Source organism: Dioscorea cayenensis, chromosome 9, assembly GCF_009730915.1.
Source record: "Dioscorea cayenensis subsp. rotundata cultivar TDr96_F1 chromosome 9, TDr96_F1_v2_PseudoChromosome.rev07_lg8_w22 25.fasta, whole genome shotgun sequence".
Lineage (NCBI taxonomy): Eukaryota > Viridiplantae > Streptophyta > Magnoliopsida > Dioscoreales > Dioscoreaceae > Dioscorea > Dioscorea cayenensis.
In genome coordinates this window covers 24,475,600-24,547,688 of record NC_052479.1, presented here as the reverse complement: position 1 = coordinate 24,547,688, position 72,089 = coordinate 24,475,600, and the positions used below count along the sequence as shown (strand labels likewise).

The following is a 72,089-nucleotide window of genomic DNA, read 5'->3' as shown; positions in this document are numbered from 1 at the left end:
TAGGAAGTACACATCAATACCAGACTGAAAATAGATAATCCGCATGTTTAACCTTGTTCAGGGCATACTCCATTTAAGTTGGTACACTAACCTCCAAATCTTTAACTTGTTCAGGACGTACTCCATTAAATTTGAGCCTCCATGTGACAAGTCTTTCCTTATCTTCCTGTTTGCAAAGCAACAACAATATTAGGCATCAGAAATACCATATTATATATAATATGCAAAGGAAAAGCCTTGCATGAGAAACTACTTTGTTGGAACCCTTGACGTTAAATAAAGCCTGCAACTGCACAGACAAATCTTGAAAAGAAAAAAACAGAGTTGGATTTCGAAAGCTCTAACCGGCACACCTGTCTGTGAAAAAGGCTTGATAATAAGCATTCCATATCAAATGGATAAGTGAAAGAATGAAAAAAAACAAGTAGACCAAAGATAGAGCCTTATTTCCATGCTTAGCTCCTATGCCACAATTTAACCCCGGTTTTCCAATCTTTGAGCTTGATTTAGATGCTAGACTAGATGATGCATATAAACAGTGTCTATATACATATAGCACATAAACAGTGTCTATATACATATAGCAAATATATAGTGCAAGCATGCAGTTAATAAGCATATGCATCTTATTGTACCATGCACCAGACCATAAGATCCATTCAAGTACAAGGTCCAATGCTGGCCCACGTATCTCTCTCTGACTCTTACTTTCCTGAATGAGCAAAAAAAAAGAATGATAAATGGCAGATCTACCATTGGCAGCTGATACAGATAATGCATAAGGAGATTTAACAAACTTGTAACACATATAGCATCTGGGCTGCAGACCCTCAAGATTTCTCCAATAAAAGCTTCAGCAGCCTTGTGAACTTCTGCTGATTTATCCTAGACAAGAAGAAAATGAAAAGTGATTACACTTAAATGTTTATTATTCAGACAGAAACTCACCAACATATAAACAAATTAAGAAATTAGTGTGAGAGCATAAGCCATAGGCTTTAATAGGTCTATAGCATCAGGCAAATCATTGATCTTTGAAAGATGCTTAGATAACCAATCAAATAGATCTTTACAACCCTCTGCCCCAATCTTAGGCTCAGCTAAAGCAACTGTGACGTATGAAACCTGTACACCAACAAAAAAAAGCCACAAATTACCACAAGAACTGACAGTAAAAAACTAAGAGCATTCATTCAAAGTTACACATGGGCATTCTGTTGTGTACTTCTCAGATAAACAAGTACCATTTTATCAAGTTGAACAGCAGCAATCCAGGAATCTAAAGTATTCAAAGTGCACTCTCTCCTGTTCTTCTTGTTCTCACCAAGGCATTTTAATACGTCTAACAGGATTTTCTATATTACACATAGCAACAGCAGTTGTTTAATCAAATCTGAGTTTGATCCTGGCTCAGAAGGAATGCTAGCTATATATATGCTTAGCACATGAGATCCAAATGGTTTACAAGAGCAAAAAAACCTAATTGTATTGTCAAGTAGAATAACCTTGCTCGCCTTCTCAACAGGAGAGCCCATCGTAGACACAATACCACCAATAGTGGCCCGAGGTTGCCATTGCTAAATTTTTATTGCTGTCACATAGACACCCTCTCAAGGCAACAAATAATTCACCTTGTAAGTTAGAACAGAAAAAAGGAAACAAGAGTTATTCCAGTTTTATAGCCCAATTTAAAAACTAGCCAAGTAAAAAGTACCTATCTTAGCTACCTACCTGTGCCTGAAGGTTGGATGCCCTTGTGAGCTTCTTCTAGGATTTTATTAACCATATCGATGGACTCCAATCGTAATTGCATTGTATGAAAAGCAGTATATGCATATGATATGATCTATAAATCTCAAACTTGTAAACTAGAACAAGAGGCACAATGAACAAGATAGATTATCTTCGGCAATTATACCTTCTAGTCATGTCTTCCCAGATTTTTTAGCATATTAGGTGTGATCTTTGCACTAATATCTTCCCAATGCAGACCGTCAGCTCCACCAGCACCTATTGAGGATGCTGAATCTGAAGCTATTAAAGTTTTCTTTGGAGCTACAGAAGCACCCTATCCAAAAATAAATAAATAAATAATAAGTTCAATCAATTTAAGGCCTCCCAAGATCTGCTTAAATACTAAATTACATACCTAGAATGGGTTCTTTTCATATTCTGCATCAAGTGCACTAAGAAGTGCAGGCTTTAACATCAGTAAGGAAACCTTTGATATCTGCAAAATTATCAAGTTAAATAATTTAAGAAAAAAAAAAGCAGCTGTAGCATGACTCTATTACGGAGGAAAATCACCTGGACCAACAAATTTATGTAACACTCCGATAAGCTTAATAGTTGAGTTTCTAGTGGCAGCAACAGTAGATTGTAAACAAATATCTTTACAGAAATCAATTAAGCCCTGTGAAAAATTTGGCTCTTATTTTAAACGAACCAAGAATCTTAAAATGTGACAAACACAACAGACAAGCACATAATTAAAAAGAAAACTAGAGGCACCTACAACTTTAAGTGGGAAACACCAAAATCTTCAACTACAGAGACCATCCATAGAATACTTTGGGATTCTTGTGTCCTTTCATTATTTGGTAGAACTATAATTTGAAACTTGAAAGGATAATCAATCAGTATCATTAATATTTACACTCAAAACAGGTTAGAAGACAAAAAAAAAAAATCCAATCAGAGCCATAAAATATTGCTGACTCCTGTGAGGTTGCATGATCTATTTGACAAACAAGAGTCAAATACTAGGTTAATTTGATCATATTCCAGATAAGCAATCTGCATCCTTCATCACTCAGATTGAGTGCTATATTAATTTCTAAAGTGACCAGATTTCCTGCTTTATTATTCAAAATAAAAAAAGGAAGAATTTAGGGTTACAAATACAAATTAAGACCCTGGAAATTACTCCTCAACAACAGATTTTACAGCAATATAAGGAACAGTAGTCAATAACAAAATGGTTATGAATAAATTATATTCCACTCACCCTATAAAAGATAAAACCAGGGCCAACTGCCTCAGAGAATGCAGCAAGGCACTTCATTGCATGGGCATGTGTTTTAATATCAGCCACCCTCTCACTGATGCCTGCAGAAAAGAAGAATGCCCTACTAGGGTATTAACACAAGCACAAGTTCAACTCTATGACTGACAACCAGTCAACTTTAAGTCGAAATAAAATTGAACCCATGTAGCATTAGCTTTATGAAAATAATGCAATTTGCACAGATAATATTGCAAGGCGCAAATATTCATTTAAAAAAAAAAGTAACTCAGTAAATTTATCTTCAAATATAATAAGACATGCAAAGTAAAAAAATAAACTAAATGCCAAAGAATCAGGCTAATTATTGTTTTAGGGACATCATGAACACCTATCACAATAGAACATTGCATAGCACACACCTTGAAGACAAAGCACAATACATCATTTTGTAAATCGTTTCACCGTTGAGGCTATATATGTGACAACCTCACTGTTGCTGGACCTGCATCAGTAGGAGTGGTGGATTAAGAGGGCAAGCAAACTTATTACCTAAACAACACACAAAAAGTGCAAAGGCCCAAAAATAAAAAATAAATGAAATAGCAATGTTAATCCCCTCTGCGGAAAAAGAGTTTTTATTCTCTAGATAAGCTAACAATGAGGTATTCGTTTCTTCTAAAGAACAAGGCAAGAGAATAATTAATCCTTGTTCTCTTCCTATCCGATCAGAATAAGAAACCTTATCATTAACCCTTGTAAATTGTTAGTTTATTGCCCCTTGCCCCCAAAAAAGGAGATGGAAATGCAAACTACTTATGCTTTTCCACTAATCCAATCACCATCAGTCTCTCTAATTCCTTTAGTTTTGATCCCTACAAACATGTAACAAACATGTCCCCCGGTATACAATTGAATGATTCCACTACCTGGACATTCTTCTCACCCCATCTAGGAAGAGCGCAAAACAAGCGAACCACAGTCTCAGCAGATTGATCAAGGTCGCCAAGGTTTTCGACTTCCTGATTAAGTGATCCCATCACTGCCAAAAAGGAAATCATGCATAAAATATACGCAAAACAAATAAAACAAAAAAAGGTTACCAAAGAAAAGCAAAGTGATGCATGAAGAAAAATTTAAGGATCAATCAATAATTAAAGGTAGAATTGCAACAATATATGCATGTATGTGTAATAGAAATAGAAAAGTTAACAGGACATACCAGTTCAATATAAACACATTCAGTTCACACTTAAAAACTGCTGGTTAATTATCACAAGTTGTGCAACTTCTGTGAGAAATTTTACTCACTAAAAAAACATCAAAGCTAATCGTCATAATATTATCACTGAAATTAGGATATCTCATGCCACATTTAGATTTAAACCAATAAAGATATGGCCAGATCTTCATCTAGAAATAGCATAAAATCATTGAATATCTTCACATCCTTTCGACTCCAATCTACAATTTTTCTCAGAAATTATAATTTTCTTGTTTAAGCCCAATGCTATTTAATTGTTGGCATTAGAGGCAATAAATGAGTTCTAATGTACAACCATTTTATTTAAAAATAAAAGGGATTAATTTCAAGACAAATTAAAAAGTTCTCATAAGAACTTTTTACTATCTGCATGAGCAGAATTAAGTGAGACAAAAGAGAAAAAAGTAAAATGACAGATCGAAATTCCCAAAGAGATCAGGACTACAGTAAAGATGCAGGAAAAAATGGTAATAAAGGATTTTACAGAAACTTCAAGGCGCTCTTTCCAAATGCTGCTTTTCAACTGTGCAATTGTATCACCTGATATAATAGAACCTAATTTCCCTTCAATTTCTTCCAAACTCATCTCAACCGGCTGTGCAATCAAGGGAAATGGAAATGCCATCATCTAAATTAGTGTGCCACCCAAATGCATGAAATAGAGAATCTCCAAGCACACATGACTTAGATTTCAACCTCTTGCTACTATTCAATAGTAGCTTGCTAATTTTGTATTTTTCTAATCAAAATATAATCTATATGGACAATAATGAATGAAATTTGAAGTCTAGTAAAGTATTACCTCCACATCTTCACTCTCAACAGAGACTGATGTCTTCAGTTGCCCAGAACCTTCAGCTTTCTTTACAGCACTCGGTTTGGCAAAGCCATGTTTTTAGCAGTTGGCTGATACAAAGTCAACAACTACTTGAATCCGTAAGACGCTATTATGTAAGAAGATGCACATGATCAAATGAGTTTTCCACTATGACTTGTAGCAGCCTGAACAGGCTTTTCTTCCCACTAAGCATACTGGCTGCAGATCTTCGAATAAAGGCACCGTCAGCAACCTTCAAAAGGATAGATTACTTTTAGAAAGGTGAAAAAAATTAAAAGAAATTATTTTTGATTTTATGAAAGAAAAATTTAACTAAAAAGTATCACATATTAAGAACTAAAAAATCATACGCCCTTGTCATATCATCATGCCATGTAAATAATAAAAAAAAAATCAACTTCAATAAGGGCCATTGTTGCAATTAATATGACTAAAAAATTCAAAAATTAAATTACCTTGTAAAGAAATAAGACATCGCATAAAAAAAATGATCACCAATAAAACATAAAAAATTCAACATTGAGACTGCCCAGGCAAAGACTCTTGCCGTGAGGCATGGATTTGATAGTTCGGTAGACTTCTCCTTAAGAGATAGGTCTAATAAGATTCTCTCTATCCATATCATTAAAAACAGGCAAATCATCTAGTAAAGCACGAAAAGAAATCAAGATTTTGACAGGAAAAAGAGGACAAGAGATTTTTATAAAAATCAAGAAACCAATTTTCAATATCATTTTGATCAGAAAAGATGTTACCTGAAGTGTCCTGAATGTATTGATAGATTTAAATCAAAGAGAGTATGTCATATGAGGTAAGGAATTCACTAGCTTTTTTCACTTCAAAATCAGTGCATACCAATAATTTTCCAGAACCTTTCAACTCAAAAGGACAAGTTAACCACCCATTACAGCACACCTAATACCCACGTTCTTAAGTTAAACAAACTAACTTTTAACCGACTTCAAATTAAAACAATACACCAATAATATAACTTAATTACATTAGCGCCTTTATATAAACACACACACACTTGAGCTCATTTCATCCACATCATTGCTATTAGACTGCACTTGATTCACTTCCACTTCAAGTCTCCATGAATCTCACTCTGTTTCCCTGGCGAACTTTGAAAACTAAAAACAAGTAAAATATTTAACTGTCAATATTTAACAAATGTGCCTAAATATCATCAAACACCTGGAAGCACAATAGTCAATTAAAATATTCAGAGTTTAAATAAGTCTATAAAATAAATAAGGTAGATATAAGATGCCAAACAGGACATGAAAAGAGAATTTTCCAAATATCAGGCAATGAATTCTAAAGAGAATCCACTATCAAGATCGAGTGACAACCTTGATGAATTCTCATTAAATCTTACTTACACACCAGACTCTCAATGATTTGTAATATCACACTGAAGAAGAAAAACAGAGAGATGTAATTCACATTGAAAACCACACCTTACTTCATTCATTCATTACTCAGTCATTAAAACAAACACATAACAGACTAAAGTGAAGCAACGATCATACTGTGTGATAATTGTTCAGCAATTTTTATTGTCAAAAACCTCATTCATCATAGTCACACTAAACACATTGACATCCGCTACCACTTTATACGAGACTTGATGAAGGATGGAGCAATTGAAGTAGCTTACTGCATCAATGATGTGCAGCTAGCTGATATTTTCACCAAAGCTTTACCTAGATCCAAATTTGAGTTCTTTCGAGAAGGACTAGGAGTTAAGAAATTCTTTGATCAAAGGGAGTATGTTGGAGATTAAAGGTGATCAGAGTATCTACATTGCAGGTAACAATAAGGATGTTAATGATACAGTTGTGCATTGGAACCAAGACCTGCTGAATCGTTTTGTATTTGTTTCCAGTTACTTATTTGGATGCTTAAAGTTGTTGTTACTGTATTAGAACCTGTTTACTTGTGTTTAGCATGTTTGCTAGTATGATTCCAGACAAGTGTGTCTATTATGTGTTTGTTTAAATGACTGAGTAATGAATAAATGAAGTAAGATGTGGTTTTTAGTGTGAATTACATCTCTCTGTTCTTCTTCTTCAGTGTGATATTACATTTCATTGAGAGTCTAGTGTGTAAGTAAGATTCAGTGAGAATTTATCAAGGTTATCACTCGATCCTGGTTCTCTTTAGAATGCATTGCCTAATATTTGGAAAATGCTCTTTCCATGTCCTGTTTGGCATCTTATATCTACCTTATTTATTTTGTAGACTTATTTAAAACTCTGAATATTTTAATTGACTATTGTGCTTCCTGGTGTTTGATGTTATTTAGCCACATTTGTTAAATATTGACAGTTAAATATTTTCCTTGTTTTCAGTTTTCACCCAATTCTCTTTAAAATTCATTACCTGGTATTTGGAAAATGCTCTTTCAATGTCCTGTTTGGCATCTTATATCTACCTTATTTATTTTGTAGACTTATTTAAAACTATGAATATTTTAATTGGCTATTGTGCTTCCTGGTGTTTGATGATATTTAGGCACATTTGTTAGATATGGACAATTAAATATTTTACTTGTTTCAGTTTTCAAAGTTCGCCAGGGAAATAGAGTGAGATCCATGAAGACTAAAAGTGGAAGTGAATCAAGTGCAGTCTAATAGCAATGATTTGGATGAAATGAGCTCAAGTGTGTGTGTGTGTGTGTTTAAATAAAGGCTCTAATGTAATTAAGTTATATTATTGGTGTATTGTTTTAATTTGAAGTCGGTTAAAAGTTAGTTTGTTTAACTTAAGAACGTGGGTATTAGGTGTGCTGTAATTGGTGGTTAACTTGTCCTTTTGAGTTGAAAGGTTCTGGAAAATTATTAGTATGCACTGATTTTGAAGTGATAAAAAGCTAGTGAATTCCTTAACTCATATGCTCAATGTCAAATACAAGTGTGCCAAGTGAAGATCCTTCTCCATTAGCAAGATGAGTTGAGTTAAAAATGGTGGTGAACAGCCTCTGCCGATCAAAGAACTGAAGATTGAAAAGAAAAGAAATGATAAAGCAACCAGTTTCAATAAAGGTGTAACTCCAACTGTCCAATAACAGAGTGGACTGAAGAGTAACTACACAACCAAATAAAGGTGTAACTCCAACTGTCCAATAACAGAGTGGACTGAAGAGTAACTACACAACCAAACAAAGATCAAACTTTTATTCATAAATTAAAATTTGCTAACCAAGTTTGTCGACAAACAATATTCCTTAACAGTTTGATATACTAGTCTAGCATGGTACGAATCATGATTAGCATTGCTTTACATCTAACTTTCAAAATAGGTTTTCAAGCCAGACTATTTTGATGTAAAGATTGAATCACTATCAAAACATGTCAACCTACTCCACACAGAGCTGAGCAAAAACAATACTGATCAGATAACTCATGTCCTGAAATTTCAGTAAATTGTAAAAGAAAATCAATGCTGGCCCATTCACCAATCTGCTACTTACTATCAATAAAAATCAGTAATTGGACATGTAATTGACTTCATTAACTGTGCGAAAGATCTTTCGTGAGGCATACATTTGGTGGTATTGGCTTTTGCATTGTGTTTTGATAACCCTGCGAGGGTGGAATGATAACCTGACGAACTGATAAATTAACAATGACCTGTAATAACTATATTTTAAAGCTCACATTATCAGTATCAAAACATCACAACACACTAAACTGATAAATTAACTCACTAGTTCAAAAAGAGCATCAAGAAAAAAAAACCATGATGTAAATGTTTGACACTAGTTTGGAAATTAGGGTTCAAACTTCAAAGAAGAATGAAAGCGATACCAACAAACTCCATTCATACAAATAAACAAACAACAACATCGATAAATCAAACATTCACACGACCTAAGAATCGGCATTTAAACCCAATAGACCATTAATGAGCATACCAATTCAAGAATGGACCCAATCTGAAGATCATTTATTAACTATAGAGTCTGTATAGCAAAAAAAAGTATTCTTTCAATGTTGGGACAGAATGGAAAGGTTTATAGTTGATAGAGTCATAGACCATTAATCAGCATACTAATTCAAGAATGGAACTAACCTAAAGATCATTGATTAAGTACAGAGTCTATATAGCAGAAAAAGCATTCTTTCAACACTGGAACAAAATGGAAAAGTTGATACTTGATTCACTACAATAATCTGCAGATCATAGATTCACTAGAGTCTATGTGGCAAGAAAATATGTCAAAAAAAAAAAACACTCTTTCAACAACGGGACAAAATGTCGAGGTCTTAAGAAAATCAATATGAGATCATGAGCTTTGGATTCGGAGCTTGAAATACCTGATCTCCAGTGAGCAAAGCCCAAGCGTGGCTACAAGAAGGGATCACAGGCACCCTCTTGACATCCTCATACCTTCTCGGGCGTTAGGCTACTGAGCATTGAGTACGTCGCCACAGGCACAGATATTCCCACCGAGTACCTACAACCCATGAAGATCAGCAGGGTGACAGCATTCCCTTAATTAAACAAAAGGAAAAAAACACAAAGAGGGCATTCTCGTACTCTAGAGAATCGGAGAAGGACCATTTGGAGTGGAGCGGGAGCCAGAGCCCGTAGAATTCGATCTCGCCGTGCTGTTCCACCGTGACCATGAGACAGAGCCACACCAGCGATGACGCCAAGCACGTCACCCTCACCACAAACCCCGTCATTTCCCGTTTCTGCGAATTCATCATCGGAGAACGATACCCCGGCATTAGTGACCCGCCCATCATGACGGTGTCTGCTTGCTTCGTCTCCACTCATCTGGATGTCCTTCTCCTTCTCCTGTGGCGGAGAAGGAGAGATGGTCGTCGTAACTGGAGAAGGTGAAGACGGCGGAGGCCTGAGCGGGCAGCGATGTGGGGGCGGTTGTCGAGGGTGGAGAGGATGCGGACGGTGGCGGAGCGGCGCATGAGCTGACGAAGTGGGGCGATGTGGAGGATAGCTTTTTTTTTGTTTTTTTAGGGAACTTCTTAGTTGAGAAGCTGATAATATTAAGGGGTCGTTTGGTTAGTGATAATGACATATTACCACGTAATGAGATTACCATGGTAATATCAGTGGGAATGTTATATGGTTGGGAATATTGTGGTAATTTAATATAACCATGTTTGGTTGGGAACTCTTATTACCGAGAATAGTTCATTACCGTGTTTGGTTGTCATGGTAATCAATTTGTTAAAATATAAAAACGTAATAAAATTAACGATGGTAATCCAAGATAGACACCAAATTTGGTGGTAATAGGAGTACTATTTTCTTGATAATATTTATAAGTTGGTAATGTGATATTACCATCCACATTACCACCGGTGCAATGCCAAATGTGGTAATATTTTTCAGATTTCCACGTAACACGTGGTAATCTTTTTGCATTACCGCGAACCAAACGGCCCCTAAAAAGGAAAAGGCAGAGCCAAAACACCCACAACTGACCAACAAGAACACTGAAGGAGAAGGAGATTAAAATACAAATCCTACCTTTTTAAACGATCTCATAATCCAAAAGGGTAATTCCCAGCCATCAAGGAAAATATTAAGATGATGATAGTTAAAACCAATAGAAGCTAGATTAACTGGAGGAAGCATCCATGCAGATGGAATGGTGTGAATCTTTAGGCAATCGAACATGTCCAGCAAGAATTTAACATTGGAGATTTGAGGACGACACCGCCAGAAGACAGGCTGATCCGGATTCAGAATAGTTTTACTGAGATCAAAATGGTCACTGAAAATGTGTTTGATGTGAGTATAAAAATCCAAAGAGATCTGCAGGGCGACTTTGAGAGCAAAAAGGACATCAGAGGAATTGACAAGTTGTGACTGGGAAATACACCCTGCGAAAGAGATCACGTAATTAGAACTAGATAATAAAAAGCCAATGGATCTTACTTGAGTGGAATCATTGACAAAGGCATGAGTGAAGAGGAAATGTTCATCTGAGCTGGTGAAGTTGTCGATGAGGAGATTCTTCCCAAAAGGAACAGAGGAACAACATTCAAAATCATGAACATGAGCAATGTCCTTGTGAATGACAATAGAATGATTTGGGCTGTGATTCTTAAAAATAATGTTACACTGAGAAACCAAAATGAACCAGGCTCCTGCAGCGATGGTAGCCAGTATGTTGAGAAAAGCTGCAATCAGTTAACCATAAACCAAAAGAGAACTCCTCTGGAAATGAGATACATTGGTTATCCAAGGTGTTAATCAAGGCCCAAACATGCAGAGCATGCGGGCAATGATAAAATAAATGATCAATAGTTTCGCGATGGAGATTGCAGAAAACACAAGGATTATCAGGACCGATACTCATACTAAACAAAAGTGCATTAGTGGGAAGCTGGCCTTTGAAGCACATCCAAATAAAATTTTTCGGCCTATGAGCGATAGGAATATGCCAAATAAGTTGCCAACCAGTCTAATCATCAGAAAATGAACTAAGACGATTAAGGTGGTGGTAGACAGTCGTGGCGATTTTAGAGAAATTAGATTTAGGATCCCAAACCCAGTGAGAGTTAGAAATAAAATCAATTTTAGGAAAACTAGGCATAGGATCCTCAGAAATATTACCAAATAGAGCGTTCAGAGAAAGAACATCCCAATGATCATTCAAAATAAGATTGGATAAGAAGATATGCTCGAAATCCATATCCATATTGATGAACGTAGGCTTGAGAGCAACTGGGATATTGAAGATCCATGGATCCCAAAAGAAAGAGCTTTGAAAGGGGTTGACGGTATTAATTTTGCAGTGTTGTTTAATAAAATTAGCAGATTTGCAAAGACCTCTAAAAAAACATGAGCATTTGGGAGGGATAGGTTGATGCCAAAGATTCAATCTGTCATATTTATAATTGATAATGTCCACCCAAAAAGCCAAATCATTATTCAGGTATTGAAAAATAATCTTAGACATGAGCGAGTGCTTAGTAATTGAGATGTTTTTGATACCTAAGCCCCCCTCAGACTTACCTTCGGTAATTGTTTTCCAATTCACATAATGGATGCCCTTTCCATTGTTGTTCTTGTACCAAAAGAACTTTCTAACGATTTTAGAGATATCAATGAGGATGGAAGAAGGGACATGATATACAGATATGGTATAGACAGGAACAGAAAGGAGAACAGAATTGATCAGTACACCTATAGTAGCTGGAGACAAGTGAAAATTAGACCATCTAATAGAAGTATGCCTGATCTTGTTTACCATGGGAAGAAAGGTTTGGACTGCTAATCGCTTAGGAGAAATAAGGGTCCCTAAATAAGGAAAGGGGAAAGTGGCCTGACTAAGGTTTAAAAGACAGCAAATTCTCTTAGAAATATGGGGATTGAGCCAAGTGGGAAAATAAACCTTAGATTTAAGAAGGCTGGGACACTAACCGGTAAGCTTAGAATAGACAGAAAGGCAGTATCGAACATTGCGAGCAACCGGACGAGAAGCTTGAGAGATAAGAATTAAATCATTAGCAAACATGAGATGATTGAAATTGTTATGGAGGTTAGGGTTGAAACCAGGAATCAGATTGTTACGGAGATAAAAATTAAGCAAAGTAGTAAGTACTTGAGAGACCAGGATAAAAAGATAAGAAGAAATTGGGTCACCCTGCCGAACACCACGAGAAGAAGAAAACTAGGGGGAAGGTTTACCATTGATAATCAAAGCGAAAGAAGTAGAGTGAAGACAAGCTGAAATCCATGAAATCCAAATTGAGGGAAAATTCATTTTAGACAGAACAACAAGAATTGCACTCCAGTTTAATGTATCGTAAGCTTTTATGATATCGAGTTTAATAATCATCCTAGGGGGGATATGGGTATCGTTCTCAATAGAGTGGGTAACCTCCTGAACCGCGATGATGTTATCAAACGGGCTACAATTAGGCACAAAGCCATCTTGCTCTTTACCAATAAGTGAAGGAATGACTCTCTTAAGACGATTATCCAACAATTTAGAGATAATCTTAAAACACACGTTACACAGAGAAATGGGTTGATAAGTGCTTGAGTAGACATATTTTTATATATGTTTTACATGCATCGAGAATCATTTTTACCATGGTTTATGTCTCATATTGTGTATTTGGTGTTCTTTTATGCATATAGGTTGTGAATGCCTTGAAGAGTAAAAAGGAAGCAAAGATAGGCTATAAAGACACAATGTTGGGAGTTATTGTTCAATTCAAGCACTAAGACATGAGAGGAGTTCATAAACGTGGAGATGTGTGCCAACTTCCAAGACGATTCAAGTCAATTCACTAGTTGGAATGGCACAAAGGCAGCCACATCTTCATGTTCCTTCTCTTTGTGAAGATTGCAAGACCTCTCAAAGATACGTCGATGAAGAAATGTTTTATAGCCTACCACATAGACGTGTGCCCGGACATGTGGCCTCAAGAGAAGAGTGTTTGGACCGCGTTTTGTGAAAAGTACTGTAGTAAAGTAATGTAGCAAAATCACTGTGGCAAAGCACGTGTGGAAATTCCTGCAGCCCACGAGGGCGCATGGAAAATCCACATGGGCGTGTGGGGGCACGTGATAGACGCGGTCTAAGGCCTATAAATAGCCATTTTGCCATATTCTTTCTCATCTTTTGTGCAGCTCTTGAGGGATGAGACGGCTAGGGTTTGGATAGGAGGTCTTTGCGGCTTTGGAGGCACTTCGTCACCAACTTTGATCGATTACTCCTCTGTCATAGCATCAAGGAAGCCACTGGTGAACCTAGCTTCGGAGTGGGTCCTTCAAGACGTCGAAGCTCTCCATCAAGGCCATCAGTTCATATATAAGGGGGTTTATTTCTATGGTTTTAATGTACTTTCATTCATTGATGGTGTGTTTTGTATGTTGCTCCATGGAGAGCTAAAACCCTAGAGGGTATTTGGGCTTGTGAACCCTAGGATTCTTATTTTTTGTGGATTTTTTTAGTGTTTCTATTTAATCCGAGTTTGATTAAGTTTTAATCTTGATTGTCTAATGCTTGTTTACCTTATTGATCTTTTGGTTATTTGGTTTGCATGATTTGTTACCTTGGTGAGAGAGAGGTCTCCATTAGGGTTAGAATCTCAAGATTGAAGAGGGTTGAGAGGGTGAGTCATGAGATAGTGAGCATCCCCTTTCCCCTCCGATTGGTGTATTTTATCTCCGTTCGCTAAGCTCTATGCAACCATATTTGGTGTGAGGCGTGAGATTGAGAGATTTCTCCGCCGGGACCTTATAGGGGGTTAGGATCCTTCGCCGGGAATTAGGGTTGGATAAATCTTTAGGAATCGGATACACCTCTTGGAATCCATAGAATGCTTTGCGGTCATATGTGGTGTGAGGTGTTGAGATTCAGCGATTTCTCCACCTGGTCCTCGTAGAGGACTAGTATCAGTGATCTGGAGGCAGGATCCGATTATTTTTTTGATTTCCACGACTTAACTTACTCATCATAGAAACATTTTGCTTATCTGGTACCTAATACCTAAATCCTAGGGGGAGCATTGCCCGAATACCCCACTTTTACTAATTGAGATCTCCATCCTTTTCACCCTTGCATATTCGTCTCTGGTATTCATTTCTTCACACATTAGATCACCACACCTTTCCATTTATCATTAGGATTGAAAGCAGAGAAGAAGTTAGTACTAGTATCCTTGTTCTCTGTGGATTCGACTACCCGATTCATCGGGTATTATATTACTTCGACACCCGTGCACTTGCGGTTCACACGCATATTTGGACGCGTGTCATGGGTCTAAAGTCCGACACACATTTGGGATTATCCTTTTTAGGAATGAAAGTAATAAAGGTTTTACCCTAGGAAGCAGGCATAGAAGAGTTATGAAAGAAAAATTGGATAGCCTTAAACAAACGATCATCGATAACAGGCCAAAAATTCTGATAAAATTCAACATTAAATCAATCAGGGCTAGGAGACTTACCTGGAGGAAGGTCTAGAAGTGTTGCATAGACCTCATCTATGGTAACATCATGGGTAAGAATAGAATGGTCATTATCAGAAAGCCTGGGAAGATCGTGGGGCAACTCGACGACGATGTTTCTATCAGTCTCAACAGGATCTTTCCAAAGATTTTTGTAGAAGCGCAAGAATGCATTGTCGATGGCCACCGGATCACTAAAAACACCTCCATTGAGATCTTCGATTTGAGAAATGAAATTAGAAAAAGAACGAGAGTGAGCAATGGAGTGAAAAAACTTAGAATTACGGTCACCATCATGAATCCAGCAAAAATGAGAATGTTGTGCCCAGTTGATGGAGTTCTGACGCTGCAAGGCAGTGAGCTTAGCATAGAGCTCCATCAGGGTGCGATGGGAAGCAGGGTCAGAATCAGAAGCCTCTAAAGCAGAAATCTCAGATTTAGTAGAAGCAATATAATAATCTAAATCGGTAAGCCCAATACGACTGCAAGCTAAAAGATTTGAGCGAGACCGAGAGAGAAGATGACTAAACGCATGCATGGGGTTGCCATGAGTTAAAAAATTCCAAGCCTTGTGCACAGCATCATGGCACCCCTAAAAATCCAACCAAAGATTTTCAAATCTAAAAACTTTGTTTTTACGGGAATGAAGAAAACTAACTGTGAGGAAAAGAGGAGTGTGATCAGAAAAAGAATGGGGAAGATGCTTGAGAGTATAGGACTTAAAAGAATTAGTCCATTCCAAATTTACCAGGTACTGATCAAGTCTGACCCAACGACGAGCTGGGCCAAACTGATTATTACACCAGGTAAAGAAAGGACCAGAGAATTTTAAGTCCAGGAGATTATTTTTATTGACAAAATCGAGAAAGAAGAAAGTTTTACGACTGTAATACGAAAAGGAACCACCCTTGATCTCCGACTTGAAGACAATGGAATTGAAATCTCCTAGGAGGAGCCAGGGGGTTCCAAGAGGGGCAATTTTAGACAGCTCTTCCCAAAGAAAACACTGGGTCTGAAACCGAGAAGAATTATAAATAGCCAAAACGATAAAACTCTTATTGCTAAAAGAAGTAATGACAATGTGAACAGCTCGGCGAGAAAATGTGAGAGGAGTGACTTTACCAATACTAGAATACCAAAGGGCAATAATACCACCTAAGAAACCATTGGCTAAAATGGCCACCCATTCCCAATGATTGAAATGATCAACACGACCGGAGTCGGCGCGAGTTTCCATAAGGCAAACAAGGATTGGCTTAAGAGTTCTAATGAGTCTGAAAACTCGGTAAGAAGTATCCCTTCCGGAGATACCACTGCAGTTCCAACAAATTATTTTAGCATGATTTATAAGATAAAGTAGGAGGATGAAATAAACAGAAACTAATACTTCCATAAAGAAAAGCCAAGAGAGGAGGAGGGGATCAAGGATGAGTTCCGCTAGATTCAACCATGCCCTATTTCGGCGAAACTCCAGATCTGTAAGAGCCTTTTCTAACAAGAGCATCTCTCCTGATTTCCTCCTGATACTAAACGAGTGTCATGGAGTCATCAGGTTCTTCCACCTCATCCGGCATCTCTTCATCATCTTCGTCTTAAAACTCATCTTCGTTTTCACTGTCTTCCTCCATGGTTCCCTCCTCCAAAGTAGAAGAGACCCTCTCCACAAGAGAAGAACGGGTAAGATCCACAGAGGGGTGAGGAACAGAGCCAATAGGGATAGAAGAACGAAGGATGAGTGGAGGGGACTTAGATCCAGGAGGAAAAGAAGAGTGTTCAGAGTTACGAGGGGCGTTAAAGGAATGACAATGAGAGAAGGAGTTGATTGGTGGGGTTTCTTGGGAACAGTGGGGGTTATTAGAGTGATTGACAGGCTCTGACCGGGGGTTTCTCGAACGGTCAGAGAGGGGCGTGGGGGGCTACAGGAGGAATGATGGGACTATAAGAGATATTACCAATAAAGGAGGGGTCGATCTCGATGCTTGATTCAACGGTGGGATTTGGAAGAGACAGGTTAGAAGGCGAAGAAATCGAAGGGTCGGGTCTAGGGGAAGAGTGAGTGAAATAGGGAATCGAAGAGCGGCCCCTTCCAAAGTTACTTTTTCCTCCTCAAACAGAGTGGGAAGCGGCACCTCGGGACTCAGGAGCCCTCACGTCTCTAGTGGCTGCGGATCCCGATGTCACGTGAGTAGCACGCGAGCCACCGCCGCGACCACGGTTTCCACCACGCTGGCGAGAGACAATGAGCCAAGGTCCGAAGTCCATCTCCGGCTCAGATGAATCAGGGTTTGAAGGAGATTTAGAGTTCTGTATACCCGAAGAGGGATCCGAGATATCTATATGCTGATCGACACAAACTGGATCTATGGCAGAACCCTCTTCTGGCGCTCGGTTAATGTGAGCGGGCAAAGGAGCTCCCCCGGTTCAAGGATGTGTAGAGCTAGAATATGCATTTCTAACATATCCAATTAAACCACAATTATAACAAAAGGTAGGGAGTCGTTCGTACATTACAACCACAATGACACGATGGTAATCGTCGCCAATCCAAAACCCACGATAGAGAGGCTTAGATAGGTCGATCTCAATGCAAACACGAGCATATTTGGACCTCGCCAAAGTAGAAGTGAATTCATCCACTTTGATAAGCCTTCCAAAATTATTCGTAATGGTTTCCAAAGTTTCACCCTCCTAGCACTCAACTGGTAAATTATGGAATTGGACCCAGATCACAGCAGAGTTTAACTTCACAAAGCTAGGCTCGAAGAAGGGCTTCCAGGGCGATTGTTACAAAATAATCCCATTAACAAACCAAGGACCTTCAAGCGAGGAGACACTGCATGGCTTTTTAAGTGGAACATTGAATCAGCAAGAATCCATTCGGAACGTCCGAAATGAAGGTTTCTCCGAATTCAGACCACTTAGTTAAGAGTAAGGATTTAACTTTCTCAAAAGGAGGGGATTTACTAAAGAACTTCCCATACAGCGCAAACTGAAATTTCATGCGACCACGATTGATGGAATCCTCGTCTAAGTAAACAAAACTAGTCATAGACTCTTTTAGCTTATTCAGAAGAAGGGTATTGTGCAGAGGGGAGTTAATAATGGTAAGGGAGAGGGAAGAGGTAATTTGAGACCAAGACTTCCGTGGAGGAGTGGGAGGAGGTATTGATTGACCCCCACTTGCCATGGCAAGGAGGGGAGAGGGCAACGAAGGAGAGAATAAAGAAGCTCAGAGGAGAATGAAGCTCAGAGGAGAACGAAGCTCCGTCAAAGAGGAGAACAAAGCTCCAACTACTTCTTTGATATCTTTGGAGGATAGCTTTGAGATTAGGGTTTCATTGGTGTCGGTGAAGCTGGGGAATTTGATGAAGATGGACGTTTTGGTTGTGCATCACGAGGATCTCACTTGCTTTTGATTGAAGTGGTGGACATTTACATTATGTAAGGGTATATATATATGGGATTTTTTTTTAATATTATAATTTTTTATTTAATTATGAAAATAGGTAAGTTTAAAAAAAGAGTTAAACATTTAGGTAAAACCGTAATTCGATTACCATTTTATGTGGGTTTAAATGAAAAACGGTTTTTCATGCTTTTGCATTAAAAAATGGTAACTATGTTGCCTTTTTTAATTTTTAAAAAAGCAAAAATGCAGTATGAATTTCATTCAAAAACACCACCAAACAAACAACACAATAATGTTTATGGCTTAAAAAAGCTGGTTCCTTTCTTAACAAATCTAGAGAGTTTAGCAAAATAATAACCACATACAGAAAATAATACTTGAGAACCAAAAGAGTAACAATGTTGAATGAACTTCATTCAAAAACAGTACCAGACAAACAACACAAAGTCTTTGGCTTGGAAAAAGTTGCTTCCTTTCTTGACAAAATTAAAAAGATATCATCAAACTACTAATCAATAGAAACAAAATAGTTGAGAACAAGAAGTGCATGAGCTTCATTCATGAAAATAAAGAAAGAAACACAAGACAAATGGAGAGAAGAGAAAAGCAACGGATGAGTGAAGAGAATGGAGAGTTGGTAGGTGGGTGCTATAATGGCCAAGGAATGTTTGGTTTGGACAACAGAGGTGATAGATATGTAGAGTGAACAAAGGGCCCGGGGTTTCATGAGAGCTTCTTCAGCCATTTGATTATGGCTTTAGATAAGGCCTTTTTTTTTTAAATTATTAGTTCTGCCGGTGTGGTTTGTGGGTTTTAGTAAACACTCAATCACTCATAGAAATCTCACACAAACCAACAAAAAAAAGACACAAAACGTTGGTAACCTAGTTTGGCATCCACTCGCCCTACGTCTGGGGGGCCAAGCCCGGAGATAAACAATCCACTAAAAGAGGTGAAAATACATGAGTACAAACACTTATCACTCAACACTCACAAACAAATATCACTACACTCTCTAGATTATCTTGTGCACCCAACTCTCTAGCTCCGGTCGCACACTCAATCTCAAAGCAAGATAGCTTATATAGACGCCTCAACATCCCAAATATAGCACATACCTCTTTTAGAATCTCCACAGCTACTAATTTAAAAACCTTCCAAAATTAGCTGTTGCAACTCCCTGTTGTAACATAAGTTGCAACATGGCCCTGACTGCTAACTTGACTAAATTCTGGTTATGTTGCGGACGAGCTCAAGATCCATCAACCTCTTGGTCATGCTTAGTCCAAGTCGGTACAACCAAATCTCGCAATCCTGACTGTTGGCAACTAGCCTACCTCCTCAGTTCCTCATCATGTAGTCCCCTCGCAAGGGGCGCACGTCCTTGTGTGTCTTTCATGAAACTTACCAAACTTAGTCTTCAACCTTCCAAGTTTGGTCTTTCAAAGATTCTCAATAATAGATCTTCAATCAATCAACTCAATCATCAAGGATTATTCAAATCATATCTTCAATTAGCCTTCATTCATACCATGAATAGATATTTCTTTAATTAAACTCCATCCATATTTAGTCTTCAATCACATCTCCTAAATATGGTTTTGATATGATCTTGTCTTCAAGTTGTAGCATGTTTCCAAGAATAATTCCACCAAGATCTTCAAGATATTTTCCTCCATGTTATAGATATACTAAAAATAGCTCCACCAAGATCTTCAAGATGTTTTTCCTTGCAAACCAAGTCTCCTTGCCATGTCACCATGCTTGCCTTGTCATCAATTATGCCTTATCACCATGGTTACCACATCATCTTGCCTTGGTGTCAAATCATGCCAATTAAATAGTGCGGTTGCACTAACAATCTCCCCCTTTGGCATAATTTGACTCAACTGCTTCTACACCTAGATTGACTCCTATTACAACTTTCAGTTAAACACTGACTGGGACACAGACTATACTGACACTGTTATAACTTTGAGTTGCAAAATCAACTAGAGAACAGAAAGCAAGACTGACACAAAATTTCATCTAGTTGCTTACAAAGTACTGAGAGAATATTACAAACTGCAACTAGTGAGACAAAATACGATTAACATAAAGTACTGACAAGCATAAAAGTGTTCCAAAACAATAAGACCAAAATGTTCAAATGTTCAAGAAATGAAAACAAGTCAGTCTAGTGCTAGCAAACGTCTCCCCCTTTGTGACACAATTGATGCCGAAGTTTTCATAAATTGTTGCAAGACTTGTTACACCTTCTCCGGCAGCTCCCCCTTTCTTCAGGCCTCTTGCTCATCATCTTCCCCTGATTCTGGGGCATCAGCGCCTCTCTTCTTCTTCTTCTCAAGGATTTCAAGGCGAGATAGAATTTTCTGCTTCTGTTGGGAAAATGATGAATAACTCTGTAGATAGTGACCTTTGCCTTCTCTCCACATCTTCTAGCTGTTCCTTCAACATCTTCTCATATTCTTCTTCAACCAACATGTTTGCCTCTTCTACATCTTCTGGTATTGGTTGTGGAGACACCTGTCCTATAGGTAAATCAATCTTCTTACGTGGGCTGAACAGCTTCTGAGAAATCTTCAGCTTCTTCACTACTGTGACTACTTCTCCCTTCCTGAGTTATACTCCATGTTGTAACAAATTCTGTGATAGCAGCACAGGATAGCCAAGTGATGTTGAGGAGCTTGTACAGTCAGCTTCTTTCATAATATTCTGGAAGATCAGTCTTCTTAGGTTGAACTTCTTGCTAGTGCCAACAACAAACAATAAAAGCGCGAGCTCCTTCACTATGTTGGAATTGTGTGGGGCAGGTAAACAATTCTGAATACCCATTATAAAGAGAACATTGTACTTAGCTAGTGAGGGTGGAAGCAGGTAGCCTTGTCTCTTTTCCCGATGACTCTGTCCTTCCTCAAGATATTTCTTTCAGAACTTCCTCATTCAGTTCTAGCCCTTCTTCATAGTTGCCTTTCACTTCAGGTTTAAACTCCAAAAATCTGTTCAAATGAGTTTGGGTTAAAAGGAATCCACTTTCCCCGAACATAAACTCTAGTGATACCATTTGTTAGATGGCAGCAGATTACTGTAAAATTCTTAAACTAGTGGCAAACTGTAACTTTCTGGAAATGTTGCAGACTTGTACAGACTCCTTTCTTGCAATAACTTGGTCAGCCCAAACTTCTCAAATGCCACCTCATCTATCATTCTTTCAACCACAATACCTTTTATCTTCAACAGACTCAAACTTCTTCTTAGGTGCTTTATCAAGGAATATGTCTTCATCACCATCTTTAGCCTGTTGGGTTGCCTTCTTCTTCTTTTCTTTCTTAGAGCTTGATGATGGTTTCTCCCCTGCTTTTTGCAGCTTCAGTGCATTTCCTTTTGGGCCTTGGAGAGGCTTCTACTTTGAGATCTGAGAAAGACTTTCTCTTGGACTTGCTAACCTTCTCCTTCTTATGGGATTTCTTCCTTAACAGGGCCTTCTTTTCAGATACTACTTTCTTCCCTTTAGCAATTTAAGTAACATGATCTTTGAGTGGGATCTCATCAAAACTGTGTGAACTATCTGATGTTGCAGGAGATGTTATAACTTGTGCAACGACATGTTCAGTATCTGCAGATGCATCAGTATGTTTGGTTAATGTTACTCAAGACTTCACTTAGTATAGCAGTAGCCTCTTCTTCAACACTAGTGGGAGTATCCATCCTTTGTTATCCAATAGTCTCTTCTGCTTGTTCCGGGGGTATATCTTCTTCTTCAGCTTCTTCAACCCTAGCCTGTTGTTCTTCTGAACCTTCTACTTTGTGGAACTATAGTAGAGTTATCCTGTTCATCTTCTTCATTTCTTTGGACATACGCTCCTGGAAAAGACTCACGCACCCATCTCAAGAGATCATCTCTGTCTTGAACACCTGTAGGCACATCCTGTGATGATGTTCTTGGTTCTACTACTTCAGCATCCTGAGAAGGAAACATAAGGGACAATCGCTTTCATCAAATCTTCGGGTTCTTCTTCTCTTGATGGACTCCCTCCAGAATTGGTCCCTCTCATCCTTACTTCCTCAATTAGGGCAGCAATTTCTTGTGGGGTCGCAGGAGCACGACGGGCCATCCTCTTCATCCTCATCTTTTCTCACACAGTCTTCGTCTTCTTCTTCTTTTTTTCTCCTAATTTCAAAAACAACTTTTGGAATCAATTTGGGAAATTAGGGTTTTTATGCCCCTTGAATTTGTTATAACTTCCAAGGCATCCTTTCATATTTCAAAAAAATCTCTTTTTCATTCCCTCCTCTTTTTGAATATATATATTTTTTAAATTCCTTCCCTCCCTCTTTTTTCTCTTAATTTCCTTTTTTTGTTTTTGATTTTTTTTTATTTTTTATTTTTTTTTAATCTTTTAGAGACATCAAGAGACTTTCACTCGTTGGGGAGTTTTGGTTGTTGACTTTATAGGTCCTTGGTCAACATATTGCTTGTTGTACCATGATGTTGTACCTATCTGATTTATCACCATGTTTAGATCTGAACTGGAGGACTCTTCTTCTTCTCTTGGCACTTCATCTTTTCGAATCCACAATTTTTTGATTACAATAGTCTTCCCTCTGACTTTCCTTTTAATGATTATCTGCTTATGTCCAACTATTCTTCCACTTTTCAAGTCTTCTTTCAATTTGTTGCATTTGGGACTTATGTGGGTAGTCTCTGCACAATGAAAGCATGTAGGCACTTCACTTTTTGGTTCTTCCCTTACTTTGACTTGCTTTTCTTTAATGTTTTGTTGGGCAGTTGACTTGACAAACACAACTCCTGAACCTTCTATCTTGACACTTGAGCTTTCTCAAATATACACAATACCATGTGGGTCTTTATTAGTTCTTCTAACTGATAGAATCTCGTCAAGCTTGGTAGTACCCTTGTTTATTGAATCCAAGGTCTTCTCAGCATTGCACAACTTTTCTTTACATATACTTAACTCTTTCTCCAAGCGTTAGTTTTGCAGCATCATTTCATTGAATCTGTTCATCATGAGTTTATAACCTATGAGAAGATCATTTTCTATTACCTCATTGTACTCCGTGTCAGTTTCAGTGGATGTTGTAGCTGAAGTTGTACCATAATCTAGCAACAAACGTGGATTCATTCATCACACCAGGAAAAGATGTATGATTGTTAGTTAGACTTCCTTCATCTTCTTACTCCAAGCGCCGTCTTGAATCATCACTCCATCTAGCATTCAATGACTTTCCTTTCTTCCTAAGAGTGTTAGCACATTCGGATTGATAATGCCCAAAGCCACCACATTCTCTACACTTGATTTTCATGCGATGATCTTCAACTTCTTCCTTTTTATGATGATCTTCGACTTCTTCCTTTTCTTTATTTAGACCATATTTTTTTTGGAATTTCTTGCTTTCTGTCTTGTATTTTCTGATTATGTCATGCATCTTTCTTGATAAGAAAAACAAATTCTCTATCTTCTTCATCTTTCATCTTCTATTACAACAGCCTGTTGTAACTCCTTTTGCTTTGTTGCTTCAACCTTCAAGGCTATATCTTCTACTCTTCTTTTAGGATTAAGATTCATCTAGTATGCTTGCAGGGACCCCATCAGCTCGTCCAGTTTCATAGTTGAATTGTCTCTCGCTTTTTCCATTGCTAAAATTTGTGCATCAAATCTTCTTGGAAGTGATCTAAGAGTCTTCCGGACTAGTTTTTTATCCGAGTACTCCTTGCTGAGATGGTAGGCTTGATTTGCAATGTCCATCAATTTGGCATTTAAACATGGCTATGGTCTCATCTTTTCCCATTCTGAGATTTTTGAACATTATTGTCAATATTTGAAGTTTAGATTCTCTTACCAAGTTGATGCCTTCATGAATGGTTTGAACAACCCCCTAAGCCTTTTTGGCGCACTCGCATGTTGTAATATACTTGAATTGGTTCTCATCTACTCCTCTAAAGATTGCATTGAGAGCTTGGTGAGTCCGCAAGTGCACGGGTCGTCAAGTAATACCCTGTGCGTGACATAGGGGTCATATTCTCCAGGGTCCCAAGAGCTGCTATTACTTCCCCCTAGACGTCACTGTCTAGTCTACCAAATCTAGGACTAAAATAAGATAAGGAAAATGACAAGGAGAAAACTATAAACACATGGACTAAGGCTCACCACATAAACATACTAAGGAAGCAAGTAACAATGAAAGTGTGAGGTCCTTGGGCGAGGATCTCCTCGGGACTACTAAAGCTAGATGGATGTTAGAACTACAAAGGCACCGATGGTTGGACAAACAGACATCCAAAAAATAGATCACCCCGATGGTCATGGCGGTAATTCCTAATCCAATAAGAGTATTGGCTCGAAATCTCTTCTGCCTAAATCCTCCTACGATCGCATTACAAGTAGGGAGATCTCCAATTAAGGCTGAAACTCAACCTAGGTACAACCCTAATAGTTGGAGGGGTATGAAATACCCAATGGTCATGGTGTATTCATACATGTATCCCTTCCAAGCAGGTGTGTCAAGTACAAGGACGATGGTCTCGCACCAAATACAACCTAGAAGTTGGATCACAGAGTTCTCATGCAAAACAACATATCAAAGAACACCAAGCAAGGATCACAAACCACACAAATACCATAAATGTAAATCAAGCATCCATACAAGCAAGTTCGTCCCAAGGTTCCACCGGATGCCCGCTGACCTTGGGAGTCTAGTTCATCTTTGACAGAGGAGAAAGTGTAGGAGATAAGAGATACAAAGAAAAGCTCGTAACAAACTCCCCTAAGATGAAGACTAGAAGATGGTGATGAGATCTCGTTGGATCCACGCCAGCGAGCTCCTAGATTGTTTTCCTTGAGTGTAACCTTCTTTCCCCTTCGATTTGCCCCTCAGATCTGCCTTCTCGCGCAACCTTGAAGCTCTAGAAAATGATGGTGGAGAGTGGTGGCCAAAAGTCCCTCAAATGATGCCCTAACAAAGCTTTTATATGCCCAGATCCCGATGGGTAAACGGGTCAATATACCGGCCGTATGCCGACCCCTCGGGATATCCAGTTTTCTGCTAAGAAGCCCGCGATGAGCTATAGTAACTGCTACAATGAAACTACTACAGTAACACTGATACAGTGCTTCGCTATAGTAATCCCCAGTTCAGAATGCCGTTTTGATGTCGAATTCATCCCCAATCATGTCGCTGAGTCCCCCAGGGCTTCAAGTAGGCCTGAAATGCAATAATAACACAATTTAGACCAAAAGGGCATTGATTCATTAATAAAATACACAATTTATACATAATAAATACATGCAAAATACATACATTTAGGCGTTTATCAGAGCTTTCCCATTGGCATTAGCTTTGTGCATGTCTTCGATACTCTAGCTGTTTTTCTTCTTTATGATCTCGTTCTTATATTCATTAACTAGAGTAGGAGGGGTACCATCCTTCTTCTACGGCAATCCATGCACTCTTATTAATGGATTTGATAAACACCTTCATGCGTGCCTTCTAATATGGATAGTTGGATCCATTTAACAATGGTGGTCGTGTGACGGAAGCTCCTTCTTTTTTGGCCATCAATGGAACTTGTTAGGACCTCACTGACTTTGAAACCAAAGCAAACACGGCGACCAAGGCTCTGATACCACTTGTTTAGTTCTGCCGGTGTGGTTTATGGGTTTTAGGGAACACTCAAGCACTCATAGAAATCTCACATAAACCAACAAAAAAAAGACACACAACGTTGGTAACCCAGTTCAACGTCCACTCGCCTATGTCTGGGGGGCTAAGCTCAGAGATAAATAATCCACTAAAAGAGGTGGAAATACATGAGTACAAACACTTTGTCACTCAACACTCACAAACAAAGATCACTACCCTCTCTAGATTGTCTTGTGCACCCACTCTCTCTAGCTCTGATCACACACTCAATCTCAGAGCGAGATAGCTTATATAGATGCGCCTCAACGTCCTAAATATAACACATACCTCTTTTAGAATCTCGGCTGCTACTGATAAGTGCTTGTGCGATATGAATGCGAAGCATTCTTTCCTTATGTTGAGCATTACTTTTCTCGGGTTTTTACACTAATATGTGTATTTTCATGTTACTTTTATGTAGGTAGGGTTGTGAAACAATTTATGAAGGAAAGAAGCCAATGCGGATCACAATGCACCGATTTTGGAGGAAATCTTGCTAAAGTTCAAACGCGAAGATATAAGTCAGGTGCGAGATGCTAGAGTGTGTGCCAACCTCCCCGTATTTGAGTTTGCACAACCATTTGGAGGGGCACAAGGCAGTCACACTCAAGCACTCCGACATATGCACATAGAACAAGATTTCCATCAACTTATCCTTTATTGAAGAAGCAAAGCGATCCACGGCATAAACGTGTGCCCATTTATGTTACCTCGATGAAAAGTGGATTCGGGAGTATTTTTGGCAAAGTACTGTAGCAGGTTACTATAGCAAATTACTGTTCACAGTCGGCCGAAAATGACAGTTTCAGAGAATCCGTACGGGCATGTGGAAATTACGCTCGCCCGTGCGAAAATTCCACAGGGGCGTCTGGATTCCCGATTCCAGCCCTATTTAAAGCCGATTCAGCCCCGATTTCAGCATTCTTTTCTCCATCTTTTCCCCAACTTGAGAGAGGGTTTCGGGTAGGGTTTTGAGAGGTATTGGCTAGGGTTTTGGAGAGGTTCTACGGCTCCGACATCGTCATTCCTTTGGAAGAAGGTTGGTAGGGGAGCTTCTATCGAGGCGTATCCTATACCGGACAAGGGAATCCTTGGACGATGAGTAGAGGACTTTCCACAAGACCATCGACACGACTATCGAGGAGGTTTCTCTATGGATTCATTGCTTTTACATTCTATTTCTTTGATTGTACTTAGCTCCATGGAGAGCTAAAACCCTAGTGGGTACTTGGGTATTTGTGAAGCCTAGGATGTATTTGTTTTATTGAATCTCTTTATTATGCTTTCAATTAATTGATGTTTGTTGTGAGTTCCAACCTTGAATACTTGATTGTATGAACATTTCCCCTAGAGTGACACTAGGGTTCAGAGTTCTTATTGGTAACCTAGTGAGTGAGTGACACACCACGAGCGTTAGACAAAGCTAGGTTAGAGAGGGTTGAGAGGGTGAGTCGAGAGGTACAGGAGCGTCCCCTTTCCCCTCCGACGTGATAGATTCTACCTCCATTCCTCGAGTTCTTTGCGGCTATAATAGACTGAACGGTCTAAGGGATGACCCTCCGCTGGGGCTTAGTTGCGCGTGCAACGGAGCGAAGCGTTGAGGTGATCTTAGTATCTAGGGCTTAATCGTGGTTAGGGACCTTCCACCTAGACCAAAGGGTTAGGTCTATAATTAGGAAGAGATTTATCACTTGGAATCCCTAGAACTCATTGCAACTCTATTCGAGTGCGAGGTTGAGAGGTTATCTAATCTCTCCTCCGGGACAAGTATAGAGATAGACATAGTTGACCTTAGATTTGGGACTATGTATTTAAGGATTTCCATGACTCACCATTGCATTGATTAGGATGCATTATAGAGGGTTCTTGCACTTGAACGATTTTCCTAGGCGGAGCATTATCCGAGTACCCCATCTTTATCGATTGCCTTACCTCCTCTTTTACTCTTGCTCTCTTACTCGTTGTTTTTACTTTTGAGAATTGAATCATTGTCACACTTATCACTACTGATCTTTCACATAGCTAAGAAGCGGTTAAGTGTTTTTATTCCCTACTCCCTATGGATTCGATACCCGCTCATCCGGGATTATTATTTTGACAAACCCGTGCACTTGCGGGATATACGGAAGGGGATCTTGTCAGCTACTAATTTAAAAACCTTCCAAAATTAGCTGTTGCAACTCGTGTTGTAACATAAGTTGCAACATGGCCCTGACTGCCAACTTGACTGAATTCTAGTTACGTTGAGGATGACCTCAAGACCCATCAACCTCCCGGTCATGCTTAGTCTGAGTCGGTGCAACCAAATCTCCCGAACCTTATTGTCGACAACTAGGCTACAAATTTTGTGGAAATAGAATGGATGGATTCTCATTACAAATACCATGAAGGAGGCTTATTTATAGGAAGTGCCTTGAGGATTCTTAATCATGAAGATTGCTTAACAATGAAGAAATCTTCTTAACCATGAAGTTTATTTCACAATGAAGAAATCTTCTTAACCTTGAAGTTTACATCACAATGAAGAAATCTTCTAGATAATGTTTAGCACACCAATTGAGACACGCCTTAGTGATAAAGAATTCCAACCGGATGAGGAAATGAGGCAACTTCAACACATATAATAAGAAAAGTCTTATCCTACAACTAGGAAAAAAACAAAAATATATATGGAGCTAGCTAGTATTGGTTTGCCAAGGAATTCTCGGATGAATACAAATATGAATACAGCTTCAAAAAAAATCAAAATAGCACACATGTTTTCATTTCATCTGAAAACAACACGTTAAAGAACCATTCTATTGTTTCAAAACTCATATACAGAGCAACCCCATAACCATGCAAGAATTACCAATTAACCTCTGCAAAAGGAGACCTCCTTGAACTCAATCCATTGAATTGCAGTCATGTTAAGATGATTTTGAAAAAGAATTTGATTCTAAGAAAAACACATGTGCTAGGACTTTCCCTTTTCCTCTTTCCTCATCTGAAATTCCAAATGCAATGGCTTGATGACACAGTTGCTCCTCTCATAAAGAATGACCTCATAGAAGATATCCACAAGAACTTCATTAGAAATGCCAGATGAAGGTTAATAGAGTGATATTACATTGAGTAATTCTTAGCCATGAGGATGGAGCTGAGCAGACAAGATGTGGAACATATTGTGGTTTACTCCCATGATGGATCCAAAAGAACTTTCATTTGAACTTTTATATTACATGTCAACCTTTTATTTGCTTCTCTTTAATTAAACAGTGAAAAATTTTATAAATCAAATAACTATTTTTCTTTTTTTTTTTAATTTAGTTTGAAAAGCATTAAGTTTGTTCTTCTTGCTCTCATATTAACCTTGTTGGGTATAACTAGAAAGGGAGAAAAGAAAGTGGAAGAAGTAATACCAATTTGGAAAGCATTAAGTTTGTTCTTCTTGGCGGTTAAGGGATGCTAGCTTCATTCTGTAGTCTCTAGCTTGCTCCTGTTATATATATATATATATATATATATATAAAAGAAAGAAAGAGGAACCTTGTAGTAAACACAACAAATATCCTAGCTATTATATACTCTTTCCAATCTCGCATGTAGAAAGCTCAACTTCTAATGATAGATTTTTGCTAATATAGACACAGTCACGCAAACATATAAAGATAAAGAAAATTCACTAGAAAGAGTAGACAACATGCAAAGCATTGAATGCAAAAGTATAAATCAAAAGGGTCTAGAAAAATGAAAATAACTATATATGCCAATAACAAACAGACACTCACCTATATCACTTCTTGCCTTGACAAAGGAAGGATATAAAATGGTATAGGTTTTGCTTCCGACTTTTGGATGTTCTGATGCTAATACCTTCTCTGTTGTTCTCCAACAACTCTCAATTGCATTTTCAGCCTATTTGAAGAATCAAATACCTGAGAAGCTCATAACAAGACCTATGCACCAGCCTGCTACAGCTGCATTAATGACTGCAACATCCAACATAATAATTATCAACAGAGTGGCACAAATTATCCAAGTTTCTTCAAGAAGCAAATAACCAGAATATGAACTCTAGATAGAACTGTAAACATCTGGAGTTAAAATACTAGCTACCATGGTTTCATTTCATCACATAAACAACATTTACTAGCAAATTTTAGTTAAAATACTGATTGAAAACAATGAGTAAAATGAATCAATGCAATGACTGGCAATTGATCATCTCAAATTCATTCAGTTTTCTCTATAACTTCCAAAATATGAGCAATCAGACATACCAATAGAAACAAAACTTGGAGGGGAATACCTCAGTGACTAATGGGAGGGAATTGGAGCTTGAGAGCCTGTCAACCAAAAAAGGCCGTTCAAAGATGCAAGCAAAGATCAAATCCCTCGATGCTGCCCATAAATCAAGCAATCTTCACACCCAACTCTAGTAAATCATGGAAACCAAAATCAAATGAAGGTCGGGGGCCTTCTCTCTCGCTTGCTCGCCAAATGGAGAGGGATTCGAGGCTCCAAAGAAGAGAGAAGCGAATAGCGAGATCCAAAAAAAAGGAAGGAGACGATGCCAACGGTGAGGAAGCTTCAATGAGGCATGGGATTAGGGTTGGTGAGCAAGAGAGTAGGGGCCTGATCTAGGGGAACAATGGGGTATTAGATGTTTTGAGAAATAAATTTTGTTTTTTTTGTTTTTATTTTTTTTGTATTTTTGGCACGGTATATTGGACGATATTAATATATTAATATATTTATATTCTTGGCACCGTATTTAGTACAGTATTAATATATTAATATATTATTAATATATTAATATATTTATATTTTTGGCATTGTATTTAGTACGATTTTATATATTAAAATTTTTAGCACGGTATTTGTCACAATATTCATATATTATTATATTTATATTTTTGCACTATATTTGGCATGGTATTAATATATTATTATAATTTTATTTGCCACGGTATTTAACATGGTATTAATATATTAATATATTTATATATTTGTCACAATATGCACAGAATTAATATATTACTATGTTTATATTATTGTCAAGGTATTTGGCATGGTATTAATATATTATTATATATGCATTTTTGGCGCAGTATTTGGCACGGTACTAATATAGTATTATATTTATATTTTGGCATGACATTTTGCATGATATTAATATATATTATATTTGGGTTTTTGGCATGGTATTTGGCACAATATTAATAAATGGTATAATACCCGAATTGGTCCCTCTACTTTTCTCTCTCTTCCCTTTTCAGTCCCTCTACTCAGAAATGCTCCCAAGTAGTCCCTCTACTCTTGAAAATAGTTCTGCGTTCTACTTAGTCCCTTCTACTTTAAAGATAGGCCAATTATTGGCTGTATTATCAAGAGTAGAGGGACTAGATGGGAAGAGATTAAGGGTAGAGGAACTAAATTGTGTAATTTTCAAAACTAGAGGGATTAGTGGTGCGCATTTCTGAGTAGAGGGACGAAAAGGGAGGAGAGAAAAAAGTAGAGGGACCAATTCGGGTATTATACCTTAATAAATTATTTTTTTTAAAAAAAATATGTTTTTCACTACATTTGGTACTCTCATGTAAAATTATTAAATTTGTATATTTGGCATGGTATTTGGCATAGAAGTAAAGAATATTTTTTTAAAAAAAGTCATATATTTGACACGGTTTGTTAGTTCCGTGTCAAATCCTGTAACAAATTTGTCACAATTTTTTTCTGTGCCAATTTTTCCGTGCCGATTTTGGATTTTTCTTGTAGTCTATAGTGCTAGTGCTCATTTGATCAAAATGGATTGATTTCTTCTCCATTTTCTACAAATGCACATATATATATTAGTCTGGTAGAAGCTGAAGGTAAGATATATAGAAAAATACGTAGAACATATAGCTAGCAATATTAATTGGATGAACAAATTATATAATTAGCACACAATGTGGTTTGTACTGCCCTTTTTTGGGTAATTAAGGTGGCATCGCAATGCGCTATTCTTCCGGCCAAGTACAAGGGCCCTCTCCCTAAGCCTCTTGTTCTCCTCCATGATAAACTTGTTTTCTAAATACAGCTTCAAGTTCTCCATCTCCATCTCCATCTCTTCATCAACACCCACTTGTACTACTCCCTTTTTGATGCTTAGGCAACAGGCCTTCCTTCCTCTTTGGTAACCAGTTGCAGTATGTGTGCATTCAAACAATTAATAATGCACATTAACGTCTTGATCACTAAGAAGTAAGAAAGCATGTTTGACATGTATATATAAATGCATGTAAACAAGAAAATTAAACATGACCTTCTCTTCTTCGCCATCGACATAGAGAGACTAGCTTCAGATTTATTAGAGAACCTTTAATTTGATAAATAAGGGAAATGATTAATTGATCACTATAAATGTTCACTGCTGTTTGAACACTCTCAATCTTCTCCTCTTAAGAAAGAGAAGATGAAGATGAAGCGATGGAAGCAAAATGCATGGATACAATGATATTTATAAGCCTAAATTGAATAAGGTAGATATATGTGATCATGAACGCATAGTGTAAAAGCAGAAAAGCAGATGAAATGATGAAATGAAGGAATTATTCCTAGCAGGCCAAGCTATACATCCAATTTGTCCAATTAATCTTCTCTTGAGATGACTGGCTCAACTTTGATATATGCTGCTCAAAGGACCATGATTGCCAATGAATGTCTTCTGTCATCTGAACATTTTGGATTTATTTCACTCTACCTGTTGAAAGTATAAAAAAAGAAGAAAAAAATCAACTTTGAATCCTAGCTTGTTATTGTTAAAGGGTATTAATTAATAATTGTGAAAATAAAAGCGCTATATTAAAGATTACATATAATCCATTTTCTATGAAACTAAAAACATATTGAAATTTATTAATAACCATGCATTTTAGAATGATTAATATCATCATAGAGTCATATTTCAATGAGAAGTAGTGCATTTAATATTTGCAATATTTTATGTTTATTTTTTTACTGGTTTTTAACATTGAATAAAATGAATAAATCCCACTTATTAAAATTAAAATAAAAGATATAATTTAATATTTTTTGGAGGGTTTTCATGAATTAATTAGTAATGAAGGCAGTGGGCTTAGCAATGGAGAGCACTTGAAACTGTTATAATAAGCAAATAAATAAGATAACAATGATTTGTTTAGGGACTTGGAAGGCATGGCGCAACTGGTGGGAGTCCTATTTTCCGCTACAAACAATGTTCCATTTGGTGTTTGACATTGAGAAGAGGGCCTGGTAGAGAGTACTATTGCATCTCAAGTCGCACAATCAAATATATTTGGTGTTAGTGATCTCCTCGTCATCATCATCATGAAAACAACAACAATAACAATAGATCATTAATAAGTACTCATGATCATGATCTCTGACAATACCAAGACCATTTGGATATTAATTATGTCATGCCCCGAACCCTACTCGCCGGACCCGGTGCTCTGATAAACGGCCGCAGACCCACAGGGTGTAAACCTCATAAGCCTGCAAGGCCTTAGAACTCGATTCAGAGCAGATAACTTATAACAAACCAACTGAGTCACTGGGTTACAGACTCTACAGAGTATATAATACGCGGATGGAAAAAGTCTAAAAAAATAAAATACAACGACACAAGGACAGATAATGACAATAATTCAAATTTTACAACAGGACAAACAACATCTACAGATAGTCTTTCTAGATCCACACCGGTCTACCACTCGTGATCTAAAAAGGATTTAAAATAAATCCATGAGCTCACTAGCCCAGTAAGTACTCCAGAAAATTGGTTAAAAACAACAGAGTTTATAAGTCTTGATTTCAAATATTAAGAATAATTCAAAGCTTAAATATAGTTTAAACAACATAAAATAAATAATTCAACAAAGGTATAGTTCTCAAGTAGCACCACCATTCAGGAATATAGTAATCAAAAGAATACTAGATTTCAAAGCTGTAAAACAGAAAAATAGAAAGTTTTCTAATTATGAGCATACATCTGCAAACCATAGTTAGACTAAACCAGAAATTTCAAAAGTGTGTTTTCAAGTATACCGGATTTTTCAGAATAATACAAATCTCCGAAATCATAATTTAACAAAATACAAAGTATGAGATTCTAATAAAAGAATATTTCCAAATATGTCATTCACAAAAAATTTAAAATAAGAAATGCGATATCAGAACTAAGAAAAACTTCAAGGAAGGACAAAAAGTTTGTGTCTTTGCAGAAACTCAAAATCAAAAGGACAAAACAGAAAATAATTAACAGATTTCACTGTATGTCTCCAAATTCACTATAGATGCCAGAGGTCATTTGTTTACCCTCGGTGACCCGAGCCAGAATAACAGAGGTCATTTATTTACCCTCGGTGACCCAAGACTGAATATTAGATGGCCGTTGATTATTTCACAGAACGGACACGGTGCAAAACTGTAGTCTCATTTTCCAGAATTTCTTGTCGACAAGGTCAGGTTTTAACCCCCAACTGACAGGGTTGCACATCGCTTATTTGGAGACCAAAATATTCAGACTAAAGTTCATAACCAACATATAGAATATTCACAAATATTTTGCACAAAAATTTTGCAATAATAATAAAAACGATTAAATAAGTAAATAAATAAATAAATAAAAATATCAAAGTGTAAATATTTATAGAAATGTGCAAAATACTAGCCTGATTCTCTCATTAAAGGAATAATAATAATAATAATAATAATAATAATAATAATAATAATAACAATAATAATAATATATTACCATTAAAACAAACATAACACATGAGTGTAAGAAAATTTATTTGGTCCGCAATTCAAAGGAACAAGGTATAAAGAAAGTAGGAGAGAAATCAAGTAACACAAAATCCCTTAAACAAATGGAAATAAAAATATAAAAAAACAATTGAAAGGGATGGCAGCATGACTCCAATGAATTTAAAATTAAAAAAAAGTCACCAAAAGTACTAACCATGAGATATGCTTATAATCCAACTAATCAAACATAGTTCAAGGATAGCTTGGAATAACTAAACAATAAATTATTCACAACTATCCCTCACCCTGTCAAAATAAATAAAAGAAAGGTATAATACCCTAATTGGTCCCCCTACTTTTCCCTCTCTTCCCTTTGGTCCCTCTACTCAGAAATGCTCCCGACTAGTCCCTCTACTTTTGAAAATGTGTCCACTTAAGGAGAAATGCTCTCAACTAGTCCCTCTACTTTTGAAAATGGCCCCACTTAATCCCTCCACTTAGTTCTATTTTCAAAAGTAGAAGGACTAGTTGGGAGCATTTCTCTCTAAGTGGGCACATTTTCAAAAGTAGAGGGACTAGTCAGGAGCATTTCTGAGTAGAAGGAACAAAAGGGAAGAGAGAAAAGTAGAGGGACCAATTCGGGTATTATACCTAAAAAAAATATACAACTGAATAAATAAAATATTTGGAATAATTACCCGGTGAATTTACATAAAGGTAGAAAGACAATTAGACATATCCTAGTACTCATGGAGAAATAACCAAATAATTAACAATGTTTATTTTCAGAAATTCTAAAAATGGGAATATAAATAATAACAAAATATATATGAAAATATAATGATAGATTACTTACATGAAACAATCTTCAAGCTTTAGAACTTCACCCGATACTAACGGATGACTTTCGGTAATGGTCCTATCATAAAGACATCGAACTGTATCTAAGTCTCTAATTAAAGGAACAACAGTTTGAAAGTGTCTACAGGTAGGCCTAGCAGAATACTAATACTAGTGGTAATAATAATGATGTGAAACATGAAAATAGAATGATTAACAAGAACAATAACACGAGGTGAGAGAAACAAGGATGGGATTAAGTCTCCTAGCACAAGTGGCAAATCAATGCATGCATGCATGCATGAATATATTATCACATATATGTGGCTACAGAACCAACATATGTGTATATATATGTACTATTATATTAAAAAGGCTGCAAAAGCCAATATATATATATATATATATATCTATATTAATCTTGAAGTTTATAGAATCAAAGCAGGACATGCAACCAACTAAGAAATGGCCAAATATAAAGTATTATGAACCTTATTTGAAAAGCACTTTGATCTAAGAATCGGACCACATCTTAGAGATTTCTAATCTTTGTTTTCCATGCAAACAAGTAGGGATGCAAAGCTCAGGAAAGGGATCAAGTTCACTTGTTTTTTCAGGTTGAACATTCACAATACCCTGAGTACACAAAAAGGCCATAGATTAGCTAACAAGAACAAGCTTTGAATTAAGATCACCACTCACTAAACATTAATCAACTAAGAGCTTCCAAACATGTTTCACACCAAAATTTAGCCTACAAACATGCTATAAACTTTGATTCATGCAAGCTTCTTATATTACTCAAGGATCAACTCTTACACCAACAGGAAGGGCAAGAAACCTACCTAGTCTTCATGGAAGCACCTGCGGCTCATTGCTTCATCTCGCCTCCGGATGACAAGAACTCTAGTAGAAATCTGACCTCCGGCGAAGGACACACTCTTCTTCAATTTTCCAAGGAGAGCTAGGTGGAGTGGAAGAATGGAGAGAAAGGATGGAGATGGAAGATAGGAGAAAGATGATGGTCATAGGAGGAGTAAAAGTTTGGCCAAGTGGGAGACAAGGATGGGATGGTGTCCGGGAATCCCTTGGGAAATTCATCACCTCTACTAAGCAATAAAATCATAGAGACAAAGGAGATGGGATTAAGTACAAATCAAGAATTTAGCATCTTAAGCATGCTTTAATGCTGGGTCGGGTCCACAAATTATCTACCTTATATATTGATCTAAGCCTTTGATATTCTCCAATTAAAACAAGGTTTGGGTATATATATATATATGGTTAAAATAATAATTAAAAAAAATCTTCAATTTTGGTCTCTCATTATGAAGTGGAGGACAATAATGGGGGAAATTGATGATGTGAATTGTGAAAAGCTTGTTGTTTCTTGTGATTCATTAACATGAGTGGCAAGTTCTGAGCATTCATGAATAAATGAATGAAATACAAAAAGAAAGAGCAATGTCCATGAACACACACACAACCATACTCTTAGGAAGGACGCCCAATCACGTGAAACTCTTTGCTTGTCCTCCTTATAAAAAGGATCACAACCCCTTTTAACATCATCCCACTTTGTTCCTTCAACCCATCACCACCTATGGACTTGCAAGGCTTGGCATTCAATATATATATACAACTTTTAACTTTTCTATTTTTATAAGCTGATCAAACTATTTGATTGGGTGAATTACATGCATCTATGTTCTAACGGGTGCACATGTGTTAATGTGTGTTCTTATGTAAGTGTCAAGTCTCAAGATATATATATATATATGTATGGGTAAAGACATATGCACACAGCATGGGGAATATATATACATTTACCTCTGCTTGTACAAAACAATATATATATATATATTGGAAAGGATGCATGATGCTATATAGAAAATGAATCCGCCATATATTATATATCCACAGGACCATGGCAGACCTAGGATCGAATCTCCGCATGACCAACAAGCGTACATGTTGATTCATAATTAAATGAAAGCCAATCATCATGCAGCCTTTTGACTTTGCATGCATGCATGAAATGGCTTCCTTCATCGCTCCTAGAGCCCTCCTTTCTTTTTTAGTTGTATAAAAAGACTATTCAAAGGTGATCTATACGTGTTCTTGAAATCCCTTATATTTTCCTCTTCTTGGGTCAAGCTCTGGCCTAGAGTGGCTAATAACCGTATGTGATATGTATGTTCAAGAATTAACCTTAAGCCTAATTATATTTATACATCTAGGAATTCCCACTACACCAATTCAATTCTTTAGAGGCAGAAAACGAAGAGCCTGATTTTTTTAAAACCGGCTCCATAATTAACATTAAAAAAAGAGTAATGCTATATCAAACGAACAAGTTGCCCGAATTGTTTACAAGAATGAGTCGGCATCACACCACCCTTCTTTTATCTCTCCTAGTCATTAATTAGAAAAAACCAAAAAAAACAATGCCCTAATTTCTCTCATTCTTCTTCATCTTCCACCGCACCTCAGGTCCCACGTCACAAAATCTCATCACCCGCTGCAGCCACCGATGCCGAACAACCCATTTCCCACAAACAAACTCAATCTATAATTATTTACCATTGCATTAAGCTTTAATTTGAATCTAATAACAACTCGATCTTGGCAATCATGATTTTAAGAATCCCAACAATTTTTAGTTACAAAACAAAATTCAGAAATTTACAAAAATTTATGGATCTATGATCTTAGGCGGGCAACCGGTTTGTTTGCTGGCAACGGGTGACAAGGTTTGCCGATGTCCGTAGTAGCAACGAAGGCCGGCGACAAAGTTCAATGGCATGGGATGTGAGGTAGCTGCGTGAAGATAAAGAGGAATGAGAGGAATTAGGGCATGCAAAGAGTTCGTCAGTGTCGGTGGCGAAAGCGGTAACTGGCGACGAAGTTCAGTGGCACGGGACGTGAGGCAGCCGTGGGAAAATGAAGAGGGATGCGAGGATTGGAGTTTCAATGGAGAGAGAAAGAGAAGAGCAGATGGATCCTATCCCCTATATCAAAGACTTATTCCTCTCTAAGATCTTTGTGTGAAGAGTTCGTCGGCATCTTTGGTGAAAACGGTGGGGGGCGACGATGTTCTGTGGCATGGGATGTGGGGCGGCCTTGTGAAGATGAAGAGGGATGAGAGAAATTAGGGCATGGATTTTTTTTTTTAATTGGTGACTAGGAGAGATAGAGAAGGGTGGTGTGGATGCCATCTCATTACTCTTTAAAAAAATCATCCTATGAGAGCCGGTTTAAAATAACCACATCTAAAAATTTAAATTTCATATAGGGATTCATTGGTCTTCTTCATTTGCTTTAGCGGCGACTCGCAGGAGAGAAGATATTAGAACTCGAAGTGCCTCCTCTCCCTCTCTCCTCCCCTTCCTCGTGGGCAAGATTGACTCTTGCCAAAACCCTAACCGTAACCCTAATCCCGACCTAGCTTCTCCTCCGGTGATAGTCGATGGTTCTCCAACGATGATGAGATTCATACTGATCTCTTCAACCAAACCACTTCTCTCACCCTTAACAATTGCGATGATGATGAGACCAAAACCCTAATTTCCTTCTCCACCTACTCATTGGACAGCATTAATCTCAGGAAGTAGGTGAAAAAATTGATGGTTAAGAAGAGCTTCACCGTGGTGAAGAGATCCGACGATCCGTACTTTCGATTTTCGGTGATCCATGGTGAAGATGATTATGGCGGAGAAGGAGCTGTACGAGCCCACTACTCTGGAGGAGCTCTTTCATTGCCTCCTCTCTCTTAATTCTCATTGCCACCACTGTACCATCATCTCTGCCTTCTCCGAGATCTGGGACGTTATCTTTCCAGCCACCACCGCAGACAAGCAACACCCTTGAGGTTCGCTGTTCTTCTCCTCATCTTTGCTCACATACTCCGATACTTCTATACAAATACTATGTTTTAACAATAATAATAGAAGAGTTTTGCATCAGCTCTCAAATAAATCGGTGGGCTCATTTGCACATTTCCTCATCGACCACGACAGTAGGGATGCTGGATATCAATATTTTCAGTGCCGAGAAAGGCTTTGATTCCATATGCATCCGTGAGTCTCAGTGCCTCTGCTTCGCAAGTGTCGGGGTCATTGATGAGATCATCAGCCTTGCCAAAGAATGGCGATAGGGTATGCATCCCCCACTTTCCCTCTTCTTAGCTCTATGGTTAACTCTTCTATTGGTGTTTTTGCAGATCAATTCGAGTTGAAGAATTTCAAAAAAGACTTCAATTGAAACAACAAGGAGGTTTCACGTCTCAAAATTGTAAGTGTCTTTGACGTTCTAAGTTGTGATTTGGGGAAAAATAGGGTTTTTAATTGTTTGATTGGTGCAGGTGAAGGAGGATGTGATGGAAATGATAAATAACACTAATGGGAACAAGAAATTGACTGCGAAGAAGGAGATTTAGTAACAATGAGTGGTTAATGCTTGTATGTAGTTTCAATGTTTTTTTCATAAGAAACATTGGAATTGATGCACATCTAATGTGCCCATTATGTGCCCACACATTTATAGCCTTCCTTATCAAAATCAAAGTGTAATTATTAAATTCTAGTCTAACATTTCTTTGGGAATGTGCTTGTATGCAGATTACCTCTCTTTATGGTGGACTTTTGGAGTTCCTTTTTGTAGTTGAAAGCATTGATGATCCAGCTTACAATGCTATATCTACTATCTAGTTTAATCTAAGAATTCAAGAAAGCTTATCAAACAAGTACGTTGCTATTCATACATTAACCAAGGAGCTTTGATTTTTTCTTTTTTTCATTTTTTGTGCTCTTGCAATCTTCACCAATGTATCTTTTTGAATTGTTTTGCTTATAAAATTTCTAGGCACAAAACTTATAGCCCTCCCTTCTCTTGTCACACTAAAGTTTCACCCTCTACTTGCAAATTCAGTTTCCTTGATGTAGGCAGCTCTAAATCAGTTAGATATGACCAAAAGGACATGCAGATAACTTCTCTTTTTCTGAACATCTTCTATAGATTTCTCCAAGTTGAATCTATTTTTTTGTAAAATAAAGCTTATCTTTTGCCACCATCCATGTGTTCATATTTCTATTTTTAATGGTTACTTATAATATCCCACTTTTCCTTCATAAAGCTTGTTTCTTTAGATTATTTGATGAGCACATAATATGTCAGGGTGGGAAAAAATTTTATATTAAGTGTGTTTAATTTCCTTACGATTCCTTTTTGTTGTTGATTTTCAGGACATTGTTGATGTAAAGATTGTGTGGCTGGTCTCTCAACAACATGCAGTCAGAAAATTCATAATCATTTAGTATGTATAGCATTAATACCTTCTTCTATTCGGCAAAAATAAATTGCGGTGCTCTTTAAGAGGGTTCATTTTAAAGTTTGCATGTAGTACTTCCTCTTTATAACAAAAGGCAGTGTCTTGCTCTTAATAATGCTGCAAATAGTCACATGACTTGTGCCTGTACAACTATGGTCATGTTTAAATTCCTGGTTGAAGTCTAGTTTAAACAATGATATACTTATTTGAATCCACTTGCTGATCACCAATGATGGGTTTCTCAACATTGGCTATAAATAATAGAATGTAAAAATTTTATGTTCGCAATACTGGAACCAATTCAATGAACTTTCTAATTAAGAAGTTATAATGGTCTCTTGCAAAGTTGTTTTAAAACAATGGCCTTAGCCCTATAACCATTAGACATTCAACAATAAATGGTTCAACAAGGAGATGTTGAGTATTCACGAATGATGCATTGCGTTGCTACTTAGATTCGATATGACAGATTGATAGATGGCTAGTATTTTATTCTTTCTAACCTGTTAGCTCTTATCTTTTTAATTTAATGATGCTGTCAAGAATGAGTAATTCTTTTGCTTATGCCAAAAATTTTATGAACCTAGTGGATTTTATATTTGACTTGTGCAAACTTGATGGCATTCAAAATTTTTATATATTTGTTTGTTAGCTCTTTGTGAAATATATTTCATTTGATATAGACAATTCATGATCTATATTTTATGGTACTAAGAAATAAACATTTTTTTCTCATCTTTCTAGAATTTGTTCCTTTCTTATCCTCTACTTGAGAGAAATAATTCCCCTTGTTTATGTTGATTTGAGTGCTTTTCCACATTAATGCTTGATGTTAATTGCTTTAATTTCTGCTTGTTTGATATTGATATCCACGAAACTAATGCAGTTTGGTGCTGAGAAAATGCATAAGGGCAGTAAGTACGTGTTATTTCTGGATGATGATGTTAGACTACATCCTGGATCAGTTGGAGCTCTGACTGCAGAAATGGAGAAAAATCCTGAGGTCTATTTAATATTTTCTTTCCATGATGCGTCATATTTTAATATAGATGATAGTTACTTTCTCATGTTTGTTGAAATGAAATAGATAATTTATTCAAACTGGATATCCTCTTGATATGCCTTCTGGAAGCTTGGGAAGCTATTGCATTTGTGAATATCACATGGTAAATAATTATCAGAACAACCTATCTATCCTCCTAACCGTTGTCCTTCTGCATATTAATTCAGAATTTGGGCAATTACTTTCCAACAGTTTGTTCTAGCTTAAACAAAGAAGCTGCTCACACTGCATCAAAGTTGAAGCAAATTTTTAAACATATTATTTAAAGCAACCAATTTGTTGGCTTCTTCTTGTATGTAACACAATTATTGTTGCTGCAAAATTTTCAATCGAGTATTCTTCTCTTATAGTAAATATCTAGTTATTCCAACTGGCTTAGTAGTACCACTAATGCTATTTGTGGAATTTATTATTTTTGTCTGAGGTGAATTAATACTCAAGGATAATATTTTCAGCCTTTCTCAATGGGATTTGCAATTGGTGGGAACACATTTTTCATATGGAGTAGTTATATAATGGTACATGGTTCATCATTCATATCACATTTACATTGACCTGCAAAACATATCTAGAATTTTGACACTTAGGGGCTTATTATAGTTGTTCCATCCTCTTAGATGCATGCAGATGATTTTAGAAAAGATTCACATTGTGTTGTTAGTGGACTGAGAGATGGTAGATATTTTGATGACATGACTCTTGCTGGAATAGCTAGTAATTTCTTGCTTCATATGCATGACTTGAAAATGCATTTATGTTTTGATGCTGTAATTGAAATAAGCAAAAAATAATAGTAATAAAATAAAAAAGGCTTCACTAATGAACTAAATTCTTCCATCTAATGCTCATGTATATGATGATTGCACGCATCAAATCTGTACATATGGTCCTAACTATGCATGAACTGCATTGGCAGATTAGATATGATCAAGTGACCATTTTTCCCATGCATATGCATTCTAATGTTTCTAATTAATTTTCTAAAATTATCCAAATGTTATAAATCCTAATAATATTCAAGCCGTTTAAGTTGCATAGCCTACACTTCCTTATCAGGGGAAAATAAAAAACTTATTTCTTCACCATTAGTTGTTGTCTTTCCTTATTCTCTTGCTAGTGACCTAAGCTTTACTAGGTAATCAAATTCAAATCACCATTAGTTGCTGTCTTTCCTCATCCTCTTGCTAGTGACCTAAGCTTTGCTAGGTAATCAAATTCAAATCTAGTACTTCTCATCAGCTCATCCATAACCATGTTATACTTATTATACTAATCCTATTCAGGTTTCAAATTTACTAATGAAACAAACTTTAGTTCTAGAGCTAACATCTTGATTGTTAACTGGTCATGCCATCCTTACTATTCTTCTCTTGTGCAGATACTGGAATTGCCTAAGGAGGCAAACTTTTGTTCTTGAATTTTACGTTTCAGAGGTTAACTGGCTCATGAACCGAGCATTATTTTCTGCACACTACTATCTACCTTGGGCATTTGTTGTACCATATTTCATGGCAACTATACACGTTTTGGCTACCATAAGAGCACAAATTAGTAACTATCTCTTCAGAGAATCAAATACATTATCTTGTGGTGAGCAAACTACTCTATTCTTACAAAATTACTAACTGGCCTTAAAGCTACAAATTTTTTTACCTCATCAGCTACTTGTAAACATGATCTTCAGTAAAGGGGATTGGATTTGAAGTTTTAGATTGGGGATTAAAGTTAAATTGGGTGTTGTTCAGGCTTTGTCATTGGCTAGCTGCTTGGTAGTTTGCACAGTTATTACACTAGTCTCAATGTGGAACTTGACAAAGGTGGAAATTCAGTTATGCAACATGTCATCTCTTGAGCGACTGAAATTGTCACTTGATTCCTATAACTGGGGACTCATATGCATCATCTTCACAACATTAATTTACTTTGATTGACTAAAATATTATTCATTGATAATGCATTCACTATGTATATATATTAATTTCTTCTTATTAACTTCAAAGCAGGTATTTCTTGCCATGCTCATAGACAATTTCTTGTGCCCCATTTCTGTGATGTGGTCTGGAGTTCAATGCTACTTAAAGAAAGGAAAAAATAAGCAAGGTATGCTTTAATGTTCTTCGATTCTTAAATGTGTTTCACTCTGTCAAAGTTAAGGTTCTAAATTTTAATAGGCTTGAACGTTGTCATGATTGTACCAAGCATTTGCTTTTCTTCATTGAACAACTCAACTAGTTGATTTAGTTTATGTTCAAGGACATGTTCTTTCTTTGAAGTATAATTCTAGTTAACTGCACTTGTTTCCATCAAACAACAATATTAATGCCAAAAAATATGTACAAATATTGAGAAACTCGAACACTGGCAATTCGGTTTTTGGTAGCTTCTAATCATGCAATGTCTATACTAAATGTACTAAATAAAAATATGATCAACATACACATTGATACAAAATCTGAAACACAATATATGATATTCTCCAAATCTCTAGTGACAAACAATACCATGTTTACCATGAAAAACTAAACTCCATTGACTTTACAAACTGTTTTGCAGATTGAAAGACTTAAACAAGATGGTGTGACTTATTCTAATTTTGGAGGAAGGAAACGTTGATACGGTAAACTGGTTTGCATTCTAAAAAGTCTCATTTGTTGGATCTTTTTGTTGGATCTTTAGTAAAAAGATTGGTTCTATGGTGTAAACCAAGGATGTTTAATAGCTAGAAACCATCATTTCCCACAGAGAGCATGTGGCATTCTTTGTGTTTTTATTTTTTTCTATTTTTCTTGTGCAATTGCTTGTAATCTCCTTTTTTTTGTCATTTTTTTGTCACAATGTATCAGATTCATCTCATTTGATTTTTTTATATACCTTTTTTTCTCAATTGAATATTGTGTAAACTATTTAACTAATGGCAATCTTCATTAGATATGTGTCTTTCTTATTTTTGATTGATAAGCAAAGAGTGACATGTATAAAATTATCATGTCACTAAATTTGCTCTGAGTTAAAAGCAATCAAGTTTTATGTTGTATTTTATTGATCATAAATAGTGTTTTTCTTGTGAGGTAAAAAAATAAATTAAAATTCAATTCAACTAATGAATAAATTTAGAGGTGGTTATCACTGTCTCTAAATGTATGAATTAAAAAAATAATAGTTTTAGAGGCGGTTATAACCGCCTCTAAAAGTATTGAGGAGGTATAAGAAATTATTGCGGTTATAACCATCTCTGAAACTAGTAAAGAGAGATAAGAAATTATTAGTTATGGATGTGGTTATAACTACCTCTATAGCTTATAATGTCTTATCTCTTGTAAATAGCTTTAGAGGCGGTTATAATAGCCTCTATATAACCGCCTCTAAAGCTATTTGCAAGAGATTAGAAAATTATAAGCTATAGATGTGGTTATAACCGGCTCTAAATTTATTATTAAAAATCACTTTTGTAGATCAAATTTAACGATAACGGTTTGTACAAACCAGCTCTAAAGTGTAGAGACGGCTTGATACGAGGTGGTTTAGAGGCGGGTGGAAAATTCACCTCTAAAGAAATAGAGGTGAATTTAACCGCTTCTATAAGTCATGAAAACCACCTCTAAAGTTTTTTTTTTAGTGTAGTGTCCCATTTATACTTGTGAGTGATGTGCATATACATGGTTATATGTTCTTTATATCCTCATTGATTAATTCTATTTTTCCAGTTCATAAATCTAGAGACTAGCATTAAAATAGAACTATAGTAACCTCATGAAACATATGGATCTTCAATTTTTATTGTTGATTTCCCCCAACTTCTTTTGGCAATGCTTAGGCTTTATTCATCATGAATATAATCTTGTGGAACTATTATTGTTGTTGTATTGGAACTAATGAGTCTCTATATTTTTGCAGCGAGTCTATTACTGGAAGCACTCTTGTCATGTGAGTGATTCTTCATGTTTTGATAGTATTTTTTGTCAGCGTGACTATTAAAATTTTTTCATTATCATATTGAATGGTTTTTCCATTAGGGAACTATATGATGATTTCTTTTGTGCTCTGAACCTTGATTATGCATTTCATGCATTGTTATTAACTAGTGTTAATGGAACCCTATCTATGTTGATGAATGCCACATTTTTTTCACCTCCGAATAGTAAGATGACCATTATGTTCTATTTGAAGATTGTAATTTAGAAAGCTCATACATAAAATGCATGGTAACTAGTGTCTGATTCATATTAGTTGACTGATATGAGAAGGGTTGGATATCAAATAAGACAGTTAGCTTCACCAAAAGAATCTCGTAACATTGAAATACATTTTAGTAATTCATTTATATCTAATGTTTTAAGAAGGCAAAAATAAATCATATTTATAGGAATTACAGCCAAACAGCATTGGAATAAAATAGAATAAAATAAGCTATCCATCTAGAATAAGAGATTTTATTGTTCAAAATAGATGATCCTTGTTTTAACCATGTTTTAACCGGTGTTAATATATCTTTGAAAATTTTAATCTTTTCTTCCTGTGAGTTGAGGGTAAGAAGATAATATTTGCAAATTATTCTAGTTAGTTGCCCAATTTCACTTCTTAATTTGTCATTCACTATTCATGTATTATTAATGAGGGAGATGCTTCAATGCCATGGTAGAAACAAAAATTTGCAGGGTCTAAAATAATGATTTACCACAAGTATTGTTATAAAATATTAATCTCAACTGTACATAAATTCAAAAGAATGGAATAAATCTGTTGAGCTTGAGGGTGTGAGTTGTCACCCACAATAAACTCATGAACAATCCCATCAAGCTCAATCCAACTGCAACTAGGAATTTTCCTAAAATCCTCATCTTTCATCATCATTCTTATCCTGGTTGCATCTTCCCACATCCCACATCCAGCATATAGATTTGATAGGAGAACATATGAACTAGACCTACAATTATAACATTCTGCATACTGGTAACCACCTTCTGCCCACTCTCAATGTTACCATGATTTCTGCAAGCACTGAGCAGTGATCTCCAAATCACATTATTGTTGGGATCTTATCACTCTAACAAGGGAATTATCATGCAAAAAATACATGCCAAAATGAAGCGGATAACAAAAATTTTTTTTTAGGGCAAGTAAACATGATAAAACCCTACTGCATGCCAGAACTAGGATTAAATTCTAAATAAATAGATAATTAAAAGTTATACCTTTCTTTTGATGACGATTCTGAATGCACCCTTATTTCCTGAAATCGAAAAGGGACTGCGAATCGTGACACCCCTCTACTATCATGTACACACGAACGCCTTGGGGAATCAAGGTATGCTAGTACCTGAAGAAACAACACTTGTTTCTAGGTTCGAATAGCAAGCACCTGAGAGTCAAGAAAAAAGGGGCTTTAAGCGTGGTAGCGGCGGGTTCCGGTGGCGGGATCCGATGGCGGCGGCCAAGGGAGAAGAGTGGGTGGCAGCTAGGGTTTCTTAAGAGACAATTTCTCAATCACTCTATTTTTCTCTCTTTCATATTAGGGTTAGACCATTGATTTATTTTGGAAGCCCAAAACCCTAATTTACGAAAAAACTCTTCACTCCTAATTAAATTAAGAATCTTTTCTTTACTTGATTAATTAAACAATTTTAATTAACTAAATTGATTAGATTGGATCATCACTTAATAAGACCCAACCCGAATAAGCTATTTGCTCCACCTAATTTAGGTTTTTCACCAAAACCCTAAATAGGTGGTCTAATAAGTAACAAATACTGTACCTTAATCTCTGCATTCTTAGTGTATGATCCTGTATAACATTGGCAATGAGTTTAAACAATTTTAATGCTCATAAATCATAATTATTCTCTAGCAAGATAATATGATTACCCAATATTAAATGAAGGTCAATTTGGAGAATTATCCGAACCTATTGCAACCTTATACAATCCTTTGCCACTGAATATCTTAATTAGCATAAGGCATGGAGCGAGTCACCTTTATTTTAATGCTAATTAATTTCTTGATCTCTTAATGAACTGACTAGGTCAAGTAAATGATAACTCTTATCATTTCCCTTGGGTGTGGTCATGCACTACTCAGTCTCACTAATCAAGTGGCCGGTGATATTCACTCTCTCTATAGAGAGGGACAATCCCATTACTTCACTCATGTCTCTCAGCATGAACTACAACATACCCAAACATACCCGTACTTGTCACTCAGTTACAAATGAGGTTAGGTGTAAGTTAAAGCATGTAAAGATTCATCCGAGATCCATAGTGATTTCAAGTTGAAGGATTTGAGTACAAGAATTGTTCGACAAAAACACTTATGACTTTACAATCATGTAGTGTTCTCAAGAGCGGATTAATCCATGTACAATGTTCCCTAACATGTATCTATGTCTTTTGATTGCTATCCCATATCCTATAACTCGTAATACAAGGCCATCTCACGAAAGACATACTAGTCTTAATTTATTTTCATTCCCATGAAAATAATCGTCTAGGGACATTTAGAATATTGTTCTAGTTTATACTTCAAGGTTTTACTATCCAAATCACGGATTTGATAACTTGAGTAGAAACAATATTGAAGGATATTTTATCTTATTAACTATGCATAGAAATAATAATAGATAAAACGATGCCTCATAATAATTATCCAAATAATAAGAGTTCATACAATGTATTGGGGCTAGGGCTTACACTAATAATCATTTGGTTCTACATGCATTGCCTCGATCAATCTCATTGCCTCTTTCAGCAACCCCGCATGACTAAGAATGTCAACCATACATCCATAATGCTGCACTTTCGGCTCCAGTTTGTAGTCTTTGATCATACTCTTAAAGCATGTTAGACCTTCTTCGAATAATCCTCTATGGCTGCATGCATTGAGAACGCTGATGAATGTGATGTTGTTTGGCTTCAATGACTGTCTTTTCGTCTCCACAAATAGTTTAGGTGATAATTGACCAAATCCATACATGGCCATACCACCAATCATTGCATTCTAGTGATCTACTATTTGGATACTGGATGTCTTAAACAACTGCAATGCCTCCCCTAGATAGCCACACTTTGAGTACATGTCAATAAGTACGACGTCAAGCTTTCCATACATGGATAGGTGCTTCATCCTTATGTATTTATGTATGCATAATCTGAGACTGGTACAACCGAGCTCTGAAATGGCAAAAAGAGCAGTGACCAGAATCGTGCCATCGGGGACTATACCACCTTCGACCTGCATCTTCATGAAGACAAACAATGCTTCACTGATCATACCATTCTTCACGTACCCATTGATCATGATATTTTTGGAAATCACATCCCTCTCCAGCATTTCATCAAACAAACACAGGCCAAGCTCAACATTCCCGATATCCATATACCCCTCGAGCACACTATCCCAAGCTATTACATCCCTTTTCTGCATTTTATCAAACAACTCCAATGCTTCATCCATCATCCCTTTTTCACATACCCATTGATCATCAAATTCTAAGAAACAGAGTTATGAGCCGCCATTTGGTTGAACAACTATTGAGCAATACCGATTCTGTTCAAAAACCGTGCGCAACCACCGATCATTGAGTTCCATGAAATCAAGTTCTTTTCATCATCATCCATGGCATAGAACACCTCTAAGGCTGAAATTAACTTCCCTGGTCTGACATAAGCATCCAATATTGAGTTCCAAGAAACAGTCTCTCATTGGCATTTTATCAAACACTTGGCAGGCAGCCATGTAGAGTCTACACTTTGAGTAGATGCTAATGAGAATGTTTTGGAGATAGAGATTGTGAAAAAAAACCCGATTTTGAGGATGAAAGTGTGAAGCTGAGAACTGAGAGAGGGAGAAGGCGCGGGCGGTAGCGGTGAAGGAAAGGGAGAAGGAGAAAGGGTCAGGGGAGATGCTGGAGGAGAGCAGGAAGGAGAAGACGAGGAGGGCGTTGAGAGGGTTAAGCCATTGGAGGAAGCCTTGATTAGGGCATTGTAGAGGAAGGGCAGAGTTGGGGTGGAGAGGGAGGAGGGAGCGAGCGAGGAGGTGGAGTGGGGGGTGGAGGAGTAGAGATAGAGGATGAGGAAGGGTGGATGAGGATGCCGGAGGTGAGGAGGTGGGCATGAAGCTCATCGGCATGCCGACGAGTGGTACATTTGGGGAAGATGAAGTGGTCGTCGTTCGGTGGTGGGTTGGCGCGGGCTAATGTCAGCATTGTTTTGCTTTGAACTTTTTGTTTTTTGTTTTTTTGTGTTTATAGACTAAACCTGGAAATAATTGTTATGGAGAAAAGTAAAAAAAAACACTTGTGGTTTCCGAGATTTGTAAAATAAGGAATGTGGGTTTTTCCGATTCTATGATTTGTGGTTTGCCAGATTTGCAAAAATGGGAAAAACCATTACCAAGTCATTAACGGTGTTAACTCAAAAGAACAAAATCGTCATTTCATTTAAAAACTATAATTTATATGACATATATATATATATATTAAGTTTATTAATTTTTTTCCAAAATAATATTAAATATAAAAACTTAAATTCCAAAAATCAAATAAAATCATGTTAAAAAAAATCATATTTTTGTGCAACGTGGTAATTAACACCTTTAACGAATTTTCCTTTTTTTTGTAAATCTAGGAAACCACATATTATAGAATTTAAAAAAACCATATTACTTATTTTGCAAATCTCGGAAACCACAAGGGGTTTTTATTTGTACTTTTACCTAATATTTGAGCTAGATTTATAAGTTTTTCCTTTTTTATTTTTCTCAAATTGTTATAACTATTAATTTTTGTTTTCTGAATAGAGAAAAGTATTATTTTACTTTTTAATTATATAGTAATATTTATTTTTAGTCTGAAGTAAATAGATATAATGGTCATGATATTTTTGTTGCCGTCTTAATTGAATATTAAAATAATTAATCCATTAGTACAAAATAAATATTTGCTCACACTTTAATATATATACACATTCAATCCATATAATTGAAAACTCTTTCCCCTTGAATCCCTTATTTCAGAATCATAGCACTCAATTATTAATTTATATTTTGCAAAACTCTAAAATCACATAGTTTTTTTTTTTTTTAAAATCTCTGAAGATGTGCAAAGTACCTTAATCAGTTAAAAATAATAATATTTAAAAAACATGTATATTACAAAATTCAATTTTATTGCTATAATTATCAAACTTTTTTATTGGATTTTTTTAAATAACGTTATTTTTCTAATATTAATTTTTTTAATTGAGATTCATTATTCATAGTAAACAATGCAAATAATAGTGACAAATAATAGTGACGTGTTCATTATATTTATATAAAACTTTACAATTGAAAAATTTATAACTTTTTTTGCTTTTTCAAATTTTCATTGTTCTCTTCCTCTTTTCATACACCTTTTATCTTAATTTATGATAACACTAAGATTAAAGGCAAATTGTAGATAACCATTGCTTAGAGACCATGGATATTTGTTTTTGGCAATAACCTTGGAAATTCATGGGAGCTCGTATAATAACCTTGGAAATTCATGGTGCAAATATAATTATAATTATGGTTCTTACTTATTATCAAATAATTTGAGTGCTCATATATACCAAATTAAACCACCTAATTCACTATTATTACTATTATGAGTAAAGTTTTTGGGAGGTTACCCAACTATGGCAAATTATCAATTTAGAGTCCAAACTTTAATTTGTATCAAAATGGATCTCCATCTTTAATTCCATGTCACCGATTGGGTACCCAGGTAACTCCAGCCACATTTTAATGACGTGGCCGCCGGGAAATCCTCATCAACAGGGATGGTCCATTCTTCCTCGCCATGTGTGGTTTCCATCTCAACAAGCTTCCATGTCAGACTGTCCCTCACGTGACCTGTTGACCCCTCACCACACCCAATCACAGGCGATGACTCTCTGATGAGGGAGACAGAGAGGGAGAAAGAAAGGGAGAAGGTCTCACCATTCTTTTCGCTGCCATTTCAACCAAGTATCTTCGGTGAGGGAATCTCATCCAGTCACAGGCGCTCGAGCTTGAAGATGGCATTGTGCAAGCCCTAGTTTTTTTTTCTTTGAATTTTTGTTTTGTGGATGATTTTATTGTTTATAATACACTGAGATTTTAAATTATCTTTGAATTGTAGTTACATGTATGTAGATATGCATTTTATGAGTTTGAATATAGTCATATTTGTATTTGGTCATATTTGTATTCCACTATATTCTCAATTTAAGTTGTATTAGAATGAATTTGTTTTGTTGTTCTATTTTATGAATCTGTTTTCATAGAAATTCTTGTGACAGTAATGCAGTTGTAGTATTTTGGCAGCAACAAATATAACAATTCATCAATTGGTAATGAAATTTTAAATTTTTTAAAAGGGTGATTATTATCACAATTTATGTATAATATCTACTTACTTTTAAATTTTTATTTAATGATAAGGAGGGTAAACTTATCCTATTTGATGTTATATGGTTATGTAAGCATTGAAATGAATTTTTTTCTTCTAGGATATTACAAATATGTATACATGTATATGTATAGTAATGGAGTTAGCTTTATCCCTTGCTGACACAGATGAAAATGAATGAATCTTATATTTTTATGATGATTGTATTGAACCTGTTCACAGATTACTGAAATTGGCAATTTACATCAGTTCAATGTAAAAAACATGCAATTGAACCTGTTCATAATTACTATTTTTATGATGATAGTATTGCATCAGATAAAATTCTATTCATTATGCAATATAGTTGAAAATACATATTTACAAAAAGCATGAAAATGTGCATTGTAAATACATCAAAATGAATCAAGTTGTGAAGATGCAGCTATACAAAATTTTCAAAATACAAAATTTGTGCAAACTGCACCAACTAACAACATTGAGTACAATGTCTCAAAGTAATATAGAAAGGTACCCAACTAACAAAAGGAAAAGATTAAATAGATACACTGTTAGAGAAAAAGATACTCAACTAATTAAAGAAAGGCTTATATTCTTTCAGTTCCTTTGTTGAATTTGTTAAATTAACTTGCAAATGCTCTAGCCCTTGGTGGCATCCACACTCTACTTCTCTTGTAAGCATCTGTTTCTTTACTCCCTTCTGTAGAATCTTTATGTTTCTTTAGTGCCACTTTGGATGCAGTCCCAGTCACAATTGTGTCAGCTCATGTTTTTTTTTTCTTTTGTCTCTATTGGATTCAAATGAGTTCCTGATGAAGGTTGTTTGCCTACATCTTCCTTTGCATCTTTGGTTGCTTTTTTCCCACCCTTGTACTCAGTTTTGGAATGCTTGATTGTGTTCCTTCGGAGTGTTTTTCCACATCGCGTGTCTGTAATGTTTTTGTAATTACCTGCATTGTTAAAGTAAAGAATATTAAAGTTGATAATCATGAAAAATCAATTGTAGTATTGAAGTAAACCCTAAGACAACTAATTGCAATGAACTAATTTTAATGCCATTGATCATTTACATCTAAAAAAACTAGGAATTAAAACAAACTGTAAAGTAATCTAGAATGCAATTAGTTAAAGAAACACTAACTTGTGATAGAGCATTTTTTTTAATTAAGATTTATGCATAATAAATCTCAATTAAAAAAATTTAATATTAGAAAAATAACGTTATTTAAAAAACTATAGTAAACAAATTTTATAATTATAGCAATAAAATTAAAATTTTGTAATATACATGCTTTCTTTTTCATTATTATTATTATTTTTTTAACTAATTGAGGTACTTTTCACATCTTCAAATATTTTAGAAAAAAAACCTATGAAGTTTCATAGTTTTGCAAAATAAAGATTGATAATCGAGGGCTATGGTACCGAAATCGGGGATCTAGGGAAGGAGACTTCAATTATATGTATTGCATGTGTATATATATTGAAGTGTGAGCAAAAATTTATTTTATGTATCTAATGGATTAATTATTTTAATATTCAATTGAGACACCAACAAAAATATCATGGCCACTATACCTATTTAATTTAAACTAAAAATAAATGTTACTATATAATTTAAAATAAAAGTAAAATACTATTGTTCCTTGTTAAAAAAATTAACATTTATACCAGTTTGGGATAAATAAAAAAAAGGAAAAACTTATAGATTAGCTCAATAAATTATTTCCACAAAAAAAAAAGCTCAAAGCAAAATAATGCTGGTGTTACCGCGTGCCAGCTTACCACCTAACGACGACCACTTCATCTTCCCCAAATGCACCACTCATCGGTATGCCAATGAGCTCCATGTCCACCTACTCACCTTTAGCGTCCTCCCTCACCCTTCCACCACCTCCCGCCTCATCCTCCATCTTTGCTTTCCCCTTTCCCCCACTCCACCTCCTTCCTCGCCGCTTTCTCCCTCTCCACCCCAATGCCAATCCCTTCCTTTACAACGCCCTTAACCAAGGCCTCCTCCAATGGCCCCAATCATCTTAATGCCCTCCTCGCCTTCTCCTTCCTATTCTTTTTTGGTGTCTCCCCGACCCCTTCTCTTTCTTTTTTTCCCTCACTGCCTCCGCCTGTGCCTCTTCCCTTTTCGCCAGTTCTCAGCTCCATGCTCTCATCCTCAAAAATGGGGGATTTGTGGGGTTTTCTCAATCTCTATCTTAATATCCCAGTGAGAGACTCTGTTTCTTGGAACTCACTATTGGATGCTTAATGTTAGAGCAGGGAAGTTGAGTTTAGCTCTGAGTGTGTTCTATACTATGGATGATGATGAAAAAAACTTGGTTTCATGGAACTCAATGATCAATGGTTGTGCACAATTTTTGAATGGAATCAATATTGCTCAGCACTTGTTCGACCAAATGCCAGCTCATGACTCGGTTTCTTGGAATTTGAGGATCGATGTGTATATCAAACAAGGGATATTCAACCAAGAGCACCGACTTATTTCTCTCATTTCCTACTCAATCAACCTTCTCTTGATATCGGTCACTAGAGTTTTATCCATTAGAAGGCTAATTAATCGCTTTACCAGGCGGTGATGTAAACCATTTCCTAGCTGACTAATATTCCCATGATCCCTGAGAAATATCTCCCATTGCATAAGCCCCAAGAGCTCCTTAGCTCCTCAATAAGCTTTAATTATTTCTGTTACTCCAAACACAATAATAATATGAAGGAAAACAAAAGAAAAACAATAGCATTTCATAGATTTATGTGGTTCAGTCGATGTAACATCCATAGGCAGTGGCATAGAGATTTTCTTATTCTTCTCTTTCGATGGAAAAAATGGATACAAGACAATACAAAAAAACTCTATATATCTTAATTAAAATAAAATAATATGACTCTAACTGGATCAATCTTACAACTGAACAAAACTTGATCAGTTTGTAATACGAGGGCCCAAATCATAAGCCCACTATTAATCTTCATTGAATTTTCTAATTTTGGGTTAGGTTAAGTCATAATTCAGAAATGGTCACCATAATCTTATTGAAGACATCTCAATAATTTCCCAACATCCATCGATTTACACAACCCTAACAATAAAGACCAGCAATAGATGATACTTGCCTAGTCTAAGGAGATCCTTGTCGGTGAGATAGTGGCAACTTATCCGTGGACTATCTACTCTTCATTTCTGATCTGTTAGTAATATTGGGCAGCTGGTTGACAAGAACTTTTTAGCCGGGCAAGAGAACCGGCTTTTTCCTTAAAAGTTCTTCAATGGTAGGTATAAATTCACCTCCAAACATCTTCAAAATTTTTGCAAGAAGCGTTGTAGTAGCTGATGAAGAGATGGGTTGTAGGGACGAAGGAGAACAATCGAAGCTCTTAGTAGCTGCATCATCGCAGAGTAGCAGGGAAGGAAAAATGAATCCTTTGAGTCTCTAATGACCCAATCAATATTATTATTATTATTATTATTATTATTATTATTATTATTATCACTAACTTTCCTAATAAACCATAATTTTACATTTTTTTTATATTTTGCCTATGAAATTTTCAATCAGGCCCCTCAAGTTTTCATTCATTCCTTTTCCTTTTTTTGTTAATTTTTTTAAAACTCTTACACTAGAACTAAGATATCCTCTTTTTATTTCCATTTTTATCCTTCTGTTTTTTTAGCAACTAAGTCCGACATTTCTACATTTTTACCTTCTGATTTTTGCAAACAAATCCTCAAATGTCCTTTTTAACATGTTCATCAATTTTTTCAATATAACCCACTTTTTGTTTCTTACAATTTTGCAAGAACATCCTTGATATTTTCATGTATTTACTTTTTCCTATCATCTAAAATATATAGTTTTTTCCTCACATTTGTTTTTTTTTCATTTCTTAAATTGTGTCACTAGAACTATATAAATTCATATAAAATCATTAAATAATAAGTTTAAGAAACATTCACCTGAAAGGCATCATAAATGTAAGGTTTATACCTTGAGTTTAACAAAGGTCCACTGTCACCACAATTGATTATCTAACAAACCAAGTCAATAGTGAAAAAATGTAAAATTTTTTTTTAATCAATCATCACTCTTAACAATCACCATGATGGGATCTAAAATGCTCATGTTTAGATCAATATTCACAAATATATGTTTGTGCTAATATCTTGAATTGGAATGCATGTGATCACATTGCTTGACATTGCTGATATTGGTGTGATACATGGGTCATATAATTCTTCACTAGTTCACATGCATACAAGGCACTTGACACATCTGAATTGCGTGTGTGTACCGTAAGTGCATGGGTGTCGAAGTAATAAAATACCCGATGAGTTGAGTAGTCGAATCCACAGGGAACAGGGTTACTAGTACTAACTGCTTCTCTGCTATCTAGCCTAATGATAAATGGGATGACGTGATTTTCTAATGTGGAAAGAAATGAATATGGAGACGAATATGAAAGGGACAAAAATAGAGGGAGATCTCAATTAGTAAAAGTGGGATATTCAAGCAATGCTCCTCCTAGGATTCAGGTATTAGGTACTAAGTATGCAAAGAGTTTCTGGAATGTGTAGGTTAAATCGTTGAAATCCAAAGATAATCAGATTTTGGCTCTAGATCACCAATACTGGTCCCCTACGAGGTCCCGGTGGAGAAATTGATCAATCTTAACACCTCACACCACATATGACTACAAAGCACTCTAGAGATTCCAAAAGGTGTATCCGATTCCTAAGAATAGACCTAACCCTACTTCTAGGTTAAAGGCCCCTAAGAAATCTCTCAATCTCACACCTCACACCAAATATGGTTGTATAGAGCTTAGGAAATAACCATGGTAAAAATGATGCTCAATGCATGTAACAACATATAGAAAAATATGTCTACTCAAGAACTTATCAGCACTCCTTTAAATGCATAATGTGATGTTCTAAACTTGGTGTGAGTATTTAGTGTGAGATCTTATACACTAAACTAGATGTTCTAACAATCATCATCCTTGATATACAAATGTACACCTTATACCCTAAACTCTAAATCCTATCCTAAACTTTAAACCTTATAAAACATATCTATTTAGTGTAACATAACAAAGCAAGGTTGGTATTGTATAATTGATGTTACATTGAATTTTTTTACAATTTGAATCATTTAAATTTTATAAAAAGATAGTTATATAAAAAACTAATGTTTGATTACTGAATCAATATCTTATTTACTTTCCATAAACAAAAACAATCAGTGGTGGAGCTAGAAAATTTTTATAAGGGGGAAAATAAAATATTGTAAATCAAATTTTGAATACAATTAAAATTATATAATAACACAAGTTAAATATCATAACTAGTTAAAGTCTTTTACATAAACACCTAGTACAAAACATTAACAAGAAAAATTCATATGATCTTCGAATTTGATCTCTTAAATTAGGATAATATTCAATAATAGGCTTTTAAAATCTAGGATCTGAAGGAAAATTTTCTAAATCGAAGTCCATGTGGTTCCTCTTTGAGCCATGATATTTAGGATCCACCATATTGTCTTCATTTTTTTTTGCTTTGAGACATTTCTTATTCTATTGTTGTTTTTTTTCTTGAAATACCACTCCATAAAATCTCTACATAAATAAGAATAAAAAATTAAAGTCTATTTTATAGAAATATCTCAACATATAATCCCTATACTTAAATTTCAATTAACCCAAATCCAACACAAGATTAAAGAATAATTAGAAAGGTGTGAAAGAATCTAATGATGAGAACCCTAAAATCTAAACAATGAAAATAAAACCTTGTTCTTCACCTTAGTTGAAGATAAAGTATGAGAGAGATTGAGAGATAGTGTACTAAATCCCGGAGACTGGAGCTCAGTGGTGATGAGTAATGAGTGATGAGGGCTAATAATCAAGATGAAGATGAGAAACAAATGCCCAAAGATTCCTATGGATGAAATGAGAGCATGACTAATTGAAAATGAGAATATTATTCTTAACCCTAACTGAAGATAAAAATTAGGGAGATAGTGTACCAAATCCCAGAGGCTGGACCGCTGGAGCTTGGCGGTGATGACTAATGAGGGTGAGAAATCAAGTGAAGATGAGAAACAAATGCCCAAAGATTCCTATGGATGAGACAAAAGCATGACTTCGTTCGCCTTTTCTTCCAAAGACTTTCAAAGAGAAAAGTGAAGGGTAGCTGATAAATATTTATGTTTTGTGACTTGTGGGGATGAGAAATCATGTGCTTTCATGTTGATTTGGTGAAGTTTTAATCGTACGAGCTAGGTTCTCATGCTTTTTGCTAGTATATTATGCATAATAGGGCAGGTTTGAGTGTGTATATGACACGTCCGTATATGCATGTAAACCGCAAGTGCACGGGTGTCGAAGTAATAATTCCAGATGAGTGGGTATCATATCCGCAGAGAGTAGGGAATAAAGACATTTAAGTTGTTTCATGACTAATGTGGAAAATGAATAGTGATATGTGTGACAAGATTCAATTCTCAAAAGTAAAAACAACAAAAAAGAGAGTACAAGTAAAGTAGAAGGTAAGGCAATCGATAAAGATGGGGTACCCGGATATTGTTCCGCCTAGGATAATCATTTCAAGTGCAAGAAACCTCTATTATGCTTCCTAATTAATACAATAGTGAGTCATAGAAATCCTTAATTGCATAGTACCAAATCTAAGGTCAACCATGCCTAACTCTATACATGTCCCGGAGGAGAAATCGAACAATCTCAACACCTCGCACTCGTATAGAATTGCAATGAGCTCTAGGGATTCCAAATGATAAACCCTATTTCTATTTATATAACTAACCCTTTGGTCCAGGTGAAAGATCCCTAGCCACAATTAAGCCCTAGATGCTTAAATCACTTCAACGCTTCACTCTGTTGCACTGGCAACTAAGCCCCAGCGGAAGGTAATCCCTTTGCCCATTCACTCTACTATGGCCGCAAAGAACTCTTGGAATATGGAGGTAGAATAGATCACACTAGAGGGGAAAGGGGACACTCCGCTACCTCTCGACTTACCCTCTCAACCCTCTCCAATCTAGCTTTGTCTAACTCTCATGGTGTGTCACTCACTCACAAGAGTTACCAAGAAGAACACTCAACCCTAGTGTCACTCTAGGGGAGTATTCATACAATCAAGCATACAAGATCAGAACTTATGATAAACATCAATTAATTGAAAGCATAATAAAGAGATTCAATGAAATAAATACATCCTAGGGTTGACAAATACGGAAGTACCCACTAGTGGTTTAGCTCTCCATGGAGCTAGATACAATCAATGAAATCGAATGTAAAAACAAAGCATCCATAGAAAGCCCCCTCGTTAGTCATGGCGATGGTCTTATGGAGAGTCCTCTACTAGTCGCAAAGGTCCCTTTATCCGGCCTAGGATACACTTCACCGAATCGGTGCTGACGAAAGCTCTCCCACTAACCTTCTTCCAAACGGCGGGTGATGTCCGAGCCATAGAACCTCTCCAAAGCCCTAGCCAATACCTCTCAAAACCCTAGCCGCAGTCCTCTCTCAAATTGGGGAAAAGATTGAGAAAAGAACGCTGAAATAGGGGCTGAAATTGTCTTTTAAAGGGTTGGAATCGGGACTTCACACGCCCTTGTGAGCACCCCTGTGGATTTTTCCCACGAGCGTGTGGAATTCCACTCGCCCGTGTGGATTCTCTGTTTTCCTGTTTTATCGGCCGGCTGTGAACAGTGCTGGTACAGTATTCTTGCTACAGTACCTATTATAGTACCGGCTCAAAATACTCCTGAATCCATGCTTTCATTGAGGTAACGCAAACGGGCACAAGTCGGAATGCTTGAATGTGACTGCTCTTGTGCCCCTCCAAATAGTTGCGCTAACTCGAATACGAGGAGGTTGCCACACATTCCCGCATCTCGAACCCGACCTATGTCTTCGCGTTTGAACCTTATCAAGATTTCCTCCAAATTGGTGCATTACGACCCACATTGGCTTCTATCTCTCATATTCGGCCTCACAATCCTACCTGCATGAAAGTAACATAAATACACACATATTAGCAATAAAACCCGAGAAAAGTAATGCTCAACATAAGGAGAGAACGCTTCGCATTCTTATCGCACAAGCACTTATCAAACTCCCCCATACTTAAGCTTTTGCTTGTCCTCAAGCAAAAATTAAAACATTAAAGCATAGACGAAGGAAATATTGGAAGTGCTTCGCCTTAGGTTCACTAAAGCATACAAAGAGTGCATTCTACAAGTACGGAAAATTTCAACACTAAATATGAAAAATCAATGCTCAAGCTAAAAAAACTTGAATAAAAAAGGACAACAAATCTGAAATCGTGTAAGTGTGTGAACTCACTCAAGTCAATTCAAAGTATACTCCTCAAAGTTCTACGTATAAGGGGCTTATTTATCTACAAAAGGTAACAAAAATTCAAAAAGGATAGTAGCTTCACACATCCTCTAAGGTAGCCTTTTACAAAGTGGCCGCTAAGGTGGCTTTCACACTTTCGAGGTGGTAACTCTTTCTACCGGGGTGGTAGCTTTCACACATCCCATGAGATAGCTCTTTCTCTCATTAGGGCATAACTAGTATCCGATTTATGAGAGTAGCTTCATACATCATAGGTGGTAGCTCTTTCCACCCGACAAGCACAACTAAACAACAAAACTATTTTGTTCTTTCTTTTCATTTTCCATTTTTTTAGAAATAACACAAGAAGCAACTATAACTAGTCCCTTATACATCAAACATGAGTTTCCAAAATGAGTTCAAAGAGTGACTAGTGCAACAAGTGTCAATCGGGCAAAAATTCCTAGAAATTCAAGCAAAAACTAAAGCATGAAAATATTCAATGTTAAAAATTCTCCTAAACTCAAGAATACAATCAATGCAACTAAGGTGAACCTCTATTGGCTATGTTAGCATGTATATCAATCAAAAATAGTATAAAAGAGATGCGTGGACTATGAAACTCCCCCCCCACCCCACACTTAAGTTGTACATTGTCACCAATGTACACATGCAAGCTCATTCATAATGTAAATCAATTGGATTCAGATGTGGGTGAAGCAATCAAAACAATACTCCCCTGACTCCTAGTGTTGCATTTGATGGAGCTAAGTCCTTGGGAGAGTTGTTCCAATGGGTTGTGAAGCTCACACGACCAAATGCCGAAACACCTTGGTCGTGCCCATGACAAAGTCTCAATTCCCATGATGACAAGACCATCTGTACGCATACACGATGGGGTTTAGTGAAGCTCAATAAAAACAAAAATAACTCGAGTATATAAATGATGAGACAATGAATACAACTCGAGATACAAAATAAACTCAGAAGGAAAGTTCTTTCTTAGTATACAAGTCCAAATAAAATGTGGAAATAAAATATGAGGAAAATAAAATCAAGTGTCGATGCTACACTCTACATCCTCTACTGCTGCTGGTACTATATCAAGGGGTGCTGGTTTAGGTGGTGAAGGAAATGCTAGAGGGGTCTCGGGGTCTGCTTCTCAATAGCTGTCATAAGAAATCAAAATGGGTCATCATATCGACATACTGTGCTGACTGTATCGACCGCATCTCGATGATCTCAGACCGCAATGCACTTATAGTGCTCTCGAGCCTCTCTATATGATCATAGGCTCCTGAAAGGGTACCTTGGCACCCTGAGGTCTCAGTCGCCGTCGGTGCGGAACCCTCCACTGTATCCCTGCCTCCCTCGGCGCTCTCAGTGGTGGTAGTGGCTAAAATGTAAGCTCTAGGCCCATATCTGCGCACCGCTCCCATCATCCTGAGAGTATCAAGTCCAAGCGGAGAGGGTATAACTGTCTGATCGGTATCCCGAAGAGCATCACGGAGACCCATCCCCAGAATAAGTCTAGTAATGTAGGGACCAACAAATAATACTCCTACTCTCCCGTTCTGGCCCTCGTATCGCATGTAATCCACCACAGCATGCCCCAGATGAATAGGCACGGACCTAGCCATGGAATACAGTTAACGTAGACTCTGTCGGCTCAGAGTATTAGTGTTATCACCTCGGCCATCTAGAGATCTGCTAATGACAGTGAATAAATATCTGTAGCTCAGCCGAGACAAACATGTGGCCTTGGATACTCCCGGTTCATGCTGCCCGTGTCCGTACAAGACCTGGTAAGCCTGCTGTGGGCTCAAGATTCCAAAGTAATATGTTGGTAGATGCCCATACTCGGTTTCTATATATGCCTCATCGTACAAGCCCATGCGAACTGAAAACTCAGAAATACTCATAGCAAATTGGCGACCGAACACTCTAAACTATATGTCATCCACAAACTCAAAAGACGCAAGCACCTCCATAGTTAGCAGCCGGAAAACTGGCTCTCGTGTAGAAAACAACCTCTGCCAGCCTCCTAGGGCCATCAGCGCCTCCAACTCCCTGATTAACTCATTAACCCATTGGACCCCACATAACACACTCAAGTCCACGAACCGGGATTGGCCAAACCTAAGCCCCGATAGTCGCTCGAAATGAGCTTTATGTTCAGGATTCGGAAATACAATGTGTGCTAACTCGAGTGAAGGCTCCCTAGGGCGCTTTCCTTATTGCCTCCTCGAGTGTGGTGCCATTTATGCGATAAATGTAGAAGAAACGATCAAATAAACTCAAAAACAACATAGTGCAGAATTCCACATGGGCATGTGGAAATTACCCCATGCCTGTGTGGATCAGCGGGGTGTGAAAACCGCACGGTTGTGCATCAATTCTCCAAAAATTCAACTTAAAACCATCCCTAAGGACTTCCTAAACATGCATAGGACATTATAACATGAAAATTGGCACAACTCAAGATCCTCAATCCAATAAAAACCCAGGATTTGCGAAGAAAAGAGGATAAGAAGGGTTATTGATGAAAAAGATGAGAGTACTCCGAAAATCGGCATGAAATGTGAAGAAAAATCATCCAAAACAATGGTGAAGGTCCTCGAAGTTGATCAGGATTGGTTTTCGGTTGATTGGAGATAAAAAAGAAGAGAATCCACAAAGATTTTTAAAGAAAAACTCGCGTCTCTTGGAATTCTGTGCATCCACACAGGCGTGCGAAAATTACACACGCCTATGTACATGCATAGGAAAGTTTCATAGGGGCAGGTGCACGCCCCTGTGTGCTCTCGGAAAACACTCACTACCTCTGAACACAAATACACGGGCGTGTGAGAAATACCCATGGCCATGCGCCCGACCCACAGGGGTAGCCGCACGCCCCTGTGGCTGCTCTGGACATCTGTGAAAAATTTCTAAGTGTTCCCCACACTCGTGTGGAAATTCCGCATGAGCGTGGGAATTCACAAGCCCAACTCACAGGGGCAAGCGCACGCCCCTGTGACTTCTCGGGATAAAGAGAGCTCCTCTGCAAAGATTTGCACGGGCGTGTGGAAATTAATCACGTCCGTGCGATTTTCACAAGGTCACCAACAGGGGCGAGTCCACGCCCTGTGTGCTTTCTGGAAAATCTGCCAATCTCTGCAGGAATTCACACGCCCGTACGAAAATTACCACGGGCGTGTGTTAATTCCACAGGCCCGTGTGTTTTCTCAGGATGCCTTAGAAAATTTTGCAGGCTCTGCAGAAAATTTTTGAATATGTTTACACACTCAGAGCCTGCCTTATTATGGAAGTTTTACCAGTGAAAAACATGAGAAATAGCTCAAACGACCAAAATTTTGCCAAACTCACATGAAAACACACGATGAACTTGGAAACCCACGATAAAATCACAGCAGAAATATAAAACATCAAGACACCAACACTCAACAATTTATTCAAGCAACACTAAACTACCAAATTAAGAAAATAGTAAACACTTGGGTTGCCTCCCAAGAAGCGCTTGTTTAACGTCACTTACCTTGGCGTACCTTGTCTTACCTCACGGGGGCTCATAGATAAATGTTTCTCTCTTATCCATGGCTTGGAAACATGATGAGGTAAATATCTTGAGGGTAGAGGGAAAATTGTCGGGTTTTGGACTGCCTAGCAATGATTCACCCAGTTTGTTCAGTTCACGCAAGTCTCAAACAACCTTGGAGCATTTCCGGTGGTGTCTACTAGCCCTCTTCAATTTCTGGAGCACCTTCTTCAAGATGCCCGGGGTATATGGTACTTCTTCCGTCGAACCAAGCATCATGATCTCTTCATTGTCCTCCTCTTGGTCAAACAAACCTTCGTATGGATCTGGATTGAACATTTCCTGTATGTATTCATCAACAATCTCATCAGTAGCATCTATAAATTACAAAGTATCATCAAAATCAAGAGAATGCCACATGGTTTTAGCAAGACGGTATTTGAGCCTGTCATCTCCAACTCTCAAAGTTAGCTCTCCGCCGTCCATGTCAATCAATTCCTTGGAAGTCCGCAAAAACTGCCTCCCAAGTATCAATGGTACATCCGCATCCTCGTCGACGTCTAGCACTATGAAGTCAACCGAAAAAATGTACTTGTCCATCTTGACAAGCACATCCTCGATGATGCCTCTCGGATATCTCACTGTTCGGTCCGCTAGTTGCAAAGTCATCCGAGTAGGTCTAGGCTCGCCCTAGCCAAGATTTTGAAAGAAGGTGTATAGCATGACGTTGATGATTGCCCCTTTGTCCGCCAATGCCATTTCTTCACAAAGATTGCCAATATTACACGAAATGATGAAGCTTCCCGGGTTCTTCTTCTTGTTCAGCATGATCTTTTGCAAGACCACCGAGCAAGACGCATCTAAGATCACTAAATCACTCTCCTCCAACTTCCTCTTGTTGGTCAACAAGTCCTTCAAGAATTTTGCATACTTAGGCATTTGGTCCAATGCCTCAACAAAAAGAATATTGATGTGGAGTTGCTTGAACAAACTCAGGACTTCTTGTACTGTTCATTCCCTTGGTCATTCTTCAATCTACAGAGATAAGGGATTCTTGGCTTGAAAGATGGGGGTGCCACCTCCTTCTCTTTGCTTGTTCCCTCTTCAACCTCTAACCTCCGGGTGCGTGTTCATTTTGCTTCTCACTCGTAAGCCTACCGTCAACCTCACGACCACTTCTCAAAGTGATCGCCTTCACATAATCTCTAGGGTTGGTCTCGGTATTGCTCGGCAAACTTCCATGTGGCCTTTCCGATAAGGACTTCACAATATGCCCGACTTGATTTTCAAGATTACGTAAGGAGGTGGTATGGTTGCGAAGTGTAGCCTCAACTGATTCAAACCTTGTAGTTGATGATTGCACAAACCTAGTCAAGGCCTTCTCCAAATCGGTCATTCGGGTCTCCAAACCTAAGTCTGTTTTCCACATTTGGGCCTTGTTGTTGGAAACCCAGTGATCCCATGGCCTTTTGTAGACCTTGGATTGTAGATATTATTGTATGGATTTCCTTGATTCCTCATGCCATTACCCACAAAATCGATGTTCTCAACCGAAGATGCATCACCAATAGATATCGGGCAATCGGAGGGAGCATGTCCTCCACCACACCCGGTGTAAGTAATCATGGCCGTTACTCTGTTCGATGTTAGAAGATATAACTTCTTACTCAATGATTCCACTTGAGCGGCCAACGAAGTCACTGCATCTATCTCATGGAGACCAACCATCTTTTTCTTCTCCCTGGCATTCCATTGGTAGCTGTTTAACCCCATTTCTTCAATTAATTGACGAGCCTTACTGGGGGTCTTGCTACCTAAGGTACCTCCTGCTGCCGCATCCAAGATTTGCTTTGTACTCAGATTCAGACCATTGTAAAAGGTCTGAATAATCATCCACTCCGGGAATCCGTGTTGTGAGCACTTTCTCAGGAGCTCCTTGAACATTTCCCACGTCTCAAATAGAGACTCTAATTCCAATTACACAAAGGATGAGATCTCATTCCTAAGCTTTGCAAATTTTCCAGGAGGGAAATAATTGCCAAGAAAAGCTTCGACCATCTCCTCCCATGTGGTAATTGATGCTCTAGGTAATGAGTTTAGCCACTGCTTCGCTCTCCCTTTCAAGGAAAACGGGAAGGCTCTCAACTTGATGGCATCATCCGTTACACCATTTATCTTCAGCATATCACACACCTTAAGAAAGTTATCTATATGACTGTTTGGATCTTCATCGGCCAAACCATTAAACTGTGCGGATTGTTGCAACATGTGTATGAATGCTGGCTTCAGTTCAAAGTTATGAGCTGTAATAGGGGGACACACGATGCTTGATTGTGTCCCTAATACTGAAGGTCTGGCATAATCGGATAATGCACGCTGCTGCTCATTTTGTTCTACCATGTTTTCAGATTCTTATACTTCCAAATCATCTAGATTAGACTATTCTTGCACAGGTTCTTTCCCTTTTCTTCTCAATGTATGTTCGAGCTCGCGATCTCCTTCAATCAGTATGGAGGGGTTCCCTTGGGTCATAATCTGGAGCTGCACCCAAAAAGAAAGAAAAAGAAATCAGAACGATGATAGAATAAGAAATTATAAAATAGAATGAATAAATGAAATGAATACATCCTAGGGTTCACAAATAGCCAAGTACCTACTAGGGGTTTAGCTCTCCATGGGGCTAGATACAATTAATGAAATCGAATGTAAAAACAAAGCATCCATGGAAAACCCCATCGTTAGTCCTGACGATGGTCTTGTGGAGAGTCCTCTACTCATTACAAGGGTCCCTTTGTCCTGCCTAGGATACACCTCACCAAATCGGTGCCGACGAAAGCTCTCCCACTAACCTTCTTCCAAATGGTGTGTGATGTCGGAACCGTAGAACCTCTCCAAAGCCCTAGACAATACCTCTTAAAACCCTAACTGTAGCCCTCTCTCAAGTTGGGGAAAAGTTGGAGAAAAGAATGCTGAAATCGGGGCTGAAATCGGCTTTTAAAAGGCTAGAATAGGGATTTCACAAGCCCGTGTGAGCGCCCCTGTGGATTTTTCACCCGAATGTGTGGAATTTCCACACGCCCGTGTGGATTCTCTGTTTTCCTTGTTTTCTCGGCAGGTTGTGAAGAGTGCTGGTACAGTATTCTTGCTACAGTACCCTACTATAGTACCGGCCTGAAATACTCCTCAATCCATGCTTTCATCGAGGTAACGCAAACGAGCACACGTTTACGTCGTGGATCACCTTGCTTCTTTAATAATGGACATGTTGATGGAGATATTGTTCTATATGCACAAGTCGGAATGCTTGAATGTGACTGCCCTTGTGCCCTTCCAAATAGTTGTGCTAACTCGAATACGAGGAGGTTGGCACACATTCCCGCATCTCGAACCCGACCTATGTCTTCGCGTTTGAACCTTAGCAAGATTTCCTCCAAATTGGTGCATTATGACCCACATTGCCTTCTTTCTCTCATATTCGGCCTCACAATCCTACCTGCATGAAAGTAACATAAAAACACACATATTAGGGTTAAAACCTGAGAAAAGTAATGCTCGACACAAGGAAAGAACGCTTCACATTCTTATCGCAGAAGCACAGCCAGAGAATACACAAGGGTATGCGTCTGCCCCTGTGAACTGCACAGTAATGATCCACGCCCATACGGAATTTCCACACAGGCGTGCGGAACACTTAATGAATTTTCTCAGTTGGACAAAGAGTTTACAGGTACATGCATCTGTCCCTATAGTTCGGGCGCACGGGCATGGGTAATTTCCACACACCTGTGCATTTGCATTCAGAGACATTGTGTGTTTTCCCTAGAGCGCATAGGGGCGTGCGTCTGCCCCTGTGGCTCTCTCTTGTGGAGGTGCACGGGCATGGGTAATTTTCGCATGCCTATGTGGATGTGCAGAATTCCAAGAGACGCGATTTTCCTTTTAAAAAAATCTCATTGAAATCTTCACCCATTACCCTTCCAGACATCAAAAACCACTCTTAAACAATTTCCCAACCGCTCACCACTGTTTTAGATGGATTTCCAGTCAATTTCTAGGCCAAATTTGAAGTTTTCATACCCATTTCATCGGTAAACCTTTTACTCTCTCTTCTTTGTAATTTCTTATTGTTAGTGGATCAAAAGTCTTGCGTTGCATGCATTTTTCACTTTATAATGGTTTATGCATGTTTAGAAAGAGTTTTACCATGATTTTAAGCTGTGTTTTTGGAGCGTTGATGTTCGACCGTGCGATTTTCACGCCCTATAGATCCACACGGGCATGGGTAATTTCCATAAGCTCATGTGGAATTATGCAGTATGGTTTTCTGAGCTTCTTTGATCATTTTCTTCATCATTTCTCACAGGCATGACACCGCGCTTGAAGAAGCAAGAGGGTAAGCGTCATCGAGAGACTTCACCTGAGTTGGCACATATTGAATTCTCCAACCCTAAGCATCAGTGTCGATTCGTGCGGCTATCAAGACTTAGGTTTGGACAATCCCTGTTCATGGACTTGAGTGTGCTGAGTGAGGTCCAGCGAGGTAATGAGTTGGCTAGGGAGATTGACACGCTGCTTTCTGTGGCAAGCTGGAGGAGATTATTGTCGATACGAGAGTTAGTTATGCACACACTGACACTGGAGGTACTGGCGTCTTTTGTGTTCGGGCAGCCATATGGGAGATTTAACATCATTGATGGCATAAAGTTCGGCGCCTTCGAATGTCATTTTACCATGAGTGTCACTGAGTTTTCAATTTGCATGGGCTTGTATGATGAGACATACACAGATACCGAGGAGTATTGATACTTACCGACAGATTATCTTGGCATCTTAACTACACGGTAAGCTTACCAAGCCTTGTGCGGACAGGGACAGTGTGAACCTACAGTGTCCAAGGCCACATGTTTGTCTCGGCTGAGCTACAGGTATTTATTTGCCGTCTTTAGCAGATTTGTTGATGGCCGAGGCAACCAAACAGGAGTTTTGAGCCGGCAAGGGTTACTTTATTTGTCTTCCATGGTCCGGACCGTGCCGATTCACCTGGGGCACATTGTGGCAGACTACCTGTGATATCAGGGCCAGAATAGGAGAGTGGGAGTATTATTTGCTGGTCCCTACATCGCTAGACTTATTTGGGGGATGGGCCTCGTGGATGCTATTCGGGATGCCGAAAAGACAGTTATTCCTTCTCTGCTTGGACTTGATACTCTCAGGATGATGGGATTAGTGCGCAGTTATGGGCCTCGAGTTTACATTTTGGGCACATCCACCGCTGAGAGCGCCAAGGGCGAAGGGGATGCAGCGGAGCATTACGCACCGATGGCGACCGAGACCTCAGGGTGCACGATTACCTTTTCCCAAGCCTATAATCGTATGAGAGGCTCAAGAGCACTATGAGTATATTGTAATTTGAGATCATCATGATTCAGGCGATACAATCAGCACAATATACTGAGATGGTGGCTCGTTTCGATGTGTTATAGCGGCTATTGATTGGCAGACCTCCAGCCCCTCCAGCATCACCATCACCACCTCCAGAGATAGCCGAGGATGAGGGTGTTGAAGTCAGGGCATCTCAGCCCGCTCCCGAGCCTCAACCAGCACCGACGGAGACCGAGGCACCTCCAGTGGCAGAGGAACCACCCCCCGTGCGTATGTTTTCACCATCTCAAGCTTATGATCGCTTTGAGAGGTTCGAGAGTGCTTTGGGGGTGGTATGGACTGAGGTAGCGGAGGCTCGAGCCGAGATTGCAGAGATTAGGGCTACGCAGGCCACTCAGTACACAGAGTTCATGGCACGTTTCGACGTATTATAGCAAATCTTAGACCGAGACGTCACCTCATCTTTTGTCCTGCGGCCGAGGACTCCTCAAGCCCCCTCAGTTCCTCTGGCACCCTCATCCCCTACCCCGGCACCGGTGGACCCACCATGTGCATCTTCACCAACAGCAGCAGCAGCGCCTAAGCTCGAGGGCGACACCGACATTTGATTATTAGTTCTTTTTCTTTTATGCATTTTATTTTAGACTTGTTCACTCATAAAGGATTCTCCTTCTGAGTTTATTTTCATTTTGCATCTCGAGTTGTATTCATTGTCTATCTTTTATATATACTCGAGATATTTTGTTTTTATTGAGCTTCACTGAACCCCCTCGTGTATGCGTGCAGATGGTCTTGTATTCTTGGGAATTGAGACTTAGTCATGGGCACGGCCAAGGTGGTTAGGCACTTAACCGTGTGAGCTTCACAACCCATCGGAACACTACCCCATAGAATTAGCATCATCAAACTCAACACTAGGAGTCAGGGGAGTATTGTTTTGATTGCTTCTCCCACATTTGCTTTTGAACGATATATATTTTGAGTGAGCTTGCATGTGTACATTGGGGACAATGTACAACTTAAGGTGTGTGTGTGGGGGGGGGGAGTTTTTTCATGCTCTAGTTCTTGCTTGAATTTCTAGGAATTTTTTCCCGATTTACACTTAGTGCACTACTTACTCTTTAAACTCTTTTGGAAACTCAAGTTTGATGTTAAAGGGACTAGTTATATTTGTTTCTTGTGTTGAATTCTAAAAAAAAAAGAAGAAAAGTTTTATTGTGTATTTGTGCTTGTTGGGTGGAAAGGGCTACCACCTATGAAGTATGAAGCTACTCTCATAAGTCGGATACTAGTTATGCCCTAATTAGAGAAAGAGCTATCTCATAGGATCAGTGAAAGCTACCACTCCGGTAGAAAGAGCTACCACCTCGAAAGTGTGAAAGCCACCTTAGCGGCCGCTTTGGAAAGGGCTACCTTAGAGGATGTGTGAAGCTACTACCATCTTTGAAATTGTTGTCACTTTTGTAGATAAATAAGTCCTTGTACTTTGAACTTTGAGGAGTATACTTTGGGTTGACTTGAGTGAGTTCACACACGTACACGATTTCAGGTTTGTCCTCCTTTTTTATTCAAGTTTTTAGCTAGAGCATTGATTTTTGTATTTAATGTTGAAATTTCCCTTACATGTAGAATTCTCTCTTTGTATACTTTGGTGAACCTAAGGCCAAGCACTTTCAATATTTTCTTCAATGATGCACAGAATGTTTAATTTTTGCTTGAGGACAAGCAAAACCTTAAGTGTGGGGGAGTTTGATAAATGCTTGTGCGATATGAATGCGAAGCGTTCATTCTTTATGTTGAGCATTACTTTTCTCGTGCTTTTACACTAATATGTGTGTTTTTATGTTACTTTCGTGCATGTAGGGTTGTGAGGCCGAGTATGAAGGAAAGAAGCCAATGTGGAGCACAATGCACTGATTTTGGAGGAAATCTTGCTAAGGTTCAAACGCGAAGACATAGGTCGGGTGTGAGATGCTAGAGTGTGTACCAACCTCCTCGTATTCTAGTTGGCACATCCATTTTTAGGGGCACAAAGGCAGTCACACTCGAGCATTCCGACTTATGCACATAGAACAAGAGCTCCTTCAACTTGCCTATCATTGAAGAAGCAAGTGATCCACGACGTGAACGTGTGCCCATTTGCGTTACTCCGATGAAAGTATGGATTCGGGAAGCTATTCAGGCCGGATAATGCAGCAGGGCACTGTAGAAACTCGAAGCAAGTACTGTAGCAGCA

General features: G+C 37.6%; 2 protein-coding genes, 1 long non-coding RNA gene and 1 other non-coding gene across 4 annotated transcripts; 2 read left to right on the top strand and 2 right to left on the bottom strand.

The window, feature by feature from the left end:
• Positions 1 to 2,987: 2,987 nt before the first annotated feature.
• Positions 2,988 to 4,039, bottom strand: LOC120269453. Its single transcript, XR_005539162.1, has 3 exons — positions 3,934 to 4,039; positions 3,427 to 3,509; positions 2,988 to 3,108 (listed from the first exon to the last, which is right to left on the bottom strand). It is a non-coding gene; the product is annotated as an uncharacterized LOC120269453 (long non-coding RNA).
• A 35,417-nt stretch (positions 4,040 to 39,456) lies between these two features.
• On the top strand, positions 39,457 to 44,391 carry LOC120268601. Its single transcript, XM_039275927.1, is given in 13 exon segments — positions 39,457 to 39,591; positions 40,383 to 40,467; positions 40,990 to 41,025; positions 41,028 to 41,077; positions 41,979 to 42,097; positions 42,183 to 42,258; positions 42,611 to 42,673; positions 42,773 to 42,869; positions 43,212 to 43,290; positions 43,534 to 43,745; positions 43,881 to 44,048; positions 44,160 to 44,255; positions 44,327 to 44,391. Coding segments are annotated over 13 exon segments (1,281 nt in total).
• A 4,754-nt stretch (positions 44,392 to 49,145) lies between these two features.
• Positions 49,146 to 50,276, bottom strand: LOC120268599 (pentatricopeptide repeat-containing protein At2g45350, chloroplastic-like). Its single transcript, XM_039275926.1, has 3 exons — positions 49,984 to 50,276; positions 49,690 to 49,805; positions 49,146 to 49,606 (listed from the first exon to the last, which is right to left on the bottom strand). The coding sequence occupies exons 1-3, from the start codon at positions 50,274 to 50,276 to the stop codon at positions 49,146 to 49,148; spliced, it is 870 nt and encodes a 289-aa protein (XP_039131860.1).
• A 16,098-nt stretch (positions 50,277 to 66,374) lies between these two features.
• Positions 66,375 to 66,481, top strand: LOC120269797. The gene has a single exon (XR_005539432.1). It is a non-coding gene; the product is annotated as a small nucleolar RNA R71 (small nucleolar RNA).
• The last annotated feature ends 5,608 nt before the right edge of the window (positions 66,482 to 72,089 follow it).

Bases quoted from the DNA above. Each gene is read 5' to 3' on its own strand.
- LOC120268599 (XM_039275926.1), bottom strand. From the start codon at position 50,276: ATGCCGATGAGCTTCATGCCCACCTCCTCACCTCCGGCATCCTCATCC. The intron at 49,806-49,983 runs GTTCTCAGCTTC...TGCTTATGTCAG, and splicing joins CGCGCCTTCTCCCTCTCTCA to ACCAGGGAAGTTAATTTCAG. The intron at 49,607-49,689 runs GTATTGCTCAAT...TATGTGAAAAAG, and splicing joins ACGGTTTTTGAACAGAATCG to GGATGATGGATGAAGCATTG.